Here is a 72,089-nt window from a genome sequence, read left to right as displayed (position 1 = left end):
GTTGCACATCTAAGTCATCAATTTTGCATAAGTGTTAGGATGAGTGTCCTTTTCAAAGAACATTTGAAGATTCTAAGATATTTAGCTCACACCGCAACTTGCTAAATCTTTTCTCATCCAAGGGCTTTGTGAAGATATCGGCTAGCTGTTCTTCAGTCTTCACATGCTCAATAGAAATGTCGCCCTTCAACACATGATCGCGAAGAAAATGATGACGGATCTGAATGTGCTTTGTCTTCGAGTGCTGAAGTGGGTTGTGAGCAATCTTGATGGCACTCTCATTGTCACAGAAGAGAGGCATATTCTTCACGTTGACGCCGTAGTCCTTGAGGGTTTGCTTCATCCACAGCAATTGAGCACAGCAAGAACCAGCAGCAATGTATTCAGCTTCAGCAGTAGACAGTGATACGCAGTTCTGTTTCTTCGAGGACCAACAGACCAAAGATCGTCCGAGGAAATGACATGTTCCAGATGTTGACTTGCGATCCACACGATCACCAGCATAGTCAGAGTCAGAATATCCAACGAGATCAAAAGCCGAGCCCTTGGGGTGTACCATAATCCTAGTGTTGGTGTGTGAGCTAGATATCGAAGAATATGCTTCACAACCTTATGGTATGATTCCTTCGGTGTAGCTTGAAATCGGGCACACATGCAAACACTAAGCATAATATCTGGCCTAGATGCACATAAGTACAATAAATAACCAATCATGGAGTGGTATACCTTTTGATCGAAGTCAATACCATTTTCATCAGTGCACAGATGGCCATTTGTGGGCATAGGAATTTTGTCGCTTTTCCAATCTTGCATGCCGAATTTCCTCAGTACATCCTTGAGGTATTTCTCCTGAGATATGAATATGCCATTGCGCTGTTGACGAATTTGAAGACCTAAGAAAATTTCAACTCTCCCATCATAGACATTTGATATTCTTCACTCATCATATAGGCAAATTCATCACTATAACGTTGGTCAGTACAGCCAAAGATGATGTCATCAACATATATTTGGCATACAAACAATTCATCATCATATGATTTAGTGAAAAGAGTAGGGTCGGGTGAACCGGGTTTGAAGCCTTTCTTCATGAGGAATTCCTTCAAAGTATCATACCACGCCCAAGGGGCCTGCTTGAGGCCATAGAGGGCCTTATTTAGTCTGAAGACTTTGTCAGGATGCTTAGGATCTTCAAAACCTGGGGGTTGAGCAACATATACTTCTTCCTCAAGCTTACCATTGAGGAATGCACTTTTCACATCCATTTGATATAAAGTGATATCATGATGGTTAGCATAACCAAGTAATATGCGAATAGCTTCAAGACTAGCAACAGGTGCAAAAGTTTCATCGAAATCAATTCCTTCAACCTGTGTGTAGCCTTGAGCTACTAGCACTACTGGAATCAGCTAATTTGCCATCTGCCAGCTCTTTGCCGTCTGCTAGCTGACGACAAAGAAGCTCTTTGCCACCAGCTACCCAAAAGCAGACGACAAAGAAAGGGCAGACGGCAAAGAAGCTCTTTGCCATCTGCCAGCTCTTTGCCGTCCGCCAGCAGACGGCAAAGAATCTTTGCCGTCCGCTGGCGGACGGCAAAGAGTGAGGTGGCCCCCACCCCCCGCCCGTTTGGGAAAAACTTAACGGGCCACCTCTTTGCCGTCCGCTAGCAGACGACAAAGAGGCAAAAAAGCGGACGGCAAAGAGGGGCGGACGGCAAAGAGCTCACTACCTAACGGCCCGTACCCCCCGCCCGTTACTCACTTTTTCTCTCCCTCGCCGTTTCTCTCCTCCCACCCCGCCGCCGCGCGCCGCCGCCGCCCCGGGGCCCCGTCGCCCCCCCCCCCCCCGCCCCGGCCCCCCGCCGCCCCGCGCCCCATCGCCCGGGCCCGGCCCCCCGCCGCCCCGTCGCCCCCGCCGTCCCGGCTCGCCGCCGCCCCGGGGCCCCGTCGCCCCCACCGCCCCGTCGCCCCCCCCCGCCCCGGCCCCGCGCCGCCCCGCGCCCCACCGCCAGGGCCCGGCCCCCCGCCGCCCCAGGCCGCCTCCTCCACCGCCCCGCCCCCCTCCTTCACCGGCCTCCTCCACCCCCCAGGTGAGCCCCCCTTTTTTCTGTTTTTTTTCTTTTTTTTCCTTTTTAGTTTTAGTTTTAGTTTAGATTTAGTTTTAGTTGTAGTTTTAGGTTTAGTTTTAGTTTTAGGTTTAGTTTTAGGTTTAGTTTAGTTTGAGGAAAGAAGAAGAAGAAGAAAAAAGAGGAGAGGAGGAGAAGAAGAAGAGGAAAAAGGAAAGGAAGAAGAAGAAGAGGAGGAGGAGAAGAAAAAAGAAGAAGAGGAAGAAGAAGAAGAAAAAAGAGGAGAGGAGGAGAAGAAGAAGAGGAAAAAGGAAAGGAAGAAGAAGAAGAGGAGGAGGAGAAGAAAAAAGAAGAAGAGGAAGAAAAAGAAGAAAAAAGAGGAGAGAAGGAGAAGAAGAAGAGGAAAAAGGAAAGGAAGAAGAAGAGGAGGAGGAGGAGAAGAAAAAAGAAGAAGAGGAAGAAGAAGAAGAAAAAAGAGGAGAGGAGGAGAAGAAGAAGAGGAAAAAGGAAAGGAAGAAGAAGAGGAGGAGGAGGAGAAGAAAAAAGAAGAAGAGGAAGAATAGGAAGAAGAAGAAAAGGAAAAAAGAGGGAAAAACCCCGACCCGACACGGCACCCCGACACCGACCCGGCACCCCGACACGACACCCCGACCCCTAGACCCCGACCCCGGCACCCCGACCCCAACCCCGACCCCGACACCCCGACCCCGACCCGGCACCCCGACCCGACACCCCGACCCCGAGACGGCACCCCGACCCGACACCCCGACCCGGCACCCCGACCCGACACCCCGACCCCGAGCCTGACCCGACACCCCGACCCCGACACCGACACGGGACCCCGACCCCGACCCGGCACCCCGACCCGACACCCCTACCCCGAGACGGCACCCCGACCCGACACCCCGACCCCGAGACCCCGACCCCGAGCCTGAAGCCCATTCTGGCCATTCTGAAGATGTCAAAAAATCGACCTCGTTCTCCGGACACCGTTCGGGTAGGAGCAAAGGCCCCGTTCCAATGGCTTCACTCGAAGGGATTGGTAGGTGTAGGATTTTGAGTTGAGGATCACATGGAAATTTTTCCTTAGTATTTCCTCGACCCCCTTTAACAGTACGGTGTTTCCTATGACTCAAGAAAGAGAAAATGAAACTACGAAAACAAAAGTCTTCACGCTTCATATTCCTCATATGAATACCAAGTCTTCAAGGTCACACCAATTTCTTCACTGTCAAAGGCTTCAGAAAGTCTTCAGAAATCCAAAGTCTTCAGTCGAAGAACTTCATTTTTAGGGGTCGACTTTTCTGTAATTATCAAACTACTCATAGACTTATAGATCTGTGTACACTCACAAACGCATTAGTCCCTTAACCTATAAGTCTTCAATACACCAAAATCACTAAGGGGCACTAGATGCACTTACACCAAGCAAAACACATAGCATGTGGTGAATAAAAATATAGCCTCAAGTAAAGTTACCGATAGACGAAGACGAAAGAGGGGATGCCTTCCGGGGCATCCCCAAGCTTAGGCTTTTGGTTGTCCTTGAATTTTACCTTGGGTTGCCTTGTGCATCCCCAATCTTACGCTCTTGCCACTCCTTATTCCATAATCCATCAAATCTTTATCCAAAACTTAAAAACTTCACAACACAAAACTCAACAGAAAATCTCATGAGCTCCGTTAGTATAAGAAAACAAATCACCACCATAAGGTACTGTAATGAACTCATTCCTTATTTATATTTTTGTTAAACCTACTGTATTCCAACTTCTCTATGGTTCATACGCCCCGATACTAGCCATAGATTCATCAAAATAAGCAAACAACACACGAAAAACAGAATCTGTCAAAAACAGAACAGTCTGTAGCAATCTGTATCAAACGTATACTTCTGTAACTCCAAAAATTCTGAAATAGATTGGTAGTCGTGAGGAATTTGTCTATTAATCATCTGAAAAAAGAATCAACCTAAAATCACTCTCCAGTAAAAAATGGCAGCTAATATCGTGAGCGCAAAAGTTTCTGTTTTTTACAGCAAGATCGCAAAGACTTCACCCAAGTCTTCCCAAAGGTTCTACTTGGCACAAACACTAACTAAAACAAAAAAACACATATAAAAAGAAGCTATATGAATTATTTATTACTAAGCAGAAACAAAAAGCAAGGAACAAAAATAAAATTGGGTTGCCTCCCAACAAGCGCTATCGTTTAACGCCCCTAGCTAAGCATCTTAATAGCCTATCTCAAGCATCTTTCAAAGACTCGTCAAGCAAATAACGAAAAATTCCGGGATCATCCTCATCAAAATTATTCAAACTCTCATTGATAACCCCGGTAGGTCTTTCCATAGCATCATTATTTATGAGCTTAGAGAGGACAGAGGGACTATCCAAAGTACCCTTTTCGATTCGGCCATGGCGAAAGAAAGGCAAACGGGAAAGAGGCGAAGAAAAACGCCAAAGGTGAAGTGGGGGAGAGGAAAACAAGAGGCAAATGGCAAATAATGTAATGCGAGGGATAAGAGTTTGTGATGGGTACTTGGTGTGTCTTGACTTGGCGTAGATCTCCCCGGCAACGGCGCCAGAAATCCTTCTTGCTACCTCTTGAGCATGCGTTGGTTTTCCCTTAAAGAGGAAAGGGTGATGCAACAAAGTAGCGTAAGTATTTCCCTCAGTTTTTGAGAACCAAGGCATCAATCCAGTAGGAGACTACACGAGAGTCGCCTAGTACCTGCACAAACAATCAAGAACTTGGCAACCAACGCGATAAAGGGGTTGTCAATCCCTTCACGGCCACATGCAAAAGTGAGATCTGATAAAGATAATAAGATAAATATTTTTGGTATTTTTGTTGCATAGATTGGAAAAGTAAAGATTGCAAAATAAATAGTAAACTAGAATTGTAGATTGGAAACTTATATGATGTAAAGTAGACCCGGGGGCCATAGGTTTCACTAGTGGCTTTCCTCAAGATAGCATATATATTACGGTGGGTGAACAAATTACTGCCGAGCAATTGATAGAAAAGCGCATAGTTATGAGAAAATCTAGGCATGAGCATGAACATAGGCATCACGTCCGTGATAAGTAGACCGAAACGATTCTGCATCTACTACTATTACTCCACACATCGACCGCTATCCAGCATGCATCTAGAGTATTAAGTTCATAAGAACAGAGTAACGCATTAGGCAAGATGACATGATGTAGAGGAATAAACTCAAGCAATATGATATAAACCCCATCTTTTTATCCTCGATGGCAACAATACAATACGTGCCGTTTCCCTTTCTGTCACTGGGATCGAGCACCGCAAGATTGAACCCAAAGCTAAGCACTTCTCCCATTGCAAGAAAGATCAATCTAGTAGGCCAAACTAAACCGATAATTCGAAGAGACTTGCAAAGATATTTAAATCATGCATAAAAGAATTCAGAGAAGAATCAAATATTGTTCATAGATAATCTTGATCATAAACCCACAATTCATCGGGTCTCGGCAAACGCACCGCAAAAAGTATTACATCGAATAGATCTCCAAGAAGATCGAGGAGAACTTTGTATTGAGATCCAAAGAGAGTGAAGAAGCCATCTAGCTAATAACTATGGACCTGAAGGTCTGTGGTAAACTACTCACACATCATCGGAGAGGCTATGGTGTTGATGTAGAAGCCCTCCGTGATCGAATCCCCCTCCGGCGGAGCGCCGAAAAAGGCCCCAAGATTGGATCTCACGGGTACAGAAGGTTGCCGCGGTGGAAAAGGTGTTTCGTGGCTCTCTCCGATGGTTTCAGGGTATAAGAGTATATATAGGCGAAAGAAGTAGGTCGGTGGACCTGTGAGGGTCCCACAAGGGTGGGGGGCACGCCCTCCTGCCTCATGGCCGCCTCGTGGCTGTCTTGACCTCCACTCCAAGTCTCCTGAATTGCGTTTGTTCCAAAAAAGATCCTCACGAAGGTTTCATTCCGTTTGGATTCTGTTTGATATTCCTTTTCTGGGAAACACTGAAATAGGCAAAAAAACAGCAACTTGCACTGGGCCTTCGGTTAATACATTAGTCCCAAAAATAATATTAAAGAGTATATTAAAGCCCATTAAACATCCAAAACAGATAATATAATAACATGAAAAAAAATTATAGATACGTTGGAGACATATCAAAGGCCACCGTCACCGCGTCGCCGGGTTACACAACAGGCTTATTGCCCGGTGAGGAGGGCCGTAGACCACGACGACCATCATCCCCAACCCGATAAGCAACCCTAATCCGTGCTTCACATAAGCGGATGGAGGCTATTCTTCTCCTCTCACTGAAGCATATCCCTCTAGGGCATCCGACAGTCTGATGAGCGGGCTGCCGGTGTTGGGGAACGTAGTATTTCAAAAAAATTGCCTACGCACACGCAATATCCATCTAGGTGATGCATAGCAACGAGCGGGGAGAGTGTGTCCACGTACCCTCGTAGACCGAAAGCGGAAGCGTTTAGTAACGCGGTTGATGTAGTCGAACGTCTTCGCGATCCAACCGATCCAAGTACCGAACGCACGGCACCTCCGCGATCTGCACACGTTCAGCTCGATGGCGTCCCTCGTACTCTTCATCCAGCTGAGGCCGAGGGAGAGTTTCGTCAGCACGACGGCGTGGTGACGGTGATGATGAAGTTACCGACGCAGGGCTTCGCCTAAGCTCTACAACGATATGACCGAGATGGAAATCTGTGGAGGGGGGCACCGCACACGGCTAAGACAACTGTCAACTTGTGTCATCTAGGGTGCCGCCCGACCCCTGTATATAATGGAGCAAGGGGGAGGCCGGCCGGCCCTCATAGGCGCGCCAAGGGGGGAGGAATCCTCCTCCTAGTAGGAGTAGGACTCCCCCCTTTCCTAGTCCTATTAGGAGAAGAAGGAAGGAGGGGGAGGAGAAGGAAGGAGGGGGCACCGCCCCTCCCCCTAGTCCAATTCGGACTAGGCCCATGGGGGGAGGGGCGCGGCCAGCCCTTGGCAGCCCCTCTCTCTCTCTCCCCTAGGACCAATAAGGCCCATTACTTCTCCGGTGATTCCGATAACCCTTCCGGCACTCCGATATATGTCCGGTGACCCCCGGAACTCATCCGGTGTCCGAATATAGTCATCCAATATATCAATCTTTATGTCTAGACTATTTCGAGACTCCTCGTCATGTCCGTGATCACATCCGGGACTCTGAACAAACTTCTGTCATCAAATCACATAACTCATAATACAAATCGTCATCGAACGTTAAGCGTGCGGACCCTACGGGTTCGATAACTATGTAGACATGACCGAGACACATCTCCGGTCAATAAGCAATAGCGGAACCTGGATGCTCATATTGGCTCCTACATATTCTACGAAGATTTTTTATCGGTCAAACCGCATAACAACATACGTTTTTCCCTTTGTCATCGGTATGTTACTTACCCGAGATTCGATCGTCCGTATCATCATACCTAGTTGAATCTCATTACCGGCAAGTCTCTTTACTCGTTCCGTAATGCATCATCCCGTAACTAACTCATTAGTCACATTGCTTGTAGGGCTTATAGTGATGATCATTACCGAGTGGCCCCATAGATACCTCTCTGTTACACGGAGTGACAAATCCTAATCTCGATCTATGCCAACTCAACAAACACCATCGGAGACACTTGTAGAGCATATTTATAATCACCCAGTTACGTTGTGACGTTTGATAGCACACAAGGTGTTCCTCCGGTATTCGGGAGGTTGCATAATCTCATAGTGAGAGGAACATGTATAAGTCATGATGAAAGCATTAGCAATAAAACTATACGATCATTATGCTAAGCTAACAGATGGGTCTTGTCCATCACATCATTCTTTAATGATGTGATCCCGTTCATCAAATGACAACACATGTCTATGGTCAGGAAACTTAACCATCTTTGATTAACGAGCTAGTCTAGTAGAGGCATATTAGGGACACTTTGTTTTGTCTATGTATTCACACATGTATAATGTTTCCGTTAATAACATTCTATCATGTATAATAAACATTTATCGTGATATAAGGAAATATAAATAACAACTATATTATTGCCTCTAGGGCATATTTCCTTCAGTCTCCCACTTGCACTAGAGTCAATAATCTAGTTCACATCGTCATGTGATTTAACACCAATAGTTCACATATTTATGTGATTAGTTCACATCTCCATGTGACTAATACCCAAAGGGTTTACTAGAGTCAATAATCTAGTTCACATCTCTATGAGATTAACACCCAAAGAGTGATCATGTTTTGCTTTGTGAGAGAAGTTTAGTCAACGGGTCTGCCACATTCAGAGCCGTATGTATTTTGCAAATTTTCTATGTGTACAATGCTCTGCACGGAGCTACTCTAGCTAATCGCTCCCACTTTCAATATGTATCCAGATTGAGATTTAGAGTCATCCGGATCAGTGTCAAAGCTTGCATCGATGTAACCCTTTACGATGAACTTTTTGTCACCTCCATAATCAAGAAACATGTCCTTATTCCACTAAGGATAATTTTAACCGCTGTCCAGTGATCCACTCCTGGATCACTATTGTACCCTCTTGCCAAACTCATGGTGAGGTACACAATAGGTCTGGTACACAGCATACCATTCTTTATAGAACCTATGACTGAGGCATAGGGAATGACTTTTCATTCTCTTTCTATTTTCTGTCGTCGTCGGGTATTGAGTCTGACTCAACTTCACACCTTGCAATACAAGCATGAACTCTTTCTTTGACTGTTCCATTTTGAACTACTTCAAAATCTTGTCAAGATATGTACTCATTGAAAAAACTTATCAAGTGCCTTGATCTATCTCAATAGATCTTGATGCTCAATATGTAAGCAGCTTCCCCGAGGTCTTTCTTTGAAAAACTCCTTTCAAACACTCCTTTATGCTTTGCAGAAAAATTCTACATTATTTCCGATCAACAATATGTCATTCACATATACTTATCAGAAATGTTGTAGTGCTCCCACTCACTTCTTGTAAATACAGGCTTCTCCGCAAGTCTATATAAAACCATATGCTTTGATCACTTTATCAAAGTGTATATTCCAACTCCAAGATGCTTGCACCAGTCCATAGATGGATCGCTGGAGCTTGCACAATTTGTTAGCACCTTTAGGATTGACAAGACCTTCTTGTTGCATCATATACAACTCTTCTTTAATGAATCCATTAAGGAATATAGTTTTTGACATCCATTTGCCAGATTTCATAAAATGCGGCAATTGCTAACATGATTCGGACAGACTTTAAGCATCGATACGAGTGAGAAATTCTCATCGTAGTAAACACCTTGAACTTGTCGAAAACCTTTTGCGACAATTCGAGCTTTGTAGATAGTAACACTACTATCAGCGTCCGTCTTCCTCTTAAAGATCCATTTATTCTCAATGGCTTGCCGATCAACGGGCAAGTCAATCAAAGTCCATACTTTGTTCTTATAAATGGATCCCATCTCAGATTTCATGGCCTCAAGCCATTTCGCGGAATCTGGGCTCATCATCGCTTCCTCATAGTTCGTAGGTTCGTCATGGTCAAGTAACATGACTTCCAGAACAGGATTATCATACCACTCTGGTGCGGATCTTACTCTGGTTGACCTACGAGGTTTGGTAGTAACTTGATCAGAAGTTTCATGATCATCATCATTAGCTTCCTCACTAATTGGTGTAGGAATCACTGGAACTGATTTCTGTGATGAACTACTTTCCAATAAGGGAGCAGGTACAGTTACCTCATCAAGTTCTACTTTCCTCCCACTCACTTCTTTCGAGAGAAACTCTTTCTTTAGAAAGGATCCACTCTTAGCAAGAAAGAACTTGCCTTTGGATCTGTGATAGAAGGTGTACCCAATAGTTTCTTTTGGGTATCCTATGAAGACGCACTTCTCCGATTTGGGTTTGAGCTTATCAGGCTGAAACTTTTTCACATAAGCATCGCAACCCCAAACTTTAAGAAATGACCGCTTAGGTTTCTTGCCAAACCACAGTTCATATGGTGTCGTCTCAACGGATTTAGATGGTGCCCTATTTAACCAGAATGCAGCTGTCTTTAATGCATAACCCCAAAACGATAGTGATAAATCGGTAAGAGACATCATAGATCATACCATATCTAATAAAGTACGGTTATGACGTTCAGACACACCATTATGCTGTGGTGTTCCAGGTGGCGCGTGTTGCGAAACTATTCCACGACCAAACTCGTAACTCAAATAGTTGTCTGTGCGATCAGATCGTAGAAACTTTATTTTCTTGTTACGATGATTTTCCACTTCACTCTGAAATTCTTTGAACTTTTCAAATGTTTCAGACTTATGTTTCATCAAGTAGATATACCCATATCTGCTCAAATCATCTGTGAAGGTCACAAAATAACGATACTTGCCGCGAGCCGCAACACTCATCGGATCGTATACATCAGTATGTATTATTTCCAATAAGTCAGTTGCTTGCTCCATTGTTCCGGAGAACGGAGTCTTAGTCATCTTGCCCATGAGGCATGGTTCGCAAGCATCAAGTGATTCATAATCAAGTGATTCCAAAAGCCCATTAGCATGGAGTTTCTTCCTGCGCTTTACAACAACATGACCTAAACGGCAGTGCCACAAATATGTTGCACTATCATTATCAACTTTGCATCTTTTGACATCAATATTATGAATATGTGTATCATTACGATCGAGTTTCAATAAACCATTTATATTAAGTGTATGACCATAGAAGGTTTTATTCATGTAAACAGAACAACAATTATTCTTTGACTTAAATGAATAAACGTATTGCAATAAACATGATCCAATCATATTCATGCTCAACGCAAACACCAAATAACATTTATTTTGGTCCAACACTAATCTCGAAGGTAGAGGGAGTGTGCGATGGTGATCTTATCAACCTTGGAATCATTTCCAACACTCATCGTCAATTTGCCCATAACTAGTCTGTGTTCATTCTGCAACTCCTGTTTTTAGTTACTACTCTTAGCAACTAAACCAGTATCAAATACTGAGGGGTTACTATAAACACTAGTAAAGTAAACATGTATATCAAATATACTTTTGTTCACTTTGCCATCCTTTCTTATCCGCCAAGTATCTAGGGCAGTTCCACTTCCAGTGACCATTTCCTTTGCAGTAGAAGCACTTAGTTCCGGGCTTGGGTTTAGCTTTGGGCTTCTTCATGCGAGTGGAAACTTGCTTGCCATTCTTCTTGAAGTTCCCTTTCTTTCCCTTGACCTTTTACTTGAAACTAGTGGTCTTGTCAACCATCAACATTTGATGCTTTTCTTGATTTCTACCTTCGTTGATTTCAGCATCACGAAGAGCTCGGGAATCGTTTTCGTCATCCCTTGCATATTATAGTTCATCACTAAGTTCTAGTAACTTGGTGATAGTGACTAGAGAACTTTGTCAATTACTATCTTATCTAGAAGATTAACTCCCACTTGATTTAAGCAATTGTAGTACTCGGACAATCTGAGCACATGCTCACTGGTTGAGCTATTCTCCTCCATCTTGTAGGCAAAGTACTTGTCAGAGGTCTCATACCTCTTGACTCAGGCATGAGACTGAAATACCAATTTCAGCTCTTGGAACATCTTATATGCTCCGTGGCGTTCAAAACAATTTTGAAGTCCCGGTTCTAAGCTGTAAAGCATGGCGCACTAAACTATCAAGTACTTATCATACCGAGCTTGCCAAACGTTCATAACGCCTGCATCTGCTCCTGCAATAGGTCCGTCACCTAGCGGTGCATCAAGGACATAATTCTTCTGTGCAGCAATGAGGATAATCCTCAGATCACGGACCTAGTCCGCATCATTGCTACTATCATCTTTCAACATAGTTTTTCTCTAGGAACATATCAAAAAATAAACGGGGAGCTACATTGCAAGTTATTGATCTACAACATAGATATGCAAAAACTATCAGGACTAAGTTCATGATAAATTAAGTTCAATTAATCATATTACTTAAGAACTCCCACTTATATAGACATCCCTCTAATCATCTAAGTGATCACGTGATCCATATCAACTAAACCATGTCCGATCATCACGTGAGATGAAGTAGTTTTCAATGGTGAACATCACTATGTTGATCATATCTACTATAAGATTCACGCTCGACCTTTCGGTCTCAGTGTTCCGAGACCATATCTGCATATGCTAGGCTCGTCAAGTTTAACCCGAGTATTCTGCGTGTGCAAAACTGGCTTGCACCCGTTGTATGTGAACGTAGAGCTTATCACACCCGATCATCATGTGGTGTCTCGGCACGACGAACTGTAGCAACGGTGCATACTCAGGGAGAACACTTATACCTTGAAATTTAGTGAGAGATCATCTTATAATGCTACCGCCGTACTGAGCAAAATAAGATGCATAAAGGATAAACATCACATGCAATCAATATAAGTGATATGATATGGTCATCATCATCTTGTGCCTTTGATCTCCATCTCCAAAGCACCGTCATGATCACCATCGTCACCGGCTTGACACCTTGATCTCCATCGAAGCATTGTTGTCGTCTCGCCAACTATTGCTTCTACGACTATCGCTACCGCTTAGTGATAAAGTAAGCAATTACATGGCGATTGCATTTCATACAATAAAGCGACAACCATATGGCTCTTGCCAGTTGCCGATAACTGTGTTACAAAACATGATCATCTCATACAACAATTTATATAATCACGTCTTGACCATATCACATCGCAACATGCCCTGCAAAAACAAGTTAGACGTCCTCTACTTTGTTGTTGCAAGTTTTACGTGGCTGCTACTGGCTTAGCAAAAACCGTTCTTACCTACGCATCAAAACCACAACGATTTTTTGTCAAGTATGTTGTTTTAACCCTCAACAAGGACCGGGCGTAGTCACACTCGATTCAACTAAAGTTGGAGAAACAGACACCCACTAGCCACCTGTGTGCGAAGCACGTCGGTAAAACCAGTCTCGCGTAAGCGTACGCGTAATGTCGGTCTGAGCCACTTCATCCAACAATACCACCGAATCAAAGTATGACATGCTGATAGGGCTGCAAGAAAAGCTCGAGGCTCGCGAGCCACTCGAGATCGACTCGTTTTTTGGCTCGACTCGAGATCGACTCGAAAAGAAACGAGCTGACTTTGAACATTTTATGTAGCTCGACCGAGGAATGAGCCGATCTTGAGCCAATATTGGCTCGCTCGATTTAGCTCGATAGCTCGACATAATACCATTATGTTAAATGATCATGCCATATATTAAATGGAAATAAGATAATTTGTTACCATATATGATGTGCATGATTTTTCTCCATTTTATTTACCAGCAAACATGGAAGCTTAATTAAGTGCAGAGAAGATTTAGGTCTAATTATGATACATGGTCGTCTATGTGTTAAATATCCTGTTATTTTCGGGAAAAGTTCTCATCATATGCACTTTCGTTTTCTTGTTTTTCGTTCACGAAGACCACCATCTATTGCTAGTTTGCCCAAGAGACCAAGATGAGCTCTCCCGAGCACGGCCAGATTGTCGTACAAAGTTGTGTCGTGTTGTGTCCTTATCTACTTGGAATAATCACCACAAATTTATATTTTTTACCATCTTATTTAGCTCGAAACTAGCTCGAGATCGACTCGAGATTGTTACAAGCCGAGCACGAGTCATGTTCTATGGCTCGATCTTGAGACTCACTCAGTTTGAACTCGCTCGAATTTTAATATCAGTTGAGCTGAGCCAGCTCCAACTCGCTCGAACTCAACTCGTTTGCAGCCCTACATGCTGATAAGCAGTATGACTATTATCGCCCAGAACTCTTTGTGTTCTACTCGTGCATATAACATCTACACATAGACCTGACTCGGATGCCACTGTTGGGGAACGTAGTATTTCAAAAAAATTGCCTACGCACACGCAAGATCCACCTAGGTGATGCATAGCAACGAGCGGGGAGAGTGTGTCCATGTACCCTCGTAGACCAAACGCAGAAGCATTTAGTAACGCGGTTGATGTAGTCGAACGTCTTCGCGATCCAACTGATCCAAGTACCAAACGCACGGCACCTCCGCGATCTACACACGTCCAGCTCGGTGACGTACATCGTACTCTTGATCCAGCTGAGTCCGAGGGAGAGTTTCGTCAGCACGACGGCGTGGTGACGGTGATGATGAAGTTACCGATGCAGGGCTTCGCCTAAGCTCGAAAACAATATGACCGAGGTGGAAATCTGTGGAGGGGGGCACCGCACACGGCTAAGACAACTGTCAACTTGTGTCATCTAGGGTGCCCCCCTGCCCCCCTATATAAAGGAGCAAGGGGGAGGCCGGCCGGCCCTCATAGGCGCGCCAAGGGGGGAGGAATCCTCCTCCTAATAGGAGTAGGACTCCCCCTTTCCTAGTCCTACTAGGAGAAGAATGAAGAAGGGGGGAAGAGAAGGAAGGAGGGGGTGCCGCCCTCCCCATAGTCCAATTCTGACTAGGCCCATGGGGGAGGGCGCGCGGCCAGCCCTTGGCAGCCCCTCTCTCTCTCCCCTAGGCCCAATAAGGCCCATTACTTCTCCCGTGGTTCCGATAACCCTTCCGGCACTCCGATATATATCCGGTGACCCCTGAAACTCATCCGGTGTCCGAATATAGTCATCCAATATATCAATCTTTATGTCTCGACCATTTCGAGACTCCACGTCATGTCCGTGATCACATCCAAGACTCCGAACAAACTTTGGTCATCAAATCACATAACTCATACTACAAATCGTCATCGAACATTAAGCGTGCGGACCCTACGGGTTCGAGAACTATGTAAACATGACCGAGACACATCTCCGGTCAATAACCAATAGCGGAACCTGGATGCTCATATTGGCTCCTACATATTCTACGAAGATCTTTTATTGGTCAAACAGCATAACAACATACGTTGTTCCATTTGTCATCGGTATGTTACTTGCCCGAGATTGGATCGTCGGTATCATCATACCTAGTTCAATCTCATTACCGACAAGTCTCTTTACTCGTTCCGTAATGCATCATCCCGTAACTAACTCATTAGTCACATTGCTTGCAAGGCTTATAGTGATGATCACTACCGAGTGGGCCCAGAGATACCTCTCCGATACACGGAGTGACAAATCCTAATCTCGATCTATGCCAACTCAACAAACACCATCGAAGACACCTGTAGAGCATCTTTATAATCACCCAGTTACGTTGTGACGTTTGATAGCACACAAAGTGTTCCTCCGGTATTCGGGAGGTTGCATAATCTCATAGTCAGAGGAACATGTATAAGTCATGATGAAAGCAATAGCAATAAAACAATAGATCATTATGCTAAGCTAACGGATGGGTCTTGTCCATCACATCATTCTCTAATGATGTGGTCCCGTTCATCAAATGACAACACATGTCTATGGTCAGGAAACTTAACCATCTTTGATTAACGAGCTAGTCTAGTAGAGGCATACTAGGGACACTTTGTTTTGTCTATGTATTCACACATATATCAAGTTTCTGGTTAATACAATTCTAGCATGAATAATAAATATTTATCATGATATAAGAAAATATAAATAACAACTTTATTATTGCCTCTAGGGCATATTTTCTTCAGCCGGTCATAGGAAAGACACGTCGTGGGAGTGGCGATCCGCCGCGGCTGGTCGTAGATTAGTATTACCGCGGCTTGGTGTAGTTTAGTTTAGTTAAACTATACCTGAAATGTAAATGTTTTCGCCCAGTTCGAATGAAAATCATACGGTTTGCATGTAATTCATCAAGTTTGTTTAAAGAGTGTTTGATATGTATGCAAACAACATTGGATGGCCGGCTCCCGCATCCGTGTCCACGGACTGGTCTCCCCTGTCCGTGGACGGATGCGGTGTCTGGTTTGCGGGTCAGCGTTGGATATGCCCTAATGAAGCGTTCGGATACCATCCACGCTGCTCAAAATGGCTTCAAGTCAACCACTATGGTTGAAAACATCGCAGATTCCCCAATTTTCTTTGAGAAAGCGGAGTCGATTGCTCTATTCACTTTTGTGTCTTTCCTGTTTATATTTGGTTTTCGTTCTGTTTTACTCAATTAACCGAGATATGTATGGTTTTTCTATTCGGTTCCCCTCACTAATGGGATCAACCCCCTTCTTCTTCAAGCAACCGCGGGAGCTCCCCGCCGTATTGATGAGGTTCCGTAAAAGGAAATTATATTACACAAATAGTGATGGGATACCATGTGTAATAATGGGATGTGTCGAAGTCGACCATTATACATTAGAGTCGAACCAAGAACAAACAAGACTATATGGACAATACACGAGTGAATAGCCAAAAACTATCACAAATGGGGCAACCTTACCCTAGAACTACCACTTATTTTTTTGCCGAAACCTGCCAAATTTTCACTAGTTTATTGATAAAAACTATTGGTTCAAGTTAGGTATCGATTGTGGCATTTCAAACTTGTTTATCACAGGGCCCCATGTCCGTTCCCGCGAGACATCGCCAGCCCAATGGCTGCTAACGACGGCGCGCGGTCGCTTAGTCGCTCGTTCGGTCGTTGTCTAGTCAAAGGCCGACCCTCTCGCCCTCTCCTATCTCGTAGCCAACCCTCTCTTTCCTAGGTGACGGCAGCCATGGCGGCTGTGAATCCCAACGATGATGCTAATGTGGTGGGGGGGTTAAAGATAGTGGCGGCGGCGAGTTCTCGGAGGTCTAACTTAACACAATTTATTCTTAGGTACATGTCAACACAAGTAGCAGCATAATTCCCCATGTAAGATTGAAGATCGTAGCATTTCATAGTACACCAAGTTCGATATATCCAACATATAGGAACTACAAACTAAACAAGTGAATTGAATCATCCATACACAAAAGAAGAACAACAACGACAAGATTCGACCAGTATTATACATTTCAAATTGTTGTACAAGAACAAACTATCATGGACAAGAAATATACAAGTATAACAAACTTTTTTACGGAAATCTTCTAATAGAAGTCCAGTGGTGTTGTTAATACCCTAAATGTTCTTCAGGAGATGCGAAGCTCGAGGATGGTATTTCTTGTGCATAGAGCGAACTAGAAGGACAGACTGGAAGCAAGATGAAAAGCGGTATCAATGGTCCGAATGAATCATTTTGCTTGCCACGTTATTTGTCTATGTTAAAATCAATAATTGTATATTAGGCTACCCCACACTAAGAACAGGTATACGGCTCCGATGCACAATGACATTAGGCACATATATCAAATCTTATACAAGATGAAAACACAATATACACAAACATAATTCCAAATCTCGACGCGGATCCACAACCCACAGTCCACGTGCCCCCGCTCCTTCGTGTCACCAACCCCCTCCCTCTTAGAGCATCTACAATCCCATATAACAAATATGACCTCTCAACCGGATACTCCTCAAATTAACATAGCTGCATCTGCACATCTCATACTAGATTCCCAAGTCTATATAAAAACATGCAAGCTTAAAAACCTACATACTACGTAGCTACTCCTTGTCGGAGATGTCGAAAATCTCCGTGACCGGCTTTAGGTACATGGGCGGCAGCTGCAGCTCCGGCTGCTCCGCTTCGACCTCCTCTTCCTTTTTCTCTTCGTCGAGTTCAGAAAGAGCGCGTTGGATACCGCCTGCTCCTGCTAGAGGAACTGTCGGTTGGCCTCCACACATACTTAATCCTGGATGGACTTCAGGATGGCCTGCTGCTCCGCCATCTCGGCGGCTTGGACGACGGTCTAGGATACCCCGTATCTGCCCCAAATTTAGGCTGGATATGAGGGGTACAGGTTAGCCCGAGCATTTGAGGCCCGTTGGAGGCTCCCGCCTGGATCTGATTTTTACTTGCAACACCGAACCTTCAGCCCTTGTTTAGTTGCACTGTATATTCCAAGTACTGGAGTATATAACAGCAGCAGCAAATCATTGATTCAACAGCTTGGTGCGTACATGGGCGCGTCGATCAGGACATTATCTCGAGTTCCAGGCATGGACGTACGTGCATGTCAAGTATAAAAGCTCACCCGTACGTGTTGCTAGACGCAACACACCATACCATATCCGAACGACCGAACGATTTGGCAGTGCCTCTGGTACTACGACTACGAGAGGTACTCCGTACCACACTCCTTGTTCAGACCCCGAGACGATCGATTCCACGAGCTATGGAGCGACCAAGCGCATGCATGCAGCTGGACGCACACCGATTGGAGGAAAGCGACTGACCAGTTCAGCTCAGCCCATGGGTGAGGAGTCCCTTCACTCCTTTCTGGCGAGCGAGGTACATGTGTATGCATGCATGCATGCGGCGGTGCACGGCAGCCGAACGTGGAACGTGCGATCATAATTCCAGGAGGACTACTGCTCCGCGTGTGCCGGGGCATTTTTCACTGTTCTAAGAAAACTTTAGCACAAAATAAACTCCACACAAAACTATTTGACGATCTGAACCTTTTCAGAAACGCCACAAGCTGTGGCGTTGCTGCACTATATAAGAACACCAAACACGCCCGTGTTGCTGGCCCGATCGAGACGCTACGTTGCAGGGCAGAAACGCCAAAGTTCGTGGCGTTGCTGGAAACGCAAAAGGGGGTGGTGTTGCTGCCCAAATATGAGGCATTTCAAGTAGCTTGTTCACATTTGCCATTTATTTTTGTAGGGGAGCAACGACGCTAGCTTGACGTTTTCAAATAGAGAAGAAACACCTTGGCTTGTGGCGTTATCAAAAGGGTCAAATCATGAAATTCTTTTTGAAAGAGTTTATTTTGTGCTAGGTTTGCTGAGGAGGTCAAAACAGTGAAAAATGCCGTGTGCCAGGCGATGACATTGTCTACTGGTTTCATCAGTTTTTTCGGTACTGTAAACGTATGGGTACACTTCCTTATTTTAGATCGACGGTGGCATGGTGCTCAAGTCGTCAGTCACTACACGGAGTACGAACCTAAAAAATTGCGCGTACCTTCGCCTTTTCAGGCTGGATATCTATCTAGTTTATGGTTGCGAGGTGACTGAAGCAAACTGAACGAGACAGTATTTCCCGTTTTCTTTATTCTTCTCGTTGTTTAGCACCCATCAGCAGGCCATCATTGGATGCTGAAGGGCATGCACGGCCGGTTGCAAGCTCGGACTGATGATTAGACGATGGCTCTCTTTCTTTCGCTTCCTTCAATTCCTTCTGCACTGCACAAACTTAACAACTTCCGTGGATTTATCTTCGATGTCCATCAATTCTACGGTTTGTTCAGAATGCTTTTGTGTGTGAGTGTGTGCGCGTGGGCACTCGTATGTGCATCATCGTTGAGTCCCCCACAAAAAAAAATTACAGTCACTACCCGAATCGCACCCTTCGCCGACGGCCAGGGCCGTCGGCATAGCCCTGATATGCCGTCGGGACAGGCCTATGCCGACGGCCCCCGTCGGCATAGGGCCGTCGGCAACATATCCGTCGGCGCAGCCCGGGAGGCCGTCGGCATAGGATCTATTCCGACGGTGTCCGTACATCCATGCCGACGGCCCTGGCCGTCGGCAACGTTCCCGTCTAACGGCTGCCGCCGTCAAGTGACGACCAACCGTTGCTCGCCACGTGGCTCATCTATGCCGACGGCCTAGCCGTCGGCTTAGTTTAAATCTATGCCGACGGCGAGGCCGTCGGCATAGGCTTACCCAAGGAGCGCCCAGTTGCTGACACGTGGCATCTATGCCGACGGCCTGGCCGTCGGCTTAGTTTAAATCTATGCCGACGGCGAGACCGTCGGCATAGGCTTACCCAAGGAGCGCCCAGTTGCTGACGCGTGACATCTATGCCGATGCCACGCGTCAGCAACTGGGCACTCAAGTCAGCCCTATGCCGACGGCTAGGCCGTCGGCATAGTTTGTATTTGGTTTTTTTTTTCTTTTTTCTGTTTGTTTTCAAATCAATTCAATTCAGATATACATTACATATCAGCAGATATCCGTCACCATCACAACAATATATGCATAAGCATCATCATAATCAACATAAAGATAAGCATAAGCATATAAAGAAGCACGCAAGTCATCTAAAGGACCATCAAAGACCACAAGTTTATCATCACCACGACACACAAGTCATCTAAAGATACATAAGCATAAGCACACAAGCAACCAAAAGGCTTAAGCGCCAGGACGTCGAGCACCGCGGAGGTCGTCACCGCCAAGACCGCTGAAGCCCAGGTCGTCACTGCTAGCGGCAGCGCTACCGCCAAGACCGCCTCCACCTCCGCCTCCGCCTCCATGGATCGGAGTGGTCGGGCTCCGTGACTCGGGAGTGCTGCGAAGACCACCGCCAACGGTTGATCCACCGGTTCCCTGGATGTTGAAAAGACATATTAACGGGATATATGACTGTGTTGAACGACTTCCATGCTTCCTCGTGGTATTCTTCATCGAACGACTTCCATGCTTCCCCTTCCGATGGATGTACAATTTTTTTTGGATTGTACGTTATACCTTCCTTGTGCCACTTCATCATTTTGGCAGACTCCTTCGTGATGAAAAGGCGCTGCAGTCTTTTTATAAAATCAAGATACCGAAGAACCTTAACGGGGATGGTTAGCTGCTTTTTCTCACCATCCTCACCGACCACCTCAATGTACCGAGACGAACCGCACTGCCTACAGTACTTTTCATCCGCATACTCGTGCCTAAACAAAAGGCAATTCTTCGGGCAAACATCTATTTTCTCATAATCCATAGAGAGTGCCTTCATGATTTTCTTTGTATCGTACATGCTTTTCGGCAGTTCATGACCCTCAGGGAGGCTGTTAGCCCATACTCCCAATAATGCTTCGAAGCATTTCTGGCTACAGCCGTACTCAGCCTTGACTGCAATCAGTTGCGAGATGGCATCCAGCTGAGATATTTTCGCACCCGCATAAAGAGGTTTCTTCGACGAGGCCAAGACCTCCAAGAAGGCCTTTGCGGTTGCCTCCGGCTCCTCCGGTTCATTCTCTGAAGTTGTCGCATTCGCCGTTTCTACAACAATGACATCATCTAGCATGTCCCTGACCCCGTCGTCCTCATATCCATCGATGTGTTGTCGCATCACCTCCTCTCTACCACGGTCCTGCTCGGCTATGTTTATCGGCGGCATGTCAACGTTTGGCATATATCCGTGCGTGCGAAGGTGCTCACTCATGTCCGTCTGATTTCTACGGTGACGTCTGGCACATCTCGCACAGGGGCATGGTGGGATAATTCTCATTGGACGACGGAATATCTCCTTCAAATACACATTGGTTTTCGCGATCCACTCTGATGTTACTCGATTCCGACGGATAAAACCACTGTACATCCACTGATTATCTGCCATCCTCTCCTTTTTTGCAAGCCACACAACATAATTAAGGATTCACTTAAATTAATCACATCAAATTTTCAGTTTCTACCGCGTTGAATCCACCTACATCTCTAATAGGTAAAGATGGGTCCTAATCCCACCCGAGGATGTGTAGATTGAGTATGTTCTCCATTCTACCCCGTTCCGAGACAAAATTTCGGCAGCACCTCCCCGCTGTTCTCCATATACACGTCTCGGCAAATAGCCGAGAGAATGTGCTCCGGAGAACAATGGGGAGGCGCCGCCGAAATCCTGTCTCGGAACAGGGTAGAACATGGAGAACAAAACCAATCTACACATCCTCGGGCTGTCCGTGGAAAACGCTGGACAATCCGAAAGAGCTGCGGTGATAAATATGCAATTGAATGCATATTTATCGATGCAACCCTTTCGGACGGGAGACGCCTAGGTTACGCCAGTTGACTTGAGAATGAAATCTAGTGACATGATTCGTAGCTCACCCTCGGCTGTAGAGGAAGTATTAGCAGACGGATGACCGGGGACCAACAGCTCCTACGCCGATCACTTCACCGAGATGGAACACCACAGAACCTGCACCGTGACAATAATTAAGTACATCACAATATATTCATCATCATCATCTAACAATCACCGAATCATAAAAATCAGCATCCTATATCATCTCTTCCGCAAAAAAAAATCATTATCTATCATCAACATCATCATCTATCATCATCAACATCATCATCTATCATGTAACAATCATCATACATTTGCAACTATCATCAAAAAATCTATAATCTAACATCATGCCCCTTGTTAAAAAAATTGCATTTGTTGCATTTCTCACATTTGTACCTATCATCAAATCATCTATCATCTAATTATGCATCCATCCATCTAGTTACATAACTATGAACAACAACAAAATTAACAAAAAAATCTACAGAGAGGGAGGGAGGGAGCTCACCGTGGGGGAGGGCCGGCTCGGGGGGAGGGGCAGGCACGGGGGGAGGCGCAGAGCAGGCGGTGGAGGGCCGCCGCGGCGGTGGCCTGGCGCGGGGAAGGGCCGGCCGCGCGCGGGGCAGAGGCGAGGGCGGCCGGGTCAGGGACGGGGTGGACGAGGCAGCGACGGGGTGGCCGACGCGGGGACGGGGTGGCCGGGGCGGGGGGCGGTATGGCCGGGGCGGGGGGCGGTGTGGCCGGGAAGGGGTCGCGGAGGTCGGGGAGGGGACGAAGTGGCCGCCGAGGCGGGGTCGACGGAGGTCGGGGCGGGGACGGAGGTCGGGGGAGGGAGGGTCGGCCGCGCGGGGGATGTGTCGAGGGAGGCCGGGGCGGGCGGATAGAGCGGCGGCGCGGGCTGATCCGCGCGGAGACGAAGGCGGCGTGGGCGGATCCAGGCGGCGGCGCGGTGCGGGTCGACGTGCGGGCGGGGGGGTGAGACAGAGAGGGAATGGGTGGAGGAGGATGAACAGCGAGTGGATAAGGTCACCCCTATGCCGACGGCCTGGCCGTCGGCATAGGCAGGGTCCACAAGTCAGTGGAGCGGGAGGAGTGGATAAGGTGGCCCTATGCCGACGGCCAGGCCGTCGGCATAGGAGTGGTCCCACCTGACAGCGAGAGGGCCATCGAGTGGATAAGGGTGGCTCTATGCCGACGGCCAGGCCGTCGGCATAGATAGGAGGCCTATGCCGACGGCTATGCCGTAAGCATAGATGGCAACTACTTTTTTTTTTGAAAAAATAGTCCCACCTCGCCGAGGGAAAAGCAATTTGACCTGTTTAAACAGTTCACTAGTCCATACGTTATAAGCTTCGGTATTCATTAGACTTATATGAAGAAAATGGACAATTATCGTGAACTTTTCAGTGCCCGGGCAGCCGGCCCGGTGCCCGAGCACTAAAAGGTTCACGGTGATAGTACATTTTCAATGATGAATACCGGAGTTTTTAATCAATTCAATTATTACATTTTTAGATTCTTACTTTACCGTCTGTATGGGACCCGGTACCCGGTGCGACGCCTGTGACACCGGGACCCTGGGGGTTAGGCGGTACGGGGGCCGTGGGGGTAGCAATGCCACTGGAGCTTAGCCATCGGCATAGATGGACATGCCACGTCCGGCGAAAGTCAAAGGGCTAGACCCGGCGGCCGTCTGTGTCAGGGATAGACCTGACGGGGTACCTGTGGGCGGCGGGGGGGGGTAGCAATGCCGTCCGTGAGGGGGGCTACAGCCCGGAGACGCGTGCCGCCTCTTCGGACATGCCACCACACCACCCCACATGTATGAGGGCTCGGTGCGACGCTCCGGTGGCATTGCTACCCCCCAGGGCCTCGTCCCGCCTAACCCTGTAGTGTTAGACCACGGGATCTAGCCCTTTGACTTTACACAGACAGGCTTTGACCAGTGGAACTCTCCCCCCGGTTGTGTTAGGTCAGCCCATAGGAACACTTTGGAGCAACATCCGGGCCAAACCCACAGCAAGATCCCCTCCGTGTAGACCCGACGCGTCTGTTTCACCCCTCCAGGTGCCGGTGGCGGCGCCGTCCGTGAGGGGGGCCACAGCCCGGAGACTCGTGCCGCCTCTCCGGACATGCCACCACACCACCCCACATGTATGAGGGCCCGGTGCGACGCTCCCGTGGCATTGCTACCCCCAGGGCACCCGTCCTGCCTAACCCTGTAGCGTTAGACCACGAGATCTAGCCCTTTGACTTTACACGGACGGGCTTGGAACTCTCCTCCCGGTTGTGTTAGGTCAGCCCATAGGAACACTTTGGAGCAACATCCGGGCCAGACCCACAGCAAGATCCCCTCCGTGTAGACCCGACGCGTCCGTTTCACCCCTCCAGGTGCCGGCGGCGCCGCCGTCCGTGAGGGGGGCCACACCCCGAAGACGCGTGCCACCTCTTCGGACATGCCACCACACCACCCCGCATGTATGAGGGCCCGGTGCGACGCTCCGGTAGCATTGCTACCCCCCAGGGCCCCTGTCCCGCCTAACCCTGTAGCGTTAGACCACGAGATCTAGCCCTTTGACTTTACACGGACGGGCTTTGACCAGTGGAACTCTCCCCCCGGTTGTGTTAGGTCAGCCCATAGGAACACTTTGGAGCAACATCCGGGCCATACCCACAGCAAGATCCCCTCCGTGGAGACCCTACGCATCTGTTTCACCCCTCCAGGTGCCGGCGGGGGCGCCGTCCGTGAGGGGGGCCACACCCCGGAGACGCGTGCCGCCTCTTCGGACATGCCACGACATCACCCTGCATGTATATATGAGGGCCCGATGCGACGCTCCGGTGGCATTGCTACCCCCAGGGCCCCGTCCCGCCTAACCCTGTAGCGTTAGACCACGAGATCTAGCCCTTTGACTTTACACAGACAGGCTTTGACCAGTGGAACTCTCCCCCGGTTGTGTTAGGTCAGCCCATAGGAACACTTTGGAGCAACATCCGGGCCAAACCCACAGCAAGATCCCCTCCGTGTAGACCCGACGTGTCTGTTTCACCCCTCCAGGTGCCGGCGGCGGCGCCGTCCGTGAGGTGGGCCACAGCCCGGAGACGCGTGCCGCCTCTCCGGACATGCCACCACATGACCCCACATGTATGAGGGCCCGGTGCGACGCTCCGGTGGCATTGCTACCCCCAGGGCACCCGTCCCGCCTAACCATGTAGCGTTAGACCACGAGATCTAGCCCTTTGAATTTACACGGACGGGCTTTGACCAGTGGAACTCTCCACCCGGTTGTGTTAGGTCAGCCCATAGGAACACTTTGGAGCAACATCCGGGCCAGACCCACAGCAAGATCCCCTCCGTGTAGACCCTACGCGTCCGTTTCCCCCCTCCAGGTGCCGGCGGCGCCGCCGTCCGTGAGGGGGGCACACCCCGGAGACGCGTGTCGCCTCTTCGGACATGGCACCACACCACCCTACATGTATATATGAGGGCCCGGTGCGACGCTCCGGTGGCATTGCTATCCCCCTAGGGCCCCGTCCCGCCTAACCCTATAGCATTAGACCACGAGATCTAGCCCTTTGACTTTACACAGACAGGCTTTGACCAGTGGAACTCTACCCCCGGTTGTGTTAGGTCAGCCCATAGGAACACTTTGAAGCAACATCCGGGCCAAACCCACAGCAAGATCCCCTCCGTGTAGACCCGACGTGTCTGTTTCACCCCTCCAGGTGCCGGCGGCGGCGCCGTCCGTGAGGGGGGGCCACAGCCCGGAGACGCGTGCCGCCTCTCCGGACATGCCACCACACGACCCCACAGGTATGAAGGCCCGGTGCGATGCTCCGGTGGCATTGCTACCCCCAAGGCACCCGTCCCGCCTAACCATGTAGCGTTAGACCACGAGATCTAGCCCTTTGACTTTACACGGACGGGCTTTGACCAGTGGAATTCTCCACCCGGTTGTGTTAGGTCAGCCCGTTGGAACACTTTGGAGCAACATCCGGGCCAGACCCACAGCAAGATCCCCTCCGTGTAGACCCTACGCGTCCGTTTCCCCCCCCCCTTCCTCCAGGTGCCGGCGGTGCCGCCGTCCGTGAGGGGGGCACACCCCGGAGACGCGTGTCGCCTCTTCGGACATGGCACCACACCACCCTGCATGTATATATGACGGCCCGGTGCGCCGCTCCGGTGGCATTGCTATCCCCCCAGGGCCCCCGTCCCGCCTAACCATGTAGCGTTAGACCACGAGATCTAGCCCTTTGACTTTACACGGACGGGCTTTGACCAGTGGAACTCTCCACCCGGTTGTGTTAGGTCAGCCCATAGGAACACTTTGGAGCAACATCCGGGCCAAACCCACAGCAAGATCCCCTCCGTGTAGACCCGACGTGTCTGTTTCACCCCTCCAGGTGCCGGCGGCGGCGCCGTCCGTGAGGGGGGCCACAGCCCGAAGACGCGTGCCGCCTCTCCGGACATGCCACCACACGACCCCACAGGTATGAAGGCCCGGTGCGATGCTCCGGTGGCATTGCTACCCCCAAGGCACCCGTCCCGCCTAACCATGTAGCGTTAGACCACGAGATCTAGCCCTTTGACTTTACACGGACGGGCTTTGACCAGTGGAATTCTCCACCCGGTTGTGTTAGATCAGCCCATTGGAACACTTTGGAGCAACATCCGGGCCAGACCCACAGCAAGATCCCCTCCGTGTAGACCCTACGCGTCCGTTTCCCCCCCCCCCCCCCTCCAGGTGCCGGCGGTGCCGCCGTCCGTGAGGGGGGGCACACCCCGGAGACGCGTGTCGCCTCTTCGGACATGGCACCACACCACCCTGCATGTATATATGAGGGCCCGGTGCGACGCTCCGGTGGCATTGCTATCCCCCCAGGGCCCCCGTCCCGCCTAACCATGTAGCGTTAGACCACGAGATCTAGCCCTTTGACTTTACACGGACGGGCTTTGACCAGTGGAACTCTCCACCCGGTTGTGTTAGGTCAGCCCATAGGAACACTTTGGAGCAACATCCGGGCCAGACCCACAGCAAGATCCCCTCCGTGTAGACCCGACGCGTCCGTTTCCCCACTCCAGGTGCCGGCGCCGCCGCCGTCCGTGAGGGGGGCACACCCCAGAGATGCGTGCCGCCTCTTTGGACAAGGCACCACACCACCCCGCATGTATGAGGGCCCGGTGCGACGCTCCGGTGGTATTGCTATCCCCCCAGGGCCCCCGTCCCGCCTCTTCAGACATGGCACCACACCGCCCCGCATGTATGAGGTCCCGGTTAGACGGGACGGTGTACCTGGGGGTAGCAATGCCGCTAGGTGTTGCTTTGGGCCCTCCTACGGTTGTGGAAGCGTGGTGGCTGGCGCAGGCACCCGGCACGCAGCTCCGGGGTGTGCCCCCCTCACCGGCGACGCTGTGGGGCACGGCGATAGGAACGTCCGTGAGGGGGGCAATCGATATACCATCGGGGTATGGTTTTTTTGTTACAGAAGGCACATTTATGTTGTGAAAAAAAACAGGAAAAAGTAAATAATATAAATAAAAAATAGAGGTATGCCGACGGCAAGGCCGTCGGCATACCTGCGCACACGGCCACGGATCGATGACGTGGCAAAGGGCGGGGATCGATGACGTGGCAACATCCATGGGCCAGGCCTATGCCGACGGCCAGGCCGTCGGCATAGATTTGCCACCCCACGGACCGGCGAGCGACGCGGATCGATGACGTGGCGGGCGACGCGGATCGATGACGTGGGGGCTATGCCGACGGCCGCCGTTAGCCCGTCGGCGTAGACTGGCGCCGTCAAAAGGCCGTTTCCGCCCGGGTAGCCGGGCCCACGTTCTATGCCGATGGGCTTATCTATGTCGACGGCCGCCGTAGGCATATTTCTAGCGACGCCGACGGCCGAACTATGCCGACGGGGGCCGTCGGCATAGATGGATATACGCCGACGGCTTTTCTATGCCGACGGCTTGGGCTGGGCCGTCGGGATAGGACAATGTATGCCGACGGGGGCCGTCGGCATAGGTTCGGCCGTCGGCATCGTCAGGTATTCTGGTAGTGAGTAAATAATCACTCATAGTGCAAAATTTGACCTTATGAGTACCCTTGGAGTGGCGCCGGTTTTGTTTTGAATGATTTTCTCTCGTAAATTTCCTTCTACTTCTCCCTGAAGGCATCGAAAAACAACCATGTACACTTTGGTAAAAAGGCCAGCAGGACGCACGGAGCGACATCAGATAGCTAATTGTCAGTTTATCACTAGAAGTTTCTTTTATATAAAGAGTGTCTTCCCTTCGATTTAATTTAATAGAGAAACCGCAGAGTCTTACAAACTGGAGTACTGCAGGAAAGAGAAAACTACTCATATCTGTTACTTACTAATAAATGGCAGAAATTCGCAGGGACACGCAGGTGCGAGGGCATGCACATATGGAAACGCCCGCCGTCCATCTGGGTCGTGATCCATGCACATGTTTGACACAAAATGGTTGAAAAATGGATATAAATTGTTAACTCTTCGAATACGAAACAATATTTCAGGAAAGAGAAAAACTCCGCATATCTATTACTTACTAATAAATGGAGAAAGATTTCTTGGTTCTCCTTTCGTTATTAGTTTTATTTTTTTCTTTCTTCTTGCGTGAGAAATTTTTCGTACCCCGCCTTCCTCAAGAAAACTATTTTCATGTTGCCGGTTCTTTTATTCCGTTTCAGTTTAGCTTATGTGCGCTTTAGTTTTTGGGCCTGCTCGCATTAGACGCCCAGTTTTTTTTCTTACATGTGCCGCTTGTACCGATTTGGTTTTATGTGCGCTTGAGTTGCTAACGGAGGAACCGAGGAACATTTCTATCACGCAATTCAGATGTACAGCTTTCCAAATTCTATACCATATTGTACGTAGTTTCTACAGTTGTCTTAGTTAGACTCGGTTACAAACTCCAATTATACTATTTCTATACCGATAGTCTTCCGAGTGCAGCCGATGCCACATCTCATCGTCATGGACGCGACCCATGGTGATGACGATGGCGTTCGCATGTCGTACAATCTGATTCTCCGCATCCTGTGAAGTCTATCAAACTGTAGGCTATCACAGTCCTATGGCCACCGTGTGCGTCGCCGCCACCGGCATCCGCCTGCCGTATGACCCGGTCCTCGGTATCCTGGATCGGTTGCTATCATGAGTATGGCGAGGCATCCATCACTCATCCCCTCGTCTCCATCCCTAGTTTGGAGCTTGGACTTTTCTAGCCGTCGCCACAAATGTTGTCCTGGTCGTGACAGGCAGGGCCTGCGATCACAGTGCCATGGGTCCGGCTGAGGGACGTGTGATAGCTTAGCATCACAGGAAGTGCACATGGTTTAGGGTTGTGTTCTCCGTCGCCTCGATCACGTACATATCTCGTTGTGCAAGCCACATCAACGTGGCTACAGATGGTGAGGCAGTAAGATATCCATAACACTATCATTTTATCATAAAACTGTTGTTTTTTGCGTTACAATGCACGGGCATATTTCCTAGTTATAACTAATGACTACTAATCAAAACATGCTAATCGAAGTCTTATCAACAGAAGTTAACGCTACAATTTAACAAATGGACAAAAATGTGGCTGTAGTCTAGTGGTGAGAATTCTATGTTGTGGCCGTGGAGACCTGGGCTCGAATCCCAACAGCCACAATATGCTTTTTATTTTAATTTCAATGAAATAACAGGAACTGCTGGCAGCTTAGTGATTTTTCTTATTTATACATGACACCTGACCTACTGCAGGAGATGGCCAAAAGAGAGAGAATCAAAATTTGATGTGTGTGATACTAAGCACCACCGCATCAGTATACCTGCCACGTCCATTTCTTTTTTCCCTCTTGTCTAAAGGATCTTTTTTCCTCCGAATCAGGCCAGTGATTCAGCGAACATTGCCTACTACTACAGATCAAACAAAAGGAGATATCTTTTGCAGGCACAAAAGCCTTAACTAGTGCACATATCTGGTATATACAGTACCCGTAGATAGCATATGCTTACAAGTTTCATACTTTATTTCCTGATATTATTATCCATGAATCTGACATAAAGAGCCGAAAGAATAAGAAAAGGAGAGTGAGAGAGGCCTTTACGGTCTGCATCTTTTTCATGTTTGTGCCAACGAAGCAGGAAAAAAAGGGGACAGGTACAGAAATAAATATGTTTTGTTGATTGAAAAATAAACAAATAGTGCATTTTTAATTACTCTATAATGTGTAATGGTGCGTGCATGAAAAAGCAGAGTTCCTGCTTTAAGAGTGAGGACAAAGTGTCATTTGTCTTGATGCACTTCTCGCTGTATCGCATTTGAAGCTTAGCCTCCACAATATCTAAACGATTAGTTTTTTTCTTAACACCTAAACGACTAGTTTTGACACGTAACAACGTAGTACGAGTTCGTCCTTGTGTAATGCCAGATTGCCACTAATAATATAGGTTGCATACTTGCATCTACTAGCTCAAGAACTTGTTCTGTTGCGATTGCGGTGGTCAGATAGTCGTAGCAAAATTTATCCCTTCTTGAGAAAATACGTCACGTACCAGTGTGTCGGATGAGCCAGAATGGTCCTGAGATGGCATGCAGCAAATAAATATTTAACAGCATGTTAGGATTTCATGTGAGTTTTCCGTGACTATAAGTTTTTTCTTGCAGATGAGGCAAAAGTATATCCTTTGGTTTGTTAGTTAAGAAGAGACTGGGCATAAAACCTTGTATGCATTACTATTTTCTGTTGTTCAGTCATTTTGTTGTGAACAACCCTTGTGGGATGTGGTTGAACAATGCATGATAAGAGCTAGAACATACGATTTTCATGATGTAGAGCAAGTCTTTAACTAGCTTCTTGTTTGACAGAAATTTCGAAATGATTTAAGCGTGCTTGCATATGCATATTCCTCCCCTTCATTACTTTTTTTATGAGCCTTCACACAACAGAGAGGTCCTCTTCCCCGGTCTCGCATTAGGTTAGTGTGGGAACGGAACAAAAGTTAATACGCCAAGGAGATTTACTACATGATTTCATGCATGTATCTAGGCTTATATATAATCAAGCCAATAATAAGCTAAGGTTCCATACGGCACCAAGACTGGAGCTTAATCTATCCGGTGCTTCCATAGATGCTCTACGTGTCAAGTAGACACGGCAATTACGCAGTTGAGGTCATCGTCGTTTGTTTATCCTTAATTAATCAGCGTATGCAGGTAGTGGGTGGCCCGTGAGTGAAGTGCAAATGATGACTCCAGTTAATACATGCTTGTCGTGGTGTGGCATAAGGGAGCATGTGGCTGACTCTGCATCTACAACAATGTCATATGGTACCACATTTGCATATGACTTCCACAGAAAGAAAATAAACAAGTAAGGATTTGCATACGACTTAAAGCCAGCTTGATGATACTGTACTGTATGTCTGTATCACCTTCACTTTCAGATGAGCTGGGTAGCATACATGCATGTTTTTTTTTTTTTTTTTGCGGGTAGCATACATGCATGCAACGATCGAGCAGCTAGAAGAGCTTGGGCGGTCTAAATCCGAAGAACATGGGTTTGTGAGTGACGTGCCAATCAATCATCAGGAGCAGTACTTGTACTTGTACTTGATAGTCATGGACTCACGGTTAATACAATCAAGGCAGTCGATGCTGTAGCACTTTCATTTTCAGATGACCTGGGTAGCTAGCAAGAACATACATGTCGATGGAGCAGCTAGCTAGAAGTTTGGGCAATCTTGTCCGGACGAAGAAGATGGTTTGAGTTGGTGACGTGCACGGGGCGGCGCCAATCATGACAAGGAGCGCGCAAGGAGCAGTACTTGTACTTGACAATCACGGCTAGTACAACTAGACGCCCGGAAGGACCGATGCGGCGATGCCGATGCCGGTCACGCGTGTACATACTCTATACTACCGGTATCCTACACTGTACACATCTACAGTAATAAGAGTAAGAGGGCCGTCCACCTCTCGAACGCATTGTTCACGCACATGCACCGGTGTGATCGTGATCTCGAGAGCAGAACGGACGCCGGACGCACGGATTTGGGTTGGAGCAGTCGACGAGTCCACTGGACGCCCGGCGGGTCACCCATGTAAGTATATACTGCACATTACCGGTATACTACTATACTGTACGCGCTCTAGGAATAAGATATATAAGACGGCCATCTCCCTCTCGAACGCATTGTTCACGCACATGCACCGGTGTGATCGTGATCTCGGGAGCAGACGGGACGCCGAACGCACGGATTTGGGTTGGAACAGTTGATCAGTCCACGGGACGCCGTGATCATCGCTCCCGCCGCCGGGATTCCCCGCATGTGCAGGCGACTGACCCGCGCCGTGACACGTACGTACCTGCCCGCCGGTCGACCGGTCGAGGCCGCGATATACTACTGTACTTTTTTAGCTGAGATCGCTGGATGCGGCGCAAAATTTTAATCGAAGCGGATATATATATATATATATATACGCCTGTTCTTTTATCCTGTTTTACTGATAGAAAATGCATTCAAGGTTGGACTGGGAATCAGCAGCGATATCTGCATGCAGAGGCATGTAGTAAAAAATAACAGACACCATGAACAGTCTGGGCGTGTTTGGTTGCCTCGCTACGTGGCGCCGCCGCGTTTGCTCGATCTCGATAAAAAAAATAGCTGGTGTGTGGATCTGAACCTTATTCGGTCAAGTCACCTGGTCGCCCTACAGGAGAGGACAAGAGGTTGAGATTCCGGCATACATGCATGCTCGCCGTTGCATGTCCTGTTTTACTTGCCATGAGCATGTGCAGGAGTTCCTAATCAACAGGTAAAATCAACAGGTAATGTGCGGTTTCGTTCGGATTGCACGCATGAAACTGCCAAAAAATCAGTCCACCTGTCCGCTGCTCGCCGCCGGCAACGTGCCACGGCCGGGCAAGCAAACCTTGCAGATAATTATAGTCCTACTAGTGTGTGACACTTGTTTTCAAGCTAAGTCTCTGGATAGCAAGCCCGTGGATTTAAGGATTTGCCACCTCCGAGAGACTAAATCAGCATGTACACATCGTTTAGAAAAGCCGTTAAATTTTGAAATATATTAAGAAAAGTGCTCCACTCATGCTAAGTCTTGGACATAAATCCGTATGGGTAGGTTCCACTTCCACCGTAAGGAATCTGACTAACCGAGCTATACTCGGTTTGCATATCTTCAAAGTTTTTTATACCATGGTGAATGTAGTATTTGCGTGTCTCGTTTCAAGAAAAAAATGTAGTATTTGCGTGAACTCCATGCCTTCCACAATATCGCACAAGCTTTTGGATGGCACTGTTTTCCCGCCAAAAAGTGTTAATGTTTTCTTTAAAGAGAGTGCTTGGCTTCGGATCTCATTAACGAAATCATTGTCTTTATCTTACAAAATTTAAGCTAATGATTAAATTTCAGGAAAACAGGCTAATGATTAACGGCCATTACAAGTTTCGCCACGTCAACATGACGAAGACATGCATGAATCACAAACGATGACAAATTCCGTGTACAACAAGAACAATCAATCAATCTTTATTACTAACTAATTAATAATTCACTCGTATGCGTCGGCAAGGAGTTGCACAGACGAGTAGTAGAATAGTTACAGAGAAAACAATCCCAAAAAATTGTCGCCTTCTTCGATCAGTTACTAACTAGTACCATCACCGTCACATACTGTACTACCCAGAACCCAGCTCCAGTACGTGCGTGTCCGATCGCCGGCATTACGCAGCGCAGAGGAGCACGCCGGCCCTTCTGATCAGCGTTTCGGCGCTTGCTGTGCGTACGCGTCCGGGGGACCGTGCCTGTCACCAGTTGCTGCCGTTACGCGCGGCAGAAACTGGGTGTGCTCCGTCGCCCGATCGTTCGGCGCCGCGGCGCGCGCGCTCAAGGGAAGGCCACCCCCTGCAGCAGCGGCCGCGAGTCGCCGCGGCGGCGGCGGCGGCAGAAGGAGGGGCGGCGCGGCTCCTCGGAGTGGGACGGGGAGGAGACGCGGCGGAGGACGTCGCGGAGGCGGTCCTCGTCGCAGGGGAGCGCGACGGGGCCGGAGGCGCCGGTCGGGAAGCCGTACTCTTCCTCCGCCTGCCGCAGCAGCTCCAGGAAGGCCGGGTGGCTGAGGTGCGCCAGCCGCACCATGAACCGCGCGCCCTCCGCGCAGACCGCGACGTGCCCCGACGGAACAATAGCTGAGGTGGAGCGGCGGGCCCGCCACCGGCGCACGGCGCGGCGCAGCCAGGCGACCGACGGGATCGTGATGAGGTTGCACATGCTGCGTTGCCTTTCTTGGCTCCGACGAGCGACCGGGGGGCGAGTTGGTTCGCTTCCTGCTGCTAGCTCTCAGCTGGCTGGGACTTGGCAGGCTTTGTTGCGAGCTGCGCGGTGTGGGTGGTGCAGTGGAAGAGCGGGACGGGGAGGGGATAGATATAGCGCTGGCCGCTGGGGCTTTGGGTCTTGGGGTTGGAGCAAACTGCAGGGATAGCACCACGATGAGGGCTCGTAGTTTTTGTGTCGCTGGGCGGGACACGACACCGGGACGAGATCGGCGTGCAGCCCAACCCAGCGCACCGCAGCTTGCGCGCGTCGGCTCCTGCCCTCGATCAGGCATGACATTAGTATCTCTCAGCGCACTCAGCACACAAGGTTCCCCCTAATTCCTGGGATTAATCAGGCATGTTTTTTTTTTTTGAAAAAACTTTCAATCTATTTATCTTCAATCATGGCAGTACAGCGAACATCAGAAATAAAAATTACATTCAGATCCGTAAACCACCTAGCGACGACTACAAGCACCGAAGTGAGCCGAAGGCGCGCCGCCGTCATCGCCCCTCCATCGCCGGAGCCGGGCACAACTTGTTGTAGTAGACTATCGGGAAGTCGTCGTGCTAAGACCCCATAGGACCAGCACCCCAGAACAGCAACCGCTGCCGATGAAAAATAACGTAGATCGGAAGGATCCAAACCGAAGACACACGAACGTAGACGAACAACGACGAGATCCGACCAAATCCACCAAAGATAGATCTTTTTTTTAAGAAAAGGAGGATGACTCCCGGCCTCTGCATCTGGGAGATGCATACGGCCACTTTATTGATTATTCTCTAGGACCTTACAAAGTATTACAACAATGTGCCTGAATCCACCATCTTGGGAACATATGCCGCTACTCCTATCCAAAATGATGAAGGGGTGCTAGCTGGGCCACTACCCAGACCACTCACCTAAGCCTAACATCAAAAGCCGGAAGCCGAAACACATTCGGAAGCCCCAGCCGAGCCACATACCGGGTCTGGGACACAATCCGGTCAGACGCACTCGTGTGTCGTCGCCGCCATCTTCCACAGGTCCGTCTTCAGATCAAATTGAGGCTTCTACCTTGTCTGGCCTCAGCCATCGACGTCACCACGACACCAGACAGCTTCGTCCTTCTGCGCGAGTCCATCGCCACACATCGGACGCCGAATCTCCACTGCGCCACGCCGCCGAGATACGCCGCCATCAATGAGTAGGATGAAGCACCGCTCCGTCGAGACCGGCAGGGCTGCTGAAGACCAATCCGCCGCCAAGCAACCAAAGCATCACATCCACCCCAAGCTCACCACGAACGACACCCCCAGAGGGTGACGACGCCCGGAGCGCCGCTGTCGCTCGATCCGGCAAGGATTTGGGCTTTCGCCCGGCATACGAGCTGGGTGGAAGGAAGAGGGGAAGGAGGCAACCTGGACGGCGCCTACAAGAAGGGTATGGCGCCCTCGGGCGTCGCCGCCGTCGTGACCAGCACTGCTGGCCTCAGATTTCTCCGGAGCCACCTCCCACCTCCAGCCGCCAAACAGGTACAACTCCGGCGACAAAGGCCGCCCAAAACAGGACCATCGGAGGCAGCCCTGGTTGAAGTAGACTGAGGCCTTCAGATCTGGATCGGGCGCCGCCGAGACGCCCGCACCACAGCCGCCACCTGCCGCCGCCTCGCCGCCCCCGCGGCCGAGGAAGAACGGCCAGCACCAACGAGCACCGGTCAAGCCAATGGAGTCTCGCTGGAAGGGTCGCCGCCCTAGATCCAAAGAGCCACACTCACCCATCTCCGAAGAGACGAGCAGCTCGCGCGAAGCTGGCCGCTCCAGCCACCGCAACGAGCACCACTCTGAGGCCCCATCCCAGACCGACCCCCTCCAAGCACCCTAACACCATGATCCAGATCTGGTCGCTCCAAGCAGAGGAAGCAGCCCACCGGACGGGGAAGCAGCCAACAACGGCCGGGCCTGCTCCCCAGGCCGGCCGGCGGCAGGAGGCACGGCCCCAGCCCGCGGGGAGACCACCAGGACGAACCGGCGGCGGCGATCTCCACGCAGCCTCGCGCCGCCGAGGACGAGGCGGGTGAGCAGGGAGGGGGACCAACGCGGGGATGGACGGAGGAGGAGGTGGAAGGGGTCCCACCGCCACCGCGGGCCGGCCGGAGGCCGCCGGCAACGGCGGCGAGGGGAGGCAGACGAGGGTGGCGGCGCTCGGGGGAAAACCTAATCGCCCCCGAGTCGCCTGCGCGAGACGATGCGGGGACCAACGCCATGACCAAAGATAGATCTACCGGAAACACACATCCACACGCCCACCAACGATGCTAGACGCACCGCCGGAATGGGGACTAGGCGGAGAAACCTTTATTCCATCTCCAGAAAGCCGCCGCCGTCCCGCCTTCCTGAATAGGACACAAACCCTAACAAGATTGAAAAAAACGACTAAAAACGAAGCCCTCCCGCCGGCCCTTGCCAGGATCCACCGCGCCTCCATGGCCCTAGGCCATCGGACCTGCACCGGCGCCGGCGAGAGACACGAACCCTAACTTTTTTTCTTGGAGAAGGAGAAGGAGGAGGCGGAGCCCTGGCTCTAGGTACAGCTTCTTCAATCTAATTAATCAGGCATGTTGATTCGTTCCTGAACGATTGATTTGCATATGGCACATCGAAATGGAGCACGTGGTTCCTGTACCATGCGAGGCCACACATGGTTTTCTGTACTAAAACTACATGATTTTCTTTCCTTGGCTTCGTATATGCGGAAGGGCATCTCCAACACCGACTCCAAACCACCCGCAACCGTTTGAACCGCGTCCGGACATGTTCTGTCATCAATTGCGGTCCTGCCTCGGCCCATTCGGCGGTCTCGGCGCATTTTTTTCCGCAAACACGAGACAAACTCGGGTTTACGGGCGTCTGCGTCTGACTAACCTAGCCCACCAAAAACGCCTTTCCCGTGCCTGTGCACGTTCCCTCCCGTAGCAAGCTGCCCGCATTCATGCCGGCCCAGAGCAGTCGCGACCGCTCACTAGAGCCGGCACTGAAGCGGCTCGCCGGCTGGCAGCACCGACCGTTGCCCACTGCGCACGCCTTCTCTCCGCCTTGAAACGGCATCCCTCTACCCATCTACCTCCATTGGGCCGGCGTGTGTGCCGAGGAACCTACTCCGGCGCTCCGAGTACCACATGTCCATTCATGTGCCCGCGAGAATTAAACACATCTCCGACTAGCTCCTCGCATCCGCCCGCTATAAAAACGTGTCTAGGCGCCGGGCAAGAACCACACCTCACCTCCTCTCTCTCGACCTCCTCCTTATACAACACCCGCCATATGGCCTCCGACGAATGGAAGAAGAAGTTCTTCGGCATTGCAGCTGCCTGGGTTGCCCGACGAGCCAACCTGATACAGGTTGGCTTGCCCGGCAAACCCTCTGAATTCGGCGCCGCCACCATCACCATCGCCACCCCCCTACTCGCTCGCCCAGGCTGGACAACGCCATCTCCCAGCATATCTGCTGCGAGCAATGACGGCAATGCGTTAGACATATGGGGAAAGAAGCCATGTTGGCGGAGAACGGCATGTTCGCGGCCACCACTGACAGCGAAGAAAAGTAGATCATGGGAGGCCGCCACCGCTTGGGTCCCACGAAAGCCATCACCACCGTGTCGCGGGGTTACACAGTCGGTGCCTTGCCCGGTGAGTAGGGGCGTAGACCATGTTGACCGTCATCCCCGCAATGTGGTGGGCGGTAGAGATAGTGGCGACAGTGGCGGTGACGAGTTCTCGGAGGTCTAACTTAACGCAATTTGTTTTTAGGTACATGTCAACACAAGTAGCAGTGTAATTCCCCTTGTAAGATTCAAGACCGTATCATTTCATAGTACACCGACTTGGTATATCCAACATATAGGTACTACAAACTAAACTAGTGAGTTGAATCATCCACACACAAAAGAAAAACATCAACGACGAGATTCAACCAATATTATACATTTTAAATTGTTGTACAAGAACAAACATTTATGGATAAGAAATATACAAGTACAACATACTTTTTTTTACAAAAATCTTCAGATAGAAAAGTCCACTTGTTGTTGATACCCTATATGTACTTCAGGAGATGCGGAGAATAACAAGTCTTGTTGTATATTATAGGCTACCCCACATGACCGACAAGATTAGATATATGGCTTCGATATACAATGACATTACACACACATACCAAATATTAAACTAGGTAAAACGCTATACACAAATAGATTTCCAAATCTTGGCACAGATTCCTGGCCCACCACCTGCGTGTCCCAACCCTGCGTGCACAAAATCCCTCCCTCTTACCCGCCCCGATCTCACGGATACCACCGTGACAGAGGAAAAGTTTACTTGCAGCACTGAACCTTCAACCCCTGTTTAGGGCATCTCCAAGGCGGACCCGCAAACCACCCGCATACGTTTGGATCGCGCTGTTTGGATCGGGGAAGCCATCCAACGTGGGTCGGTATCGGTCTGTGGGTCGGTATCGGTCTGTGGGTCGGTCCGGACACATTTTCTCCCGCAAATCAGAGACAAATGTTGGGGAGCTTTGCTGGAGTCCGGACACTAGAAACATAGGAATCTCACACCCCTCGGCCCACCCAAAACCCTTCACGAACCTTGCGACTCCATCCTCCACATATTGTCTCCTTCCTTCTTTCTTCCATGTCTTCGCCGTCGCTCCACCACCCTGGCTGCCACGCCACACCCCTACCAGAACTCTACATCTCCGACACCTCCAACGCTCCAGCGGGGCTCCACCCTGTTTCTCCTCTGTGCCTGTTCAATCCATGTCCTCCGACCGCCCCGCCAGGTACCATCTGCTACTGCTGTACTCACCATACCCGGCAACTGTTGGATGAATTGCCGGAGCTAAAACAGTTTTCCCTTCTTCTTTCTAGCAATGGATTCTGATTTGAAGTACATATATGAGCAGTATGTTGAGTCATCCGACAGCTCGTTGGACGAGGTGGAGTACTCCGATGAGACGGCGATGATGTAGGCTGTCCGTGAAGACTCGGAGCATGCGGAGGAGCATGTTTTTAATTTCAAGGGCTCGATCAAGGGTCATCGATTACTCAACCGCAACAGGGCGCGCGGCCATTTAACACTGATGTCCGACTACTTTGCCCCAGATGCACTATTCGCTGACCATTTTCACCGGCGTTTTCGGATACGCAAGACTGTCTTCGGCCGTTTGTAGCATGGTGTCCAGTCCTACGATGACTACTTCATTATGAAGAAGGACGTCGTGGGAACGATTGGCTTCTCTGGTTCAGAAGTTCACGCATGCACTCCGGATGTTTGCATATGGCACGGCCGTTGATTCATGGGACGAGTACCTATGGATGTTTGAAAGCACATGCGGAGATGCCTTGGTCAGGTTTGCAACTACCGTGGTCGAGGTGTTCGGACCTCAGTACCTGAGAGAACCAACTGTGGCAGACACCGAAAGGCTCTTGGCAATCTTAGAAGCAAGAGGGTGGCTAGGTTTGCTTGAATCTCTTGACTGCATGCATTGAAAATGGAAGAACTGTCCGAAAGCTTTACAAGGGCAATAGCAGGGTCATGTTAAGGAGCCCACCATCATTCTTGAAGCAGTTGCATCACAGGATCTTTGGATTTGGCATGATTTCATTGGCATCCCGAGTCTCAGAATGACATCAATGGGCTGCAGCAATCACCGTTGTTTGCGAGGCTGGCTGAAGGAAAAGCTACTCCTTGGCACTATACTGCCAACGATCATGAGTACGACATGAGCTACTATCTGGTTGACGGTATCTATCCTCCGTGGTCTACCTGAAGGAAATATGCCCTAGAGGCAATAATAAAGTTGTTATTTATGTTTCCTTATATCATGATAAATGTTTATTATTCATGCTAGAATTGTATTAACCGGAAACTTAGTACTTGTGTGAATACATAGACAAACAAAGTGTCACTAGTATGCCTGTACTTGACCAGCTCGTTAATCAAAGATGGTTAAGTTTCCTAGCCATAGACATGAGTTGTCATTGATGAACGAGATCACATCATTAGAGAATGATGTGATTGACATGACCCATCCGTTAGCTTAGCACTATGATCGTTTAGTTTATTGCTATTGCTTTCTTCACGACTTATACATGTTCCTATGACTATGAGATTATGCAACTCCCAAATACCGGAGGAACACTTAGTGTGCTATCAAACGTCACAACGTAACTGGGTGATTATAAAGATGATCTACAGGTGTCTCTGATGGTGTTTGTTGAGTTGGCATAGATCGAGATTAGGATTTGTCACTCCGATTGTCGGATAGGTATCTCTGGGCCCTCTCGGTAATGCACATCACTATAAGCCTTGCAAGCAATGTGACTAATGAGTTAGTTGCGGGATGATGCATTACGGAACGAGTAAAGAAACTTGTCGGTAACGAGATTGAACTAAGTATAGTGATACCGACGATCAAATCTCAGGCAAGTAACATACCGATGACAAAGGGAACAACGTATGTTGTTATGCGGCTTGACCGATAAAGATCTTCGTAGAATATGTAGGAGCCAATATGAGCATCTAGGTTCCGCTATTGGTTATTGAACGGAGAGGTGTCTCGGTCATGCCTACATAGTTCTCGAACCCGTAGGGTCCGCACGCTTAACGTTCGATGACGATTGGTATTATGAGTTTATGTGATTTGATGTATCGAAGGTTGTTCGGAGTCCCGGATGAGACCACGGACATGATGAGGAGTCTCAAAATGGTCGAGACATCAAGATTTATATATTGGACCATGTTGTTCGAACACCGGAAGTGTTCCAGAAAGTTTCGGATAAAACCGGAGTGCCGGAGGGTTACCGGAACCCCTCGGGAAGTTATGGGCCCTTAGTGGGCCTTAGGGGAGAGAGAGGGAAGCAGCTAGGAGGTGGCGCGCCCCCCTCCCAAGGGGAGTCCGAATAGGACTAGGGGAGGGGGCGCATCCCCTCTTTCCCTCTCCCTCTCCCTCTCCTTCCTTCTCCTCCTAGTTGGACTAGGAAATGGGGAAACCTACTCCTACTAGGAGTAGGATTCCTCCCCCTTGGCGCGCCCCTTGTGGCCGGCCGGCCTCCTCCTTCCCTCCTTTATATACGGGGGAGGGGGCACCCCATGGACACAAGTTGATCTTTTGCCGTGTGCGGTGCCCCCCCTCCACAGTTTTACACCTTGGTCATATCGTCGTAGTGCTTAGGCGAAGCCCTGCGCCGGTAACTTCATCATCACCGTCACCACGCCGTCGTGCTGATGAAACTCTCCCTCGGCCTCAGCTGGATCAAGAGTTCGAGGGACGTCACCGAGCTGAACATGTGCCGGAGGTACCGTGCGTTCGGTACTTGATTGGTTGGATCGCGAAGACGTTCGACTACATCAACCGCGTTACTAAACGCTTCCGCTTTCGGTCTACGAGGGTACGTGGACACACTCTCCCCGCTTGTCGTTATGCTTCTCCTAGATAGATCTTGCGTGATCGTAGGTAAATTTTTTGAAATACTACGTTCCCCAACATTACCTTTGTCAGCATCACCTCTAATCCAGTTGGCCAGAAAAAGGCTCACTTTGCCCAAAGACAAGAAGCAGCTAGAAAGGATGTCTGAGAGGGCATTTGTATTTCTGCCAGCCTGTTCTGCAGTTGTTCGTGGACCTGGTAAACAATGGGATCCGAAGACCTTGTGGGAGGTGATGACATGTTGTGTGATTATGCACAACATAATCGTTGAGGATGAGGGTGACAACGCTGCCGCATCTCTGGAATTTGAGAACATTGGTGATCCTATTCAATTTCCGGACCAAGATCCGGCCATATTTGAAAAGTTTATTCAAATGCATCAACAAATTCGGCATCGACCAACTCACGAGCAGCTGAAAAAGATCTGATTGAGTATCAGTGGACGGTTAAAGGGTAAACAATGCTGGGATGTAATATTTGAATTTTTGTAAATTTGAACTACTGCTGCATGCGGCTATTTGAACATTTCTACCATTTATATGCGGCTATTTGACCGTGCGGACTTAGAAAAACGAGGAAGGCCGACTGTATACGGCTACGATTGGATGGTGGCCTCTCACATCCATGTCCGCAGACTGGTTCCCCTGTCCGCGGATGGATACGGGAGGAAATTTGCGGATTGTCGTTGCAGATGCCCTTAATTTCATTGTATATGCGTATATAGTACTGGAGTATAACAGTGGCAGCAAATTATTGATTCTTTTTTTTTTGCGAGTTACTCCCTCCGTTCCATATTACTTGTCTCTGATTTAATACAAAGTTGTACTAAATCAGCGACAAATAATATGGAACGGAAGAAGTAGCAAATTATTGATGCAACGGCTTCGTGCGTACCTGGGCGCGTCGATCGGGACAATATGTCGAGTTGGAGGCACGGACGTACGTGCGCGTCGAGTCTAAGCTCACGCCCGTGTTGCTAGACGCCACACACCATTCCATACCCGGACGACCGAACAATTTGGCAGCGCCTCTCGTACTACGACTACGAGAGGTACAGGTACTCCATACCACATTCCTTTTCCAGACCCCGAGACGATCATTTCCTCATCAGCATTGCGTGGAGCGATCAATCAAAGCAGGCGAGAAGCGTGTCAAGTCGCGGCGAGCTCCCCCGATCTTTTTATTTCAGTGACGAGCAAGCGCATGCATGCATGCATGCAGCTGGACGCACACCGATTGGAGGAAAGCGACTGAGCGGCGCAGCTCAGCCAACGGTTTCACGAGTCCCTTCTTTTCTTTCCGGCGGGCGAGCCGCCACATGCATGCGGCGCACGGCAGTCCAAGCTGGAACGTGCGATCATAATTCCAGGAGGACTACTGCTCTGCATCACTGCATGTGCCGGGCGATGACACTGTCTACTGGTTTCGTCAGTGTTTTCGTTACTGTAAACGTATGGTCAGGCCTCCTTGTTTTAGATAGATGGTGCTCAAGTCGTCAACCACTACTGCACTAGACGGCGTACGAACCTAAAAAATTGCGCATACCTCTGCCTTTTCAGGCTGGATTTCTATCTAATTTCTAGTTTATGGCTGCAAGGTGACTGAAAGGGACTGACTGAAGCAAACTGAACGAGTCAGTATTTCTCCCTTAAAAAGATCCTTGTTGTTTAGCAATCCCATCAGCAGGCCATCATTGGATGCTGCAGGGCATGCACCGCCGGTTGTCATGCTCGGGCTGATGATTAGATGATGGCTCTCTTTCTTTTGCTTCCTAACCAACTGTCTAGCGTCCTTAAACCCACTTAACTTGTTTTAAGTAGTGTCCTCAGCCGAGTGATGATCAAGAGAGGTGCACGTACGGCCAGAGAACCAAAGGATCACGGCCTGTAACGGCGTAAACAGCGAGAAGAGAACAACCTCTGGATGGGCTGGTGTTGTTATGGGGAGCATGTCTTCGTGTTTCAAATGATCAAATCCTTTTTTGCACAAACATAACGATATCCGTGGATTTATCTTCGATGTTTATCAATTCTAGCTAGGGTGTGTTCAGAATGCTCGCTCTCGGGTGTTTGTGTGTGTGCGCGCACTCGTGTGTGCATCATCATTTGAATCCCCTACAAAAGATATGACAATAAATAATCACATATAGGGCAAACCTTCATTGTATGAGTAGCTTTGGAGTGCGTCCGCTTTAGTTTTCAATGATATTCACCCGTTAATTTCATTCTTCTTTTCCCTGGCGGCATGGAAATCAATCGTGTACAGTTTGGTAAAAGCCCAGCAGGACGGATGGAGAGTTGGAGACATCGGATAGCTTATCGCCTTATAATCGCTGGAAGTTTTTTTTTTTTGGATAAAGAGGGTCTTCCGGACGTGGAGTTTCTGCTCCCGGGCTCATGTGCACCCGCCCTCAGTAAAAAAACAAAATAAATACTAAAAAATTCAAAAAATTCCAAATATTTTTTGTGTGATAGATAATTTGATGCGTGAGGTCTGCCCTAAATTTCAACTCATTTGGACATCTGAGCAGCTCTTGAAAAAAAGACAAAATTAGGGTGTGTAAAAAAGTTCACTGTTCACGCACTGTTCTGACCCAATTTGTCTTTTTTGCCGAGAACTGCTCAGATGTCCAAATGATTTGAAATTTAAAGCGGACCTCGCGCATCAAATATTCTACCGGCTTTGCTACATCGACGGAAGAATACGGAGTTTTACGGGCCTGGTCGCCCACCCCACCAGTTAAAATCAGGGGGGCCGGAAGTAGGAGGAGAGGTTAACTTTTTGCCAATTAAAACACGACAGGTCAGCCCGCCCGTGAAACTTGCCCGTGTGGTGTCCATGTGTCTAGCATTTTTGATATCCTACCACACAAAAAAGCGATTTTTAAAATCTTTTTAGTATTTGTTTTGATTTTTTTCTGAGCGGGAGCAAATGAGCCTGGGCACCAAGTTGGATTTCCGGGGTCTTCCCTCCTATTTCATATAATAGAAACCACATAGTCTTACAAACTACTGCAGGAAAGAGAAAACTACACATATGATAATCTAAAACCCCTAATCAGAGCAGACTAATCAGAGTCTTATCACGAGAAGTATCAATTTAACAATTGGACAAAGTGGTGGCTGTAGTTTAGTGGTGAGAATTCCACGTTGTGGCCGTGGAGACCTGGGCTCGAATCCCAGCAGCCACATATCGTTTTTTATTTAGTTTCAAGATTCAAGAAAATTACAGGCACTACAGGCAGCTTAGTATTTTGTCTGATTTATAAACGCCAATTGACGTGTGTGCCACCTAGCAGACAGTACCAACGCATCAGTACACTTGCCACGTCCAGTTTTACACGCCAATTGACCTACCGCAGCAGATGGCCAAAAGAGAGAGAATCAAAATTTGACGTGTGTGCCACCTAGCAGACAGTACCAACGCATCAGTACACTTGCCACGTCCAGTTTTACTTTCTCTTGTCCGAAGGATCCTTTTGTGTCTCTTTTTTTTTGCGTAGGATCCTTTTGTCTCTCTGATCAGGCTTCCAACAAAAGCAAATATGTTTTGCAGGCATAAAACCCTTAACTGGTACACATATCTGGTGTATACAGTACCAGTAGTTAGCATATGCTTCCAAGTTCCGAACTTTATTGCTGAATATTATTATCCATGAATCTGACATAAAGCACCGAATGAATAAGAAAAGGCGAGTGAGAGAGGCCTTTAAGATCTGCAACTTTTTTATGTTTGTGCCAACGAAGCAGGGAGAGAGGGACAGAGACAGAAACAAATATATTTTCTTAACTGAGAAATAAACAAACAGTGCATTTTTAATTACTCTATAATGTGTGCGGGTGCATGCATGGAAAAGCTGAGTTCCTGCTTTAGGAGTCAGGACAGAGTGTCAATTTGTCTGAATGCACTTCTTGCTGTATCGCATTTCGAGCTTAGCCTCCGGACACAATATCTAAACGATTAGTTTTGACACGTAGCAACGTAGTAGTACGAGTTCGTCCTTGTGTAATTGTCGGAGTAAATGGCCACGAGTAGCCTAACCAACTGCCCCTGGTTCTTCTGAAAAATTATCAGGCCTTTGGACCTCCAAGCACTCCAAACATTGGACCACCTCCCCTGGCCGGCTACCCCCGAAGCCGACTCACGGGAGGCGGCCCAGCCTCAGCAACCTCCCCCAGGATATCCGCGGGGTGGCCGACTCCAGGAAGCCGGCCTCGAAGGGCGCCGACTCCAAAAAGCCGGCCGAGACCACAACCACCAAAGCTACACCCACCTAACGGTGACAAGACGGGGTGTGGCCACAGTGCGGCCCACTACCCCCGAAGCCCGAGGCAGGCATGGCCACAGGAGGCCGTACGGGATGGCCGTCTCCCGTTCGGCTCGGCACTGTAGCCATGCTAGCCTCAACGTCATCCACGACAGACTCCCGTACGGCCCACGGGCGGCGGTCCCCTCGGCCAGAGAGAAGCGCGGAGGCGGCCCGACCTCCCCAGTCGGCCAAGGGCATAGCCGGCCCCCAAAAGCCGGCTACCCCCTCCCTCAAAGCATGCGCCCCATTAAGGAGACAAGACGAGGTAAGGCTACAGTGAGGACCCTCGAGGCGGCCCACTGTAGCCACGATTACCTCAACAACGCCCTCGTCATCAGGGGCGAGGCTACAGTAAGCAGCCACCGATAAGATCCTAGGCGGTGGGGCCGGCCTGTCGACCGAGAGGCCGGCAGCCAGCAGGACCCACTAGTCGGCGGGCCCCAACAACCGGCGGAGAAGGCGGCGAGGATAGACACTGATGGCTGGGACCAGAGCCCAGCTGGATTACAATTGTACCCCCGGGGGTAGGCCTATATAAACCCCCGGAGCACCCATGCAAAGGGTTGGCTTCTGAGCATAGCACACACACCATAGAGAGAGAGAAGTGAGAGCTAGCCTTGTTCTTCTTCTCCCTTGAACCCAACAGCTCTAGGAGCGATTGTAGCTACTTTTACTGATCTAGTGATCATGCGGAGACCCCGCAGAGCAGGACTAGGGTGTTATCTCCTCGGAGAGCCACGAACCTGGGTAAGATCCGCCGGCGTGCATGTCTTCGCCTCATCCCGTTTCCAGGCACCGGCGACGTCTTATTGGCACCCACAATGATAAGCCACCCGTTGGCATATGTCGCACCAACCACCCGACATTTGGCGCCCACCGTGGGGCCAGGTGCACCGTCGTCCGGAGACCTGTTCTGGACGGGAACCCTCTTCCTCCCCCGCGAGCGCAGCCAGCCTGCTGGGCCCGGTGGCGTTTGCCTCGACGCGCTGCAAGGCGTCGACGACGCCTGCGCAGCGAGCTGCCTCGCCGATCTGCTCGGCGAGACTCGCATCTCCGACGAGCCTGCGTCCGACGCTGGCACGGACTATCCCGAGAGCCGCCTCGTCAGCCTCCTCGACCAGCTTCACGTCTCCAGCGAGCCTGCTGCAGATGTGGAGTCGGTCGGCTCCACCGACCCGATGCTTGTCGACTCCGACACGGCATCGCTCGACGCTTACCCCTCCGACGTGGTGGTCTTCGACGATCCTCTCCTTCGAGCTGACAGCGGCAGTAGCGCTGTCACCGAAGTGCTGGTCATCAGCCACGTCGCCAACTCGGGCGAGAACGCCCACGACGCCCTGCAAGCGGCGATGCACGACCTCTCCGTCCCCATCCCGGCCGATGCCGACGCCGAGAACCTGGAGGCACGCCGCCTCGCCCTCATCGCGGAAGGCCAGAAGATAGCCTCCATGAGACGCCTCACCGAGGCCCACCAGCGCGAAGTCGACCGCGCCGCCTTCGGTACGCCGCCGCCTAGCGGCCCGAGCCGAGCCGGCTTCGTCCAGAAGCGCGGCGCGGCCGTCGCCAGCATGCTGGGGGCGGATCGCCCCGTCTACGCCACCCCGCTCGAGAATCTGCGAGCCGCTCAGGCAGCCGCAGAAGAGCTCAATGGGCTGGGAGCCGATGAGCTCCCCTACATGACAAGACGGATCCAGCAGCTGATCGACGCGGCTGCAGAACGACACGAAGCCGGCGCCCGTGCTGATAGTCATCCCCCGCGCCGGGAGCACGCCGCGACATCCCGCTCGCCGACTGCGAGCGGCGCTCGCCAGTAGAAAGACAAGGAGCCGGCTGCTAGCCGCAGCCGGACTCGCATCACCATCGAGCGCGACGCGGAAGGCCGCCCGCGAGCGGTGGAGCACCAAGGAAATCTGCCTCCCCCCGCCTCGAAGAGAGCGACGTCTCACCCCGCCGCCATCACGCACCCGACTCTTGGCGACCGACTCGGCCGCCGAGAAGGAGTCGGCGAGAACGACGCCCGCCACCGGATCGACCGCCTTGCTCGATCCTTGGCGTTGGAAGAAGAAGACGATGTCGGCCCGCCATGCTTTGGCCCCCGCATCCGCGACGAGCCCTTCCCCAAAGGGTTCTCGCTCCCCAGAGACACGCCCAAGTACAACGGCTCAGTGAAGCCGGAAGATTGGCTCATCGACTACTCCACGGCCGTCAGCATAGCCAACGACAATCGGCGCGTTGCCGTGAAGTACGTCCCCCTCATGCTGCAACGCACGGCGCGCACATGGCTCAACAGCCTCAAGCCCTACAGCATCAACAGTTGGCTGGACTTCACAGAAGTCTTCGTCCGCAACTTCACCAGCAACTACAAGCGGCCTCCCAAGCCTCGCCAGCTCTCCCTCTGCGTCCAAGGGCCCAACGAGTCGACCCGCGACTACCTCACGCGGTGGGCCGAGCTCCGCAACTCCTGCGAGGGGGTGCATGAGGTCCAGGCCATCGAGTACTTCACCGCCGGGTGCCGAGAGGGCACCCTCCTCAAGCACCGACTCCTCTGCGACGAGCCGGCTACCCTCGACGAGTTGCTGGTCATCGCGGACAAGTACGCCACGGCCGACTCCTCAATGAAGACCGAGCTCCGAGTAGACGCCTCGGGGAAGGTGATTGCTCCGGCTCCTAAGACGCCGGCTGGCGACCCTAATCGCCGCCCCTACCAGAATGACCACAAGCGCAAGGCCCCCATGCCGACTTCCACCAGTCGGCAGGTGGCCACCGTTGAAGATGAGCAGCCCGAAGAACGGCCCGCTCCCAAGAAGAAGGGTGACAGGCCGGCTTGGCAGCCGGCTTTCTCCTACGAACAGGCTCTTGATGCCCCCTGCAAATTCCACAGCGGCACGAAGCCGTCCAACCACACAACCCGGAAATGCCATTGGCTCATCCGCATCACCAAGGGCGAGGGGATGTTGCCGCCTCCGCCTCCCGGTCCGCCGCCTCCAGCCCCCCAGCAGCCGGCGGCTCGGCCGGCAGTCGGCGCCATCCAAGACAAATTCCCCGAAGAGCACGCCGCCTACGTCGTCTTCACCAGTCAAGCCGACGACAAGCGCAGTCGACGCCGACAGCATCAAGAAGTTAATGCAGTCGCCTCTAGCACCCCCGAGTTCATGCACTGGTCAGAGAAGCCAGTCAGCTGGAGCCAGGCCGACCACCCAGAGGTGATGCCCTCTCCTGGCTCCTATGCAATGGTCTTGGATGTCACCCTCGCGACGGAGAGGCGAGCTGCCCGATTCTCCCGCGTCCTGATAGATGGCGGAAGCAGTATCAACATACTGTACCGCGATACCATGGAGAAGCTGAACATCAAAGCGAAGCAGCTCATGCCGAGCCGCACCGTCTTCCATGGTATCATCCCCGGCTTGTCTTGCTCCCCAATCGGCAAGATTAAAATGGATGTTCTCTTCGGAGACAAAGATCATTTTCGCCGAGAAGCAATCTGGTTCGAGGTAGTGGATTTGGAGAGCCCCTATCATGCTCTGCTTGGCTGACCTGCTCTGGCCAAGTTCATGGTTGTGCCCCCACTACGCCTACCTGAAGATGAAGATGCCGAGCTCGAAGGGGATCATCACGGTAGCCGGCGACTACAAGAAGTCCATCGAGTGCGCCATGGCCAGCAGCCGGCTGGCCGAGTCCCTCGTGGTGGCAGAAGAGAAGAAGATGCTGGAACGGGTTGTGGCCATGGCCGGCAAGCAGCCGGCCCTGTCCCCCAACCCCAAAGATTGTGATGCGCAGGGCTCCTTCCAGCCTGCCAAGGAGACGAAGAAGATACCTCTGGACCCTGAGAACCCGGAGAGGTTCGCTGTCATTGGGGCGAACTTGGACAGTAAATAGGAAGGCGAGCTCGTCGACTTCCTCCGTGAGAATCGAGACATTTTTGCATGGACCCCAAAGGACATGCCGGGTGTCCCGAAGGATTTCGCCGAGCACAAATTACATGTCCGCGTTGACGCGAAGCCCGTCAAGCAACCCCTTCGCCGACTATCAGAAGAGAAGCGAAGAATCGTGGGAGAAGAGATAGCCCGGCTCCTTGCCGCTGGCTTTATCATGGAAGTGTTCTTTCCAGAATGGCTTGCCAACCTAGTTCTGGTTCTGAAGAAGAATAACAAGTGGCGTATGTGTATAGACTACACCAGCCTGAACAAGGCCTGCCCAAAGGATCCGTTTGCTCTGCCACGGATTGACCAAGTGATAGACTCCACAGTCGGATGCGACCTGTTAAGTTTTTTTGGATGCGTACTCAGGGTACCATCAGATCAAGTTGGACCCAGCTGACCGCCTGAAGACTGCCTTTATCACACCCGTTGGAGCTTTCTGCTACCTGACTATGACTTTCGGCTTGAGGAATGCCGGTGCCACTTTTCAGCGTTGCATGCAGAAATGCCTCTTGAAACAACTCGGCAGAAATGCCCACGTCTATGTAGACGACATTGTGGTGAAGACAGAGAAGCGCGGTACCTTGCTGGAAGACCTGAAAGAAACATTCGCCAACTTGCGCCGATTCCAAATCAAGCTCAACCCCGAGAAGTGCGTGTTCGGAGTGCCAGCCAGCCAGTTGCTAGGCTTCCTGGTCTCCGAACGCGGCATCGAATGCAACCCTGTCAAGATCAAGGCCATCGAGAGGATGGAGATTCCCACCAAACTGCGAGATGTGCAGAAGTTCACTGGCTGCTTAGCCTCCCTGAATCGTTTTATCAGCCGACTAGGAGAGAAGGCTCTCCCCCTGTACCGACTCATGAAGAAGTCCACTCACTTCGAGTGGAACGACCAAGCCGACCAAGCCTTCCATGAGTTGAAGAAAATGCTGACCACTCCGCCTGTCCTGGCGGCGCCGACTGAGAAGGAGCCCATGCTCCTCTACATCGCCGCGACTAGCCGAGTCGTCAGTACTGTTGTTGTGGTCTAGCGCCCGGAAGAAGGCCGAGCCCAGCTAGTCCAGAGGCCGGTGTACTATCTCAGCGAAGTGCTATCCAGCTCAAAGCAAAACTACCCGCACTACCAGAAGATGTGCTATGGGGTGTACTTCGCTGCCAAGAAACTGAAGCCCTACTTCCAAGAGCACCCCGTCACGGTCGTGTGCACCGCCCCGCTCACCGAGATCATAGGCAGCCGGGATGCATCCGGCCGGGTGGCTAAATGGGCCATTGCACTGGCGCCCTACACGATCTTCTACCAACCCCGCACCGCCATCAAGTCCCAAGCATTGGCCGACTTCCTCGTCGACTGGGCCGAGACCCAGTACCTACCGCTGGCTCCCGACTCTACCCATTGGCGGATGCATTTTGACGGGTCAAAGATGCGCATCGGCTTGGGAGCCGGCATCGTCCTCACCTCTCCCAAAGGCAACAAGCTCAAGTACACGCTGCAGATCCACTTCGCCGCCTCCAACAACGTGGCCGAGTACGAGGCGCTCGTACATGGGCTCCGGCTAGCCAAAGAGCTCGGCATACGCCGGATCCTGTGTTACGACGACTCAGACTTGGTGGCCCAGCAGTCGTCTGGCGACTGGGACGCCAAGGACGCGAACATGGCGAGCTATCGATTCCTCGTCCAGCAGATCAGCGGATACTTTGAAGGGTGCGAGTTCCTTCACGTGCCAAGGGCCGACAACGACCAAGCAGATGCCCTGGCACGAATCGGCTCCACCGGACAAGCCATACCGACTAGCGTCTCCCTCCAGCACCTTCTCAAGCCATCCATCAAGCCGTCTCCAGAGTCGGACTCTATCTTCGTACCGCCTGCGCCAGATGCAGCCGGATCCGACTGGAGAAAACCCGCAGGCGGCACGGGGACTTCGACAACTGGCCCGGGGACTGCCGTAGTCGCACCCGGCCCGGAGACTTCAGAACCCGGCCCGGGGACTGCAGCAGTCGGCCCGGGGACTGCAGCAGTCGGCCCGGGGACTGCAACGACACAAGAAGCGGTGGCCGACTCCAATTCCACGCCACCCAACCCACCCACCCGAGTCATGGTGGCTACATTAACAGAAGAAGAAGTCACAGCTCCGTCATGGGCCCAACCCATCCTCAAGTTCCTAGTCAGCAGAGAGCTGCCGGCTGATGAGATCTCAGCAAGACTAGTGCAACGACGAGCCGCATCATACGCAATAATCAACAGAGAGCTTGTGAAGCGCAGCGTCACTGGAGTCTTCCAGCGTTGTGTCGAGCCAGAAAAAGGAGTGGCAATCCTCAAGGACATCCACCAAGGCGAATGCGGCCACCACGCAGCCTCAAGATCACTTGTGGCCAAGGCTTTCCGCCATGGTTTCTTCTGCCCGACTGCCTTGGAGGATGCTAAAGAAATAGTCAAGAGCTGCAGAGGATGCCAAGTTTTTAGTTCCAAGCAACACCTGCCGGCTTCTGCACTCAAGACCATTCCCCTCACCTGGCCTTTTGCCGTCTGGGGACTGGACATGGTGGGCCCTTTCAAGACAGCCCGCGGCGGCTTGACACATCTACTGGTTGCTGTGGACAAGTTCACAAAGTGAATCGAAGCAAAGCCGATTAAGAAGCTGAACGGGCCGACTGCCGTGACATTCATCCCTGACATCACTACTCGGTACGGCGTGCCGCACAGCATCATCACCGACAATGGCACGAACTTCGCCAAAGGAGCACTGGCACGTTTCTGCGCGACGCAGGGCATCCGACTGGACTTAGCGTCCGTTGCCCACCCGCAGTCAAACGGCCAGGTCGAGCGAGCAAATGGACTCATCCTCTCCGGCATCAAGCCCCGACTGGTTGTACCACTGGAGCGATCGGCCGGCTGCTGGCTCGATGAGCTGCCGGCTGTCCTCTGGAGCCTGCGCACTACACCCAACAAGTCAACCGGCTTCACTCCATTTTTCCTCGTGTACGGTGCCGAGGCTGTCATCCCAACAGACATCGAGTTCGACTCACCTCGGATCACCATGTACACGGAGGAGGAGGCCAAGGAAGCAAGAGAAGACGGCGTCGACCTACTGGAAGAAGGCCGACTGTTAGCACTCAGCCGGTCCGCCATCTACCAGCAAGGGCTGCGCCGCTACTACAACCGCAAGGTCAAGCCAAGATCCTTCCAAGAGGGCGACCTTGTGCTCCGGCTGATCCAGCGAACAGCCGGCCAGCACAAGCTCTCGGCCCCTTGGGAAGGCCCCTTCGTCATCAGCAAGGCACTAGGCAACGACTCCTACTACCTGATCGACGCGCAAAAACCAAGAGCACGCAAGAGAGACGACTCCGGCAAGGAGTCGGAGCGACCATGGAACGCAAACCTCCTGAGACGATTTTACAGTTGAAAGCAGTATGTATCATGCTACCCTTTTGTATTAAGTACAAACGAATAGGCCCCCCGAACAATACTCGGGGACTGCCTTCGTTTATCTATGAATGACAAGTGTCATATCCATGAATGTATTATTACATTTGATTTCTTGTCTGGCACCGGGTTCGACTAGTCGGCCCGGGGACTGGCTGCCTTGAGCTATATTAAAAGTTCTACCTGAAGTCAGAAAAGTAGTGTGCCGGCTCCCGAGTCCTCTCTTGTTGAAAGTCGCAGCTCGAAGAACCGACTGTCCGACTAGCAAGAGGCAAGGCAGAAAGGATGCCCACACGAAAAATGGCTAAGGAACAACGAACCTATATAGCAAAAAGACGGCCTCCAAACATGCCTGCCGGCTGTCAGAACAGCCGGCTGGCCGGCTTCCTCAACACTTAGCTTTAGTCCAGCAAAGCTAGAGTACTTCCCCCCCAATTGGCCAAGCACTCCTCCAGCTACAGATTGCAGAGCAACTGTCTGACTGGGGAGGCGGCAACCAAGGGAGGGCGGCAAAGGAAACAGCAGAAGGATAAAAAGCAAAGTACGAGGAAAAGCCAAATGCATGCATAAGTTATATATACATATAAAGCCCCCAACAGGCCGGCAATCAACATGGTTCGAATACACCCCCAGTGGGTGGAATTGTGCAGACTTAACAGAGTATTGTTCCAAAAGTAACAGGACAGAAAAACAAAAGACGGCAGACTAGACTAAGGCGTGGTGCGGAGGCCGAGCTGGTCGGTGAAGGCGGCCTCGCCGGCTGAAGGAGTGGCCGCCTAGCGGGTCTCGGCTTGGTCACCACCAGCGGCAGGCGACGCACTCGCGCGCGACGTGGTGTTGGAGGCGCGGTCAGGCTGAGGCTGGTCGGCTGCTCCACCAGCCGGCTCGGCGTCTTCACCCTCCTCCTCCTCCTCTTCACCCTCGTCACTGGAGTCGATCTCCTCCGCCGAGTCTTCACCGTCTGCCGGGTTCAGCCCGAACCACTCCTCCGGCTAGGCGACACCATTGTCGTCTACCTCGGGGGCGAAGACGCTGGTGTCGGTGTAGTCGGTGATCGTCGAAGCCCGCCGGATGATAGCCGGCCGCGCCGGCTCCAGCTCCGTGTCGGCTTGCTGCCGCCAGGTAGCCAGCTGATCCAGGCTCAAGCCGGGATACCAGGCCTTGACGAACTCCAGCGCCCGCCTGGCGCCGGAGCGAGCCGCCGAGGCCTTCCAGGCTTCGAAGCGGCCGACTGCCACCTCCAGCCAGTCGGCAGTCCGACTGGGGGTGCGAGGAACCACTTGGCCGGGCCAGAGGGTGGCCAAGACTTGCGCCCCGGCACGCTGAAGCCGGCGGAGCAGTCGGTGAGCCGGCTGGATGCGGGCCTGGATCGCCAAGAGCTGCTCCTCCAGCGAACGGCCGGCGGTTGGCGAAATCTCGAAGCCAGCCTGCCTCCGCGCCTGGCGGCGGGCCTCGATGGTCTGGTTGGCGGCGGTAGAATAGCCAGGGAAATATTCTGCGCAAGAAAGAAAAAGAAAAGAAGAAAAGAGCACCAAGTCAGAAAACGAGCCAAAAGTGGCAGATGGCAAGAAAGGACGAAGAGGTAGGCGGCTTACCGTCAACCAGATCTTCGATCTGACCATAGCCAGAGATCAGAGTTTGCCTGGCCTCAGCCCAGCCAGGCGCCTCCGTCTCGTACTCGGCCTTCAGAGCCGCCTTGTGGCCTTCCTCCTGGTCGGCCAACTTCTTGGCCAGGCGGTCGCGTTCCTGCACCAAGGCGGCGAGCTCGGCATCCTTGGCACGAAGGGCAGTCTGAGACTCCCCCAGCTGTGCCCTCAGACCGGCGTTGGCCGCTGCAGAGACGGCAGAAAAAGAAAGAACAGTAAGAGGAAGTCGTCAAGGAAGATCCGACCCGACTGCTCAGCAGTCTGCCCGAATCTCGGGGACTACACCCAGTGGGTGCGCTGACGCGCCCCCACATGAGATAAAGAACAAAGCACGTACCTCGGCTCTAAGTAAGGTCGGCGGTCTTCTGGGTCAGCTCCCGAGCCTGGGAGTTGAAGGCGGCCGCACGAAGATTGTGGTAGTCCTGCAAGATAGACAGAAGATCAAAGTAAGAACAAGAATAGCAAAGACAAATCCACTAAGAAGTTCCAAGCTGCCTGCTCAGCAGCCGACTCGGAACTCGGGGACTACACCCAGTGGGTGCGCTGACGCGCCCCCATGGAAGAAATCAAGATCAAGAAGAAATCAAGATCAAGAAGAAGAAAGATGGGAAGACTAACCCGGATGGCCGCCCGCGTCGCAAGGAACTCGTCGGTGAACTGCCTCAGCACCGTAGCCTGGGCCTGAAGCCGGGTCCGGACGTCCTGCGCGGCCACGTTCATCACGGCTGTCCCTCCGCCTGGCGTCCACCCTGAGGTAGCGCTGGCCACCTCCACATCCCGGGCCGATGAGCTGGAGCCCGCGGCCGGCTGCGGCTCCGACGCGGCCTTCTGTGGCTCCGACGCAGCCTTCCCCGCATGACGGCTCGGCGGCATCCGGACCGCCATCTCAGTCCTCGCGGCCGGCTCGCCCCCCGCCGACTGCGCAGGCGGCAGATCAGGCCGGCCGCCTTGAGCCGCCCCAGTTGGCGGGGTCGGCACCGGCGCCCTCTCCAGGACGTCGTCGTCCCTCTCCAGTCCTGGCTGGTCGCCGCTGGCCCCTTCTGGCGAGGGCTCCACGTCCCCAGGCGCTACGACGCGCAGCGGGGTCACCATCAAGACCTCCTCCGCCGCCGCCGCGGCTGCAGCCTCCGCTTGGGCCTTGGCTGCGGCGTCGGCGAGCGCCTTCGCCGCCTCTTCCTCCCGCGCCGCCTGGGCGGCGGCCGCCTTCCGTGCCTCCGCCTCTCGCGCCTCCCGTTCCTCCCGCGCCTCCCGCGCGTTCCATTCTGTCGCTTCCTGAAGGTCGGCACGGGGGTCCACGCGGCGAGTGGTGCTCCCAGACCCCCTCGGCGACTCGACGACGGAGGCGGCAGCCGCCCGCTCAAGCGACAACGGAGCTCTGATCGTTTGGAGAAAAAGACAAGGGTTCAGGAACCACCAGAGAAAAGAAAGAAAAAGAGTATACAAAAAAAAATCGAACTTACGCCGACACGGTCTGCGGTTGCTTCACCGTCTTGCGGAAGCGAGCCGCCTTCGCGGCCGCCTCCTCCCGCCTGGTTGCTGCCGCCCCGCCCCAGGGTTTCTTCGTCCGACTGCCGAACAAACCCTGGGCGGCGCGACGCTTCTGCCCTCCGCCCCGAGCAGGCAGTGCAGCGGAGGAACCCGCGCCGCGTCCAGATGCCGGCCGGCGGCGCGGGGCGACTTCGGCCTCATCGTCGTCCGGCCAGTCGTCGAAGGTGACTCCGTGCCCGGAGCCGCCTGCTTCGCCGCCGGCTTGGGCACCACCCGGCTCGATGTTGTCATCCATAGCGGCCGCCCCCAAGTCGGGGTCCTCGCAATCGTGTTCCGTCCGGTCGGGGATGAATTGACGCTCCGTGTCTGACCCGCCGGCCGGCCGAAGAAGAGGGCTCTGTCGAAAAACAAGCCGACTAAGTTAGAGTCGGCCAAGAGGAACTCGGCAACAAAGTTAAGAGAAAAAGAAGAAACAAGGAGAGCATACCGTGGGCGGTGGATTGGCTCGGCTGTATGGCTCCTTGCCGAACTGCCACTCTTCGGAGAGTTTGCAGTTCGCGAGGTAGTTCACCATATAGGCGACCTCCTCGTGCGGCATGTCCTTGGTGCACATCCGGCTCGGATCGAGCTGGCCGCTCATCTGACAGATCAGATGAGGACGGCTCTGGAGCGGAAGAACCCGGCGCGTGACGAAGGCGACCAGAAGGTCGGGCCCCGTCAGGCCCTCCGACTGGGTCATCACTCGCACTCGGGCGACGGCTGCGGACCCAGCCGGCGTCAGAGTCACGGCCCGGAAGGACCACTAGGGCCGCCTGCCCGCCGGTGGGCCGGCTACGTAAGCCGACAGGTTGATGTAGTCGCCCCGTGGGGCGATGTTCCGCACGTAGAAGTACGACTTTTGCCACTTCTTCACCGATTGTATCAGCGTGATGACGGGGAAGGGGTTGTCGGCGACCGACCTCCGCGACGCAATGAAGGCGCCAGTCTGAGCCGGCACGCCCTGCATGCGCGTGCCCAGCTTGGACTGGAAGAACTCCCCCCAGAGCTCGAGGGTAGGGAGGACGCCGAGGTAGCCTTCGCACAGGGTGACGAAGGCTGACAGCAGCACCACCGCGTTTGGGGTGAGGTGGTGCAGCTGGAGCTGGTAGAAATCGAGCCAGGAGCGGAAGAAGGCGCTCACTGGCAGGCCGATGCCGCGCAAGAAATGCGAGCGGAAGACCACCCGCTTGCCCTCCCGCGGCTCCGGCGTAATTTCCTTCGCCGGCGCAAGACGGACCTCCACCTTGTCCGCGCCGGGCAGCCGCCGCGTATTGCGGAGGAACTCGACGTGATCCTCGTGGACGTTGGAGCCGTCCCAATCCCCGCCATACTACTCCGTGGCGGGAGGCATGGCGAAAACGAGCGCGGCGGCGGAGGAACGTGTGGTGGAAGAGCGCGGCGGCGAGGCGCTGTTGCAAGAAACGGCAAGCGAAAGAAGATGGTGGAAGGAGGAGGAGCGTGCGAGAGCCTGCCGCCCTCCATCTCCCCCTACTTATAGCTTCGCGAGGCAAGGCCGGGGAGGCCGGACGTGGCGGGAGACGTGGGATTAACTGCACCCATTCCCCCCACGCCTCGCGATTATTACGCCCTAAAGGCGAGCCGAAACTGCCGCAAGGAGACATGCGGGCGGTTTCGGGATGCAGAGAATCCACGCCTGGGCCCGGGCGTGGACGTGGCGGGCCCCCGCCTTGCGGCGACGTCCCGTCGCGCGCGTGGGCTGGCGGGCTTTCTGGCCAAGAGGGGCCACGTGGTTCGCAGACGGCAAGTGGCCGGCCCGCGGCCCGGTGCACGCACTGGCGAGCTCCCGCCCTCCGACTCCGGAGTTTTCGACCAAGGCGGCACGCCTAACCAAAGCCGGCTCCCAGCTGCCGGCTTGTCAAGATAGGAAGCTGATCGAGCATCTCAACTCCTACCCAACCTCGAAGCCCAATCAGCTTCGGGGACTACTGTCGGAGTAAATGGCCACGGGTAGCCTAACCGACTGCCCCTGGTTCTTCTGAAAAATTATCAGGCCTTTGGGCTTCCAAGCACTCCAAGCATTGGACCACCTCCCCTGGCCGGCTACCCCCGAAGCCGACTCACGGGAGGCGGCCCAGCCTCAGCAATCTCCCCCCCAGGATATCCGCGGGGTGGCCGACTCCAGGAAGCCGGCCTCGAAGGGCGCCGACTCCAAGAAGCCGGCCGAGACCACAACCATCAAAGCTACACCCACCTAACGGTGACAAGACGGGGTGTGGCCACAGTGCAGCCCACTACCCCCGAAGCCTGAGGCAGGCATGGCCACAGGAGGCCGTACGGGATGGCCGTCTCCCGTTCGGCTCGGCACTGTAGCCATGCTAGCCTCAACGTCATCCACGACAGACTCCCGTACGGCCCACGGGCGGCAGGTCCCCTCGGCCAGAGAGAAGCGCGGAGGCGGCCCGGCCTTCCCTAGTCGGCCAAGGGCATAGCCGGCCCCCAGAAGCCGGCTACCCCCTCCCTCGAAGCATGCGCCCCATTAAGGAGACAAGACGAGGTAAGGCTACAGTGGGGACCCTCGAGGCGGCCCACTGTAGCCACGATTACCTCAACAACGCCCTCGTCATCAGGGGCGAGGCTACAGTAAGCAGCCGCCGACAAGATCCTAGGCGGTGGGGCCGGCCTGTCGACCGAGAGGCCGGCAGCCAGCAGGACCCACTAGTCGGCGGGCCCCAACAACCGGCGGAGAAGCCGGCGAGCGTAGACACTGATGGCTGGGACCAGAGCCCAGCCGGATTACAATTGTACCCCCGGGGGGTAGGCCTATATAAACCCCCCGGAGCACCCATGCAAAGGGTTGGCTTCTGAGCATAGCACACACACCATAGAGAGAGAGAAGTGAGAGCTAGCCTTGTTCTTCTTCTCCCTTGAACCCAACAGCTCTAGGAGCGATTGTAGCTACTTTTACTGATCTAGTGATCATGCGGAGACCCCGCAGAGCAGGACTAGGGGTGTTATCTCCTCGGAGAGCTCCGAACCTGGGTAAGATCCGCCGGCGTGCATGTCTTCGCCTCATCCCGTTTCCAGGCACCGGCGACGTCTTATTGGCACCCACAATAATAAGCCACCCGTTGGCATATGTCGCACCAACCACCCAACAGTAATGCCAGATTGCCACTAATACAGGTTGCATCTACTAACACATGAAACTTGTTCTGTTGCGGCCGGGGTGGTCTGATAACCGTAGCAAATTATCCTTTCTTGAGAAAATACGTCACGTACAAGTGTGTCGGATGAGCCAAAATGGTTCAGAGATGGCATGCAGCAAATAAAAATTTGACAGCATGTTAGGATTTCATGTGAGTTTTCTGTGGCTGTAAAATTTTGTGTGCAGATGAGGCAAAAACATATCCTTTGCTTTTTAGTTAAAAGTGATTGGGCATAAAACCTTGTATACATTACTACTATTCTCAGTCATTTTGTTGTCTACAACCCTTGTGGGGTGTGGTTGAACAATGCATGATTATGAGCTCTAGAAGGTAGTACAAAGTTGAGTTATCTACTTCCTCCGTCTCATAATGTAAGACGCTTTTTTACTCTAGTGTAGTGTCAAAAAACGTCTTATATTATGGGACGGAGGGAGTATTTTGGAACGGAGGGAGTACAATTTTCATGATGATGCAAATCTTTAAGTAGCTGCTTGTTTGACAGAAATTTCAAAATGATTTAAGCGTGCTTCGGTGCTTGTACATCCATATTCTTCTCCCCTTTATTACATTTTTTATGAGCCTTCACACAGCAGAGAGGTCGTCTTCTCTGATCTCGCATTAGTTTACTGTGGGAACGGAACAAAAGTTAATACGCCAAGGAGATTCACATGATTTGATGTATGTATGTATGTATGCTTATAATCAAGCCAAGCCAATAATAAGCTAAGGATCCATACGGGCAGGAGCTGAATTTGCCCCCTGCTTCGCTAGAGGCTGTACGTGTCAAGCACCCACGCCAATTAGCGTACGCGCGCACGTAGTGGTTGCCCCGCGACCGTGCCGTGAGTAAGTGCAAATGATGACTCCATCCATGTGATACATGCATGCGTGGATGCTTGTCGTGGTGTGGCATATTCCAGCATGTGGCTGACTCTGCAACACACCTATATAGTACTGTACAACATTTGAATACGACTTTCACCACAAAAAACAACAATATAGGTTTGCGTACGACTTAAAGCCGGCCAGTTTGATGATACTCTACCACCTTCACTTTCAGATGAGCTGTGTACCATAAACATGTAGTAGGATGTAGCGATCGAGCAACTAGAAGAGCTTGGGCGGCGGTCTAATCCGAAGAACATGGGTCTGTGAGTGACGCGGCAATCATCAGAAGGAGCAGTCCTTGTACTTGTACTTGGTGGTTACGGTGAGTACAACCATGAGTCCTTGTACCACTTTCGTTTTCAGATGACCTGGGTGTATATATTTGCACATAATATACGTATCGACTCGAGCAGCTAGCTAGAAGCTTGGGCAATCTAGTCCGGACGAAGAAGATGGGTTAAGTTGGTGACGTGCCAATCATGAGAAGGAGCAAGGAGCGGTGCTTGTACTTGACAGTCACGGCTAGTACAACTAGGCACCCGGAAGGACCGATGCGGCGATGCAGATGCCGATGCGTGCAATGCACCCAGCCGGCCGGTCACCCATGTACATACAGTATACTACCGGTATATTGTACCACACTGTGCGCGCTCTCCCTCCCCGGCGCATTGTTTGCGCACATGCACTGGTGTGATCATGTACTAACTGCGAGCTAGATTTGGCGATTAGATTATGTGATCCCGGGGCAGGAAGGGGGTGGAGGCGCACGGAGTTGGGTTGGAACAGTCGATGAGTCCACGGGACGCCACCATCGTCGCCCCCGCCGTGCAGATTCCCGCATGTGCAGGCGACGGCCCCGTGCCGTGACACGTACGTATGTACCTGCCCGCCGGTTGCCAGAGGCCACGATATATAGTTCGGTTGCTGAGAGCATCTCCAGCCGTTCGCCTCCCAGGGCGTCGAAAAAGAGTCATCTGGGGACGAGCCGGCGCTAGATTGGCGCGTGTGGGCGACTTTGTTCCCAGTCGTCGGCCTACAGGTCGCCCCGGGTTTGCTGATATTCCGTACAAATATATGCAAACTCGGCGATTTTGATACGAACTCCGCAAAACTTCATTGAAATTTGTACAAAAACTATGAAAACATGCAAACTACGCATAGTCGCCACCGCCGCGTCGCCGTCGCCATCGTCTACATGCCGAGAAGCCTGTAGAAGCGGATGTAGTCGCCGCCGTTGCCATCATCAACGTCGTCGTCGTCGTCGCGTGCCTCGCCTGTGCCGCCGCCGTCCCTGCTGCAGCCCTGGCTAGGGTCGCCGACACGCGGTGGGGCGCTGGACGGCCCGGCCTCGTCCTCCTCGTCGCTGTCGAGGATGATGACGCCGCCCTCCTCGCGCCCGCGGCGCCGGCCCTGGAGCTCCGCGTACGCCCAACGCTGGCGGCGTACCTGCTCCCGGACGTAGTCCTCCTTCGCCCACTTGAGGGCAGACTCGTCGTCCGGGGCCGCCATCTCGACGTGCTCCGGCTTCACCGGGAGCAGCCCCGGCTCGGGCTTCGGCCGGACCAGGTGGAGGGAGCTGCGCGGGGAGGGCCGGGCACCCTCGTTGATGACGAGGGCGCCGCTGCGGGTGCGGCGCCCGAGCGGCGTCTCCTCCCGGGCCTGGAGCCTTCGCATTGATTCCCACGGGAACCAAGGCGATGAGGGCGACATCTCGCTGACTCGGCGGGCCCATCCTCTTTCGTGCCAAAAACGCTCGCCCCGGCGTCCCCGGGCGCCCCCCCCAGCGCGCCGGGTTCGGCCTGGATCCGCCGGCGCCAGTTTCGGCCCAAACCGGCGAAAAACGGGCTTCTGGGGACGCGACTGGGCCGATTTTTGGGCGGCGGCGCGGAAAATTCGCCTGGGGGCCCTGTTGGGGACGCTGGAGATGCTCTGAGACGTCGCGCGCACGAGCATGGTCTCACGGTTGCTGTCGCTGGATGCGGCGCCAAATTTTAATCCAACCGGATATGGTGGAATCATGAGCTTATAAGTGCACTGTAGCTGGGCCCGGATCCACGTTGGAAGCGCACACTGCCCAAGATCTGGCCATCAGAGAAGAGAAACCTTGTGTCTCCGCTACGTGCCTATTGCCAGTTTGCTGGTCCGATCGGCGGGAGACGATGGTCGGTGTGTCTGGGCGTGCTCGGCGAGTGAAACGGTCACCTGGCGGCCAAATTTCGTGTTTTGACCCTTTCGGCGTATAAAATCGAGATATGACCCCGTTATGGAAAATTTTCGAGATTTGACCCTTTTGCTATCGCGGAGTCCCCGGCGGTAGAGATGTACATGCTATCGCCGCCCCTCGTGGCGGTAGGTTCCCTGACGCCGTCTGGCCGTGTACACGTGGCAAAGGGACCTGTCGCCGCCGGCTATGGCGGTAGGCTCTTGCAACCTACCGCCGGGCTGTCTGGCGGTAGGTTCCTGGATAAGGTTGTGAGGGAGGGGGCTGTGCTGCTCCCCCCACCCACTCATTCACCCCACTCTTCTCTCGAGCTCAAGCTCTCTGCCCCTCTTCTCCCCCACCAAATCACCCACTAGATCCCCCTCCATTGCTTGAGATTTGGCCGGTGGATCGACGCCATTTGCATCACCCAAGGTACCTCCCCCATCCCCCCTTCATTTGGTTGGTTCAAATCATGCATTTTGCTCATTTTGTTGGAGTCGCTAGTTCATGGTTTTGTTGTGGTGAAATCAATGTATATGATGCATTCAGGGTAATGTTTGTGCTTTGACAATGTATTGTGTCACTAGCATTGTTTGGGTAGTAAGAAATATCATTTAGGGTTTTGTTAGGGTTAGGTATAATGACATGGTTAGGGTTATGGTTATGGTTATGCTTAAGTAAATGCCTATATGGCGAATGTTATGGTTATAGTTTAGTTAGGGTTTTGTTAGAGTAGTTACCTCTCGAATTATAGCTCGATCTACTCCTAGGGTCATAGTTTTTGTCAAGAGACGGTTAGGATTTTTGCCTTGGATGACCGTTATAGTAATCCCTTGACTTGTAGGATGGGATCGATCATCTTTGTTGAGACTTCCGCGGAGGCGGCGGCGAAGCGTGAACGTGCAGTCATTGAGGAAAAGATGGACTTCTGAGTCAAAGTCGTTGATGCATTGAATGCGGCTTGTAGAGATTTTTCAAAGTATTATGTGTCGAAGTGCGACGATGCCAGAGTTAAGTTATACCAAGCTAAAGAGAAAAACATAAGCAACCTCAAGAATGAAGAGAAAAATCATAGACGCGCTCTTGCTAGGCAAATTGCATTGTGTGGAACAAGGGATGAAGTGAATGAGATGGACTTTAACAACCCTGGCCAGATCATTGATTGGCTAGTTAGGCAACCATCATCGGCGATACTTAGTCGGGCAACTCGTTGGGCTTGGGTCCGTGAAAGAAATGATCTCATTGGTTGGAACCCTGGGCCGTGCGAGAAAGATGTCTTGTTGATGGAGTAGTAGAGGGGGTTGAAACAAATGGTGTTGTAGTGTCATTTGGACTGTAATGGCATGTACCCATATCATTTATGTAACCTATGTCATTTGAACCAGTGAGAACATTATGTAACCTAGGTCATTATAAATAAGTTATGCTTTGTGTTTGTATTGTATCATTTGATTTGAGTTATGGTTTGGTCCATTTCATGTAGCATGGAAAACATGACCCCGGAGGAGATGAAGAAAGTATATGAGAAGTGTTGTGACATTGCATCTAAGAGGCTGGCGGTAGCGTCTGAGAAGATTGTACCGGAGCGAGAACTTGGTATCAAGAGGGAGCTTGAAGCATGGTTCAAGAGCAATGATGAGGAGTTTGTTGCCATGATGGATTTCAACAAGTATCCATTCATGGAGGAACCTTCTGATCTTAAGGAGAGAAAAGTTTTCTGTAGGCTTGTGAAAGAAAAACAGAAGATACTTAATGAGCTGCATGAGAAGGAATATGCTTGCAGACATTCTGTGGCAACGGAGATCTTTTTCTCTGTGAACATAGAAGAATTCCGCGAGCTGGACTTGAGAAAACCCGGACAGGTCATTGGATGGGCAATCAGACAAGGCAAGTCAGAGATTCCGGAACGCCGTGCTCGATGAGCCTGGTTCGGCGAAACGAAAGGTGTGTTGGAGAATTGGGCGGGATCGTCGGATTATCAACTAAAGCCTAATCCTGATCGTGACGCACAAATTGAACGTCTTGTGAGTTTTAGATCTTTTTTTTCGAAGTAGAAAATGTATGCTCGAGCTTGAGCTTTGTAGTTTGAACTTATGTCATTCGAATCGCTAGAAGGGGGACATGGATCAGTTGTGTATGTCTTTGCTACTTGATCATTTGTAGTTTGAGCTTATGTCATTCGAATCGCTAGAAGGGGGACATGAATCGCTAGAAGAGTGTCATTTATGGATGTAATGAACTATGCTCAGTTATGTATGTCTTTGCTACTCGATCATTTGTGGATGCTTAGTTCATAGAAGTTCGTAATAAATGGAAAGGCAAAGGGCTATAAAATAAATGAAGGGAGACATGGATCAGCACCCTACCGCCATAGGCTCCGGCGGTAGTGTGACCAACCCTACCGCCAGGGTCTTCGGCGGTAGGGTGGCCAACCCTGCCACCAAAAAAATGACCGATTTGGTCACAGGAGAACCAGCAAAGCAGCCGCTTGGGTTGGCCACCCTACCGCCAGGGACTTCGGCGGTAGGTTGGCCAACCCTACCGCCACAAAAATGCCCGATTTGGTCACAGGAGAAGCAATAGAGCAGCCGTTTGGGAGGTCACCCTACCGCCGTCACCCTTGGCGGTAGGATAGCCAACCTTACCGCAAAACAGGGGAGAGTTTGTGCTCCAGCAGGTTAGCTATTGGGATTCGCACCCTACCGCCAGGCCTTATGGCGGTAGGGTGTCATAACCTACCGCCAGGGCTTTTGGCGGTAGGGTGCAAAGCAGAGCAATAATTTACTATGTTTTCCATCGTGTTCATCATTTCTAATTGACAGCAAAAACATCAGCCTAACAGATGTAGTTCATGACATAGTTTCAACACAAGTTTCACAAATCAAAGACACAGTTGACGACATGTTTCGCAAATAAAGTACATAGTTCAACACAAGTTTTACAAATCAAAGACACACTTCATCACATGTTTCTCGAAGCGAAGGCATAGTTCATGACTAGTTTTTCGAAAGTAAGGCCTTATTGAGTCACACGAGGCCGTTTTCCATTCTTGTCGCGTGCGTCATCCTCCTCTTGGGCTTCACGAGCCCTTGCAAGCTTTATTGCTCTCTCCTCTTGACGAGCAATCTTCTCCTTGCGTGCCCTCTCCTCTTCACACTTCTTTCGCTGCATCCTCTCCTTTTCACGACGCTCTTCATCCAAGCCTCTCTGAAATGCTTCTTCAAACAACCGCTGCCTCCTTAGACAATCTCGATGTTGATCTTTCTTAACATCTTCTGGCACATCTTGATCTATCCATGTGAAGTACTTACAAAGTGGAGGCGGCGACTACGTACGAATAACGAACAAATGTGGTCATTAGTAAGATAGATTCAATGGTTGAATACTCTTTGAACTTGAACAACTTACCAGCGGTACATCATAGGCGTGAGCTGGATGAGGACGATCGTAGGCATAGTTGGGAAAAACAAAATATCTTCTTCCTTCCGTCCATGATTTCTTGCGGTCGGTGGATACCTTAACTTTGCAAACATCTCCACACCAACATGATGGAGTTCTCATATCTTTGTCCTTCACCTTATCCAACTCGGCATCTGTCCACTTGTCCGACTTGTCCTCGCGGTTAGCACGCGGTGGCCTCGTCATGGAACCGGAAGAAGCCATGCCTATAAAGACAAATTTGGTAGTTAGTAAAGTAAAATAACATGTAAGTATGCAAGAAAAACAAATAAACAAGACCAAATAACAAGTACCATTCCCATTATTTCAACCATCTGGTTTAAGCAAGATGCCAATAGGCCTTCCTCTATCAACCCTTCTCGTCCTACGACCACGGCCACCGGTACCCGACCGTCCCCCACGCCCTCTAATACTGTCTCCTCGTCCACTACCGCCAAGATTCGTCCGTCCTCCACGCGCACCACTCTTGCCTCCTCGTCCACTACCACTCCTACCTCCTCGTGTGCCACCGGTACCTCCTCTTCGGGCACCACTTTGACTAGTGGGATCCGGAGTGTTGGCATCGGTCCGTGGCTTTTTGGTGCATTTCCTAACATTGTGTCCCGGCTCGTCACATTTACCACAACTATTGATGTCCGGTGCCTCCATGAAATGGCCGCTACCAAATTGTTTCATTCCGGTGTATCCAGCTAGGTCATCCATGTCACCCCTAAACCTCTTCTTTCTTCTTCTTCCCTTTGTAGGCACCATGAGTTCGGGGTCGGGGACGATGTGTGGCCCATCATACTCAGGCCACTGTGACTGATCTAGGAAGGGATGAAACCTAGGAGCCCATGTCAACCTCGTTCGTTTCAATGTGAACTCATGCAACCGCAAGATGGTACCATCGGATACTTTCAAGTTTCTGAACCTTGCGGCGATCATCACATGCGAGCAAGGCCAATGATACTTGTTGAGGATATGACCATTAGAGTCACCCGCCCAGGAGGGGCCGGGTTACGTTATAATGATCATCACGTGAAGCCCAATACCAGGCTAGAGGATGGCGGATCAATAGTGGGCTTAAGACCCGGAGGCGGTTTAAGGCCCGTAGTGATAAACCGCCATTATGGCAAGACTTGTAATGTAAGGCAAGAGTAGATAAGAGTCCGAGCCGGATACTGTTATAAGCCGGCCGGGACTCTGAGAGCCGCGGGGCGTCAACCTCTCTATATAAAGGGATGACCCGGCGGCGGTTCAGGACGGGAGACAACAGATCGAGAGCCGGGCATAGCAATTAAGCTCCCTGGTCATCGAAACCCTAAGTAATACCACCTCAACTGGATGTAGGCTTTTACCTTCACCGCAAGGGGCCGAACCAGTATAACCCTCGTGTTCCTTGTCCCGTTTAACCCCTTTAAGCTTCCTAGCGGCGATGGCTCCACGACTAAGTCCTTGCACGAGGACATCTGCCGTGACAATTCCACGACAGTTGGCGCCCACCGTGGGGCCAGCGCACGGTGGATTTGAGTTCTTGAAGGGCAGCTTCGAAGGGCTCAAGGGATACGCTGTGGGCCGGATAACCAAGAGTCATCGCGGCAAGATCTACATCGACGATACAAATTGGGGCCCCGACGCCGGCTCAGTTGAGTACGGGTACTGGGTCCCCTTCGGCGGAATCCATGTCTTTATTGGCAAGATTGGTGAACCGGGCCCTGGGCCGGACCTCGGCGCCGATCTCATCGAGACGGCTCAGCGTGTACGACCCGCCCGGACTTTGCCTGCCTTGAAGTGTGCTTTCGTGGGATGCGTCCATGGAGAGCTCTTTGAAGGATCTGGATCTGGTGATGAGACGGCCGCCCGCTCTGACGGTGAGTCGTCCACGGATGAGTCAAACTCGTTGTATCAACTTCAAGATGGCAGGCTCAGGGGTTGTTCCGATGGCGACAGCATTCCGGACCCCTTTGAGCCGCCGAGCCGGGTTGGAATCTTCATGGCCCGCGCACAACCTGTTCAAAACCCCGCCGCCGGGTCAGGAAGCCCTGTGCCCTCGCCGGCTCAGGTGCTGATGGATCTCACAGACAAGATGACGGTCCTGTTGACCGCTACGGTTGCCCCGACGGATCAAGCTCAGCATGACGCGGAGGTGGCACAGTTAAAGTTGGATCTAGCAAAAGCCAAGGAGGATCTGGCGGCGGAAGGGATTAGGATGGCTGCGGAGAGGGCGGCTCTCGACGCCCAGACTCAGCTGATTCAGGCACAGTCTTTCCGTCTCACGATGGATCAAAACGCGTCCAATGAGGTCATGAGAAGGAGGCATCAAAAGGCCCAATCTCGACTCCCTCCGGTTTACGATCCTCGAAACCTCTTCAACACGCCTGGTGCAGGGCCTAGTAACCCGCCAGAGATCATGGCGCCCGGGGCTAGAACGCCAATTCAGCACCAAGTGATGGGGCCTCCCCGGGTGAACGCTACCCCGCCTCAGTACGTGCCAATACCATCGGGTCATTATGCCAACCCATTGGAAAACATGGTCGCCGCGGCGGCGCGACTGGCGGCTCTCCCAATTGAGGGCGACTCTCCGACGGCGGTTGAAACCCGCCGGGTCAGAGAGCTTCTTCAGACTGCTCTGGCGCAACAGGAGGCATACTCATATATCCGGGACAAGATTCATTCAACCCCTCGTCCAGGCCGGAGCCCGAGTTATAGCAGGCATATGGTCTCAGCGACCGGCTCTAGCAACGTCCGACACCGTGATTTGCCTCCAGGCCACGGTCCGGTCCAGGATGGAGCTTTTAACGTGGTAGACCAAGACAGAGCACGACGAGAGGCGGAGCAGGCGGCTCAATTGACGGCTTACCAGCCACTCCTGGCTTATCCGACGGCTTCCATCGACGTGGGTATACCTACGAGGACTGGAGGTGTTCCTTGTCTGGTGCCGGCTCTCCGTAACGAGCGTCTGCCAAAGGATTTCAAAGGACCAAGGAAAGTGCCTAATTACACAGCTGATTTACAACCCGGAGCATGGATCGAGAGTTACGAGATGGCCATGGAGTTGCTGGAGGTCAGTGAAGCGGCAATGGCCAAGTACTTCACCATGATGTTTGATGGGACTGCCCGCACTTGGTTGAAAGGGCTGCCACCGAATTCTATCGGGTCTTGGGCTGAGCTAAAAGCCCGGTTCATCCAAAACTTCAAAGATACCTGTAGGCAGTCTATGTCAATCGTGGATTTGACTAACTGTAAGCAGCAGGAGGGTGAGTCTACAACCCATTGGGTTCGCCGGGTCAAAGAGATAATACATTCATCCGATAAGATGGATGCCGGCTCTGCAGTCTTAATGTTAGAGCAGAATTGTCGCTTTGCGCCCCTGAAGATGAAGCTCGGGCGGCTCAAGCGCGATTGCAATGATATGGGTACGCTGATGGCGGCTCTGGTTAAGTACGCCGACTCTGATAGTACCAAGGATCCCGCGTCGGATGATGAAAGGACAGGGAAGGGAAAACGGAATGGCAATGGCAAGGGCCCCCAGCATAACCCGGCGAACCAGGGAGGTGACAAGCGTAAGGCTGATGGCAGTATGGAGTTTGTGGCCAATGCCAGTTCACAGGGTAACAACCACCGGCGCAAGGGGAGACCACCTCCCCGCGCCGGCGGGTCAGGCCCGACGCTTGAGCAGTTGTTGAATGAGCCTTGTCCAAGGCATGGCTCTAGGGAAAAGTTGGCCACTCATCTGTGGAAGGACTGCACAATCATGAAGGCCTTTAAAAATTCCAATGCTTTCAATGGCAACAGTGGCCCGGGCGGCGGCTCAGGCGCTGGCGGCTTTCATGGCCCGGGCGGCGGTTCAAATTCCAATTCTCAGAATGTTCAAGGGGGCTTTAATCAGCAGTCCGGCCAGGGTCATCAGCAGCAGCAGCAGGGGGGATACCAGACCAATCCAAAGCAGCTCAATGGTGGACAGTATCATGTGTTTACCACCAGTCTGTGCAAGCGAGATCAGAAGCTTCATAAAAGGGCTGTGAATGCTGTTGAGCTGGCGGTTCCACGCTATTTAAGATGGTCTGAGCAGCCTATTGTGTGGAGTAGGGAAGATCACCCTCCCCGGGTTGATAATCCGGGTCACCTGGCCCTGGTGGTGGCTCCGCAGGTGGGGGGATATAAATTCACTAAAGTGCTCATGGACGAAGGCAGCAGCATCAACATCCTCTATTATGAGACCTTCCGTCGCATGGGATTGATTGATAAGAATCTCAGCCAGTCCAATACTGTTTTCCATGGTGTGGTGCCTGGTAAGTTGGCATATCCAGTTGGTAAGATCGAGCTGGAAGTGGCTTTTGGAGATGAGTATAACTACAAGGCGGAAAAATTAACCTTTGAGGTGGTTAAGATAAGAAGCCCGTATCATGCTTTATTTGGGCGGCCGGCTTACGCCAAGTTCATGGCACGGCCGTGTTACGTATATTTGCAGCTCAAGATGCCGGGTCACAATGGGACCATTACGGTTCATGGCAGCCGAAAGATAGCCTTGGAGTGTGAGGAAGGTGACGCGGCTTACGCTGAATCTGTTTGTGCAACAGAGGAGTTGAAGTTTTACAAGGACAATGTTGACCCGGCAGATATGACATCTTTGAAGAAGCCAACCACGGAGCATGAGCCGGTAATGAAATTTAAGTCCACTGATGAGACTAAACTTGTTGACTTTGTTCCAGGTGACTCATCTCAACAATTCAGCATCAGTGCCAATCTGGATCCGAAATAGGAAGGCGCGCTCATCGAGTTCATCCGTGAGAACATGGACATCTTTGCATGGAAACCTTCGGACATGCCGGGTGTACCTAGAGAACTCGCTGAGCACACTCTCAATATTGATCCGAAGTTTAAGCCGGTCAGGCAATTCCTCCGGCGGTTTAATGAGGAGAGGCGGAAAGCCATTGGTGAGGAGGTAGCCCGGCTCTTGGCGGCCGGGTTTATCGTTGAAGTTTTTCATCCAAAATGGTTAGCTAACCCGGTGCTCGTGCTTAAGAAGAACGGCACCTGGCGGATGTGTGTGGATTACACGGATTTAAACAAGGCTTGTCCGGCTGATCCTTTTGCTCTCCCCGTATTGATCAGATTATTGATGCTACGGCGGGTTGTGAGCGCTTAAGTTTTTTGGATGCTTATTCTGGATACCATCAGATTAAAATGGCAGTTAAGGACCAGGAGAAGACAGCGTTCATCACTCCTTTTGGAGCCTTCTGTTATGTATCTATGCCTTTTGGGCTCAAGAGTGCACATGCGACTTACCAGCATTGCGTGCAGAATTGTCTTCATAACCAGATTGGGCGCAATGTTCATGCTTATGTGGATGATATCGTGGTTAAATCCAGGGAGAAGGAGACCTTGATAGATGATCTGAGAGAAACCTTTGATAATCTCCGGGTCTACAGATGATGCTTAACCCGGCCAAGTGTGTTTTTGGTGTTCCTGCAGGCAAGCTTTTGGGTTTTCTGGTTTCTCAGAGGCATTGAAGCTAACCTGGAAAAGATCAAGGCAATCACCTCTCTGGCTAAGCCGGCGTGTATAAACGACGTCCAGCGTCTGGCGGGCTGCATCGCTGCTTTGAGCCGGTTTATAAGCCGTTTAGGTGAAAAGGCCATGCCACTGTACCAGTTGATGAAGAAAACAGACGACTTTGTCTGGAATGATGCTGCTAATGCTGCTTTTGAGGATTTGAAGAGACAGCTGGCTGAGCCCCCAGTTCTTGCTGCTCCGGTTGACAAGGAGCCCTTATTACTGTATGTAGCCGCTAACACACGAGCCGTCAGTGTGGCTGTGGTGGTGGACCGCAAAGAAGAGGGTAAGGAGTATCCGGTTCAGCGGCC

At 51.7% G+C, this 72,089-nt stretch overlaps 1 protein-coding gene and 1 non-coding gene across 2 annotated transcripts; one reads left to right on the top strand and one right to left on the bottom strand.

The window, feature by feature from the left end:
- Positions 1–33,428: 33,428 nt before the first annotated feature.
- LOC109757693 (auxin-responsive protein SAUR27) lies at positions 33,429–34,508 on the bottom strand. Its single transcript, XM_020316526.4, has one exon. The coding sequence runs from the start codon at positions 34,189–34,191 to the stop codon at positions 33,811–33,813; it is 381 nt and encodes a 126-aa protein (XP_020172115.1). The 5' UTR covers positions 34,192–34,508; the 3' UTR covers positions 33,429–33,810.
- A 10,316-nt stretch (positions 34,509–44,824) lies between these two features.
- Positions 44,825–44,896, top strand: TRNAH-GUG (transfer RNA histidin (anticodon GUG)). Its single transcript has one exon. It is a non-coding gene; the product is annotated as a tRNA-His (tRNA).
- Positions 44,897–72,089: the final 27,193 nt, after the last annotated feature.

This window comes from Aegilops tauschii, chromosome 2 (assembly GCF_002575655.3).
Source record: "Aegilops tauschii subsp. strangulata cultivar AL8/78 chromosome 2, Aet v6.0, whole genome shotgun sequence".
NCBI lineage: Eukaryota > Viridiplantae > Streptophyta > Magnoliopsida > Poales > Poaceae > Aegilops > Aegilops tauschii.
Note: the sequence above shows the minus strand (reverse complement) of the source record. Positions and strands in the feature narration are given on the sequence as shown.

Coding starts and splice junctions, on each gene's coding strand:
- LOC109757693 (XM_020316526.4), bottom strand. CDS start 34,191: ATGTGCAACCTCATCACGATCCCGTCGGTCGCCTGGCTGCGCCGCGCC.